The sequence below is a fragment of the Megascapheus bottae genome, chromosome 13, assembly GCF_031878675.1.
Source record: "Megascapheus bottae isolate mThoBot1 chromosome 13, mThoBot2.hap1, whole genome shotgun sequence".
Lineage (NCBI taxonomy): Eukaryota > Metazoa > Chordata > Mammalia > Rodentia > Geomyidae > Megascapheus > Megascapheus bottae.
Window position 1 is genome coordinate 41,192,663 of NC_143521.1, and position 72,089 is coordinate 41,264,751.

Sequence of the window (72,089 nt, forward strand, 5' to 3'; positions counted from 1 at the left end):
TTCCTAGAAGTAGTTAATCATAAGACCTGCATATTCTAGTAGATTATTAAAAAAAGAATTAAAACCAATACTTGAATATGTTAATGAAATAGAGAAGGAAAACACCAGACACAATACAACACAAATAGAAAAATATAGCAATCTTTTCATTAAACATAGTCTCAATTATCAAAAAAAATTGCAAGCATAATTCTAAATCACAACAAAATTATTGTACACCATGTTGGGTTCCTTTCAGGTTTGCAAATTTTGTTCCACATAAGCAAATCAGTAAGGACAATAAAACACAATGGGGACCAAGACATGAGAAAGGGTATCAATGTTTGTGAAGTAATGCAACTTCTATCTGGTCAATATAATGTAATCCTTCTATTAATTACAATAAAAATATATAAAAAAAGAAATCAAAGACAAAATCATATAACCATCTCCATGTATGCAGAAAAAGCTAACAAACTTTTATGATTAAAACCTCAAAGAAACTAGGAATAGAAGAATATTATGCCCAAACATTATAAATACCATACATTAAACAGAGGAAAACTAAAATATTTCCTCTAAAATCAAATATGGGACAAAAATATTCACAGATAACATATTATCTAAACCTGGTCATGTAGGTAACCCTATCTGATAGAACAGTGAATAGATAAAAGTACAAAAGAAATAAAATAATATCAGAAACCAGAACCTCTTCAGTATAATCTTTCTGATAGAAAAATTGTCATTCTCTGATATCCATAAAATAACGTAATGTACTAATGAATTAGCAGGAAATTAAGACCCCTTTATTCATTTAAATCTAAAATAAAATATAATAAAACATTTTATTTTTTGTTATATTAAGAAACTATCCTTTTAGTTTTATGAACAAAATAATATAACTGAAAGTCTGCCTTAGGAACACACTTGGGTATTTCAGAGTATTCTCTTTATCTTCAGTTATGTTGGACACTTTGGAAAACTATTTTTAGAGATCAAATGAGGAACACTTTGAAAAGCTCAGCTTGATTAAGAACAGACAAACACACATTTAGAGAATAAAAGGAATCACTCACTACTTTTGTGAAATTCTTCAGGGATATCACTCCAGGGAGAAAAATATGGAAACGGAGTTGAAGAGAATTTAAACTTAGATGTTTGGAAAGCTTTTGACAAAATTCTTTATAGACATGTAAGATCAGTAGAAAGGATCAATGAAACTGATAGTAAATTGGCCACTGTCATGAACAATCATTTATGGAAGGAAAACAAAGATAGTAGAAATTGGTTTTGGTCATCTATCCCCATTTTGAAAAATCAGTTTCTTTCTAAGTAAAAAACAAATGTCCAACTTAAAAGATATCATTTAAGACAATATGTTATATAGTTCTATATATAGTAAAAATTGAGCTAGCTCTAATAACTGACAACTAAATATCATCTTTACCATTACTATGCTAGATCTCATTATTATTTTAACAGAATTGAATACAGTTGTCTTTCTTAAGGACAAAAGCATTTGAGTCACCAAAAATTTCTAATAAAGAAATAAGATATAGGGATTTGGGGTCAGGAGTTTGGCTTTGTGCTAAGAGTACTTGCCTAGCATGTATAAACACCCAGATTCAATTCCTCAATATTGCATACATAGAAAAAAAAGCCAGAAGTGGTGCAGTGGTTCAAGTGGTAGAGCTCTAGCCTTTAGAAAATAAACCTAAAGACAGTGCTCAGTGCCTGAGTTCAAGCCTCAGCACTGACCAAAAAAAAAAAAAAGATATAGGGATTTTATCTTGTTTAGTAATTTATCTTAAATAAATCATTGCAACAAATAAATGAATAGCCAGACTGAATGACATAGTTGTTTTTAATGTACTATGTGAAGTTATTTTTTTCTTTTTTTCCTTTTATGGTTGTTACTGTATCTGACTTTCATACATATCTGTGTGTGTGTGTGTGTGTGTGTGTGTGTTGTGTGTGTGTGTGCGTGTGTTTATTTGAAATAGGGAGAAGGGAAAATAAGTTGATGAGATGAAGGACAAAGGGTAAACCAATGTAACAGGAATATTCACAAGACAATATGTTGAAATGAACTTTACAACTTGGGAGTGGTTGGAAGAGGGAAAATTGGGGATAAACATGGGAAGGGGTATGAGTGTTCAAGATGTAATATACTCACTACCTGATGAATGTAACCGTGATGTCACCTACAATAACCCTAAATGAAAGAAAAAAAATTAAAGTAGATCATCCCAATTTCAGACCTTTATCCTAGGGTCTAGCTTTAGCACTTTAATTTGTTTGTAATTCATACTATCATATAATTATCAGAGCATAGTTTGGTTATATTTCTTTAATTGATTCTCCTGATATTTACTGCTTTGAAAGAAAATAAATTGTTCTAGTTTTGAATTAGGATACATTTGTAATATGAACGAGTTAGATTGTGGTATTTCCGTATATTTACACTTTGTTCTATGAACAAAATCATCTCGATTCATACTCTCACTTGTTCATTTTCTACATGTTCTTTTTCAAATGTCATTTGGGGATTTCACTGAGCTCCAGATACATGCGCGCACACACAGACACAGACACAGACACAGAAATTCCTTTGAAAGACTGTTTCTTGAGATAAACATTTTACTTAACCATGTCTGTGAACCCAAATGAAGTGTTAGTTATCAGTTTAATAAATATAACTGAGTCTGTAACCTTTTTGTCCCTTGGGCTAGTGAGAATAATTCTTATTAAAGATTAAGTTTTCATATAAATTGACCATTGTGATGAAATTACATTATGGAATGTCATGAGAGTGTGAACAAGTGATGAGAAGCCCAGAATAATGATAATTTTACAATAAGATATATTTCAGACAAAACAGAAGACAATTTCTACATAATGGGAATAACATTGGTAAATATATGAAGAATTTTGACTCAAATGACATTGATAGAAATCAGATTTTCAGGTAGACAGATGTAATCCAAATTATTAATTCATTTTATGTTTTTATAAAGGATTATTAAGGGTTATAATCCCAATTATCAAAGGTTACATAAATCAAAGATCACATGGTCCCAAAAGAAATAGCAAGTAAAACAGACAATGGTCGCTCCTTTCCTACCATGCTCTTTGTGAACTTACTCTAGTTTCTCACCAGGACATACTTTTCTTGCTAATACAACATCATCAGACCCCAAGCCAAAATCATATTAAAATCCACATCTTTAAACTTCTACCATCTCAAAACCGCCACAGTAAAGACCAAGTCCTTGGCACATGAAAATTGGGGACACATTCCAACCATATCCATACTGTAATAGTCATACACATAATAACTATTTTCCAAGCTAAAGATCTGGATGTTCAACTCTATGATGGAGAACAATTGTAAGTTTCCAAATGGTGAGAAGAAATGTGTGGTTGTTTGTATCTCAGTTTTCTAGACTAGTCAAGAAGATAAAAGATAGTGACATTAAGCCATGGAGTAAAGGAAGAAGTGGAAATTAATAGAGTGAAAAATGTAACTAATTATTCAATGTAGGATTTTAAATTTTTGTAGAATGATGACTTACTGACATAGCACAAACATTGGTTTCAAGGGAAATAATAAGAAATCAGAGATGTAAGTATGGCAATAGAGAGAAAGAATGCATATATATGTATATAATATATATTTACGTATATATGTGTATATACTCACATACACACTCACATACACATATATATACATATATCTGTATATATACATGTATACATATATTGTGTTGAGTATACAAACTCTGATGAGGACCAGGATTTAAATAACTGTTAGAAAAAAAAGAAAGACAAAGCAATTAACAAAAGCATCAGAGTAATTGATAAGTTTATCAATATGAAATGGTATAGAAAGTTTCAGAAAGAGAGGAAGAATAATCCATATGTTCCATGCAACATTAGAGGGGAAAGAGTGGGAAAGAAGTGTGAAATTCTGAAGCAGGATCCCTTATTCATCTCTTTTTGAACCTGCCTAGAATAATAAAGAGTGATATGTGTTAAACCTACCAAAAATAATTTAAAATGGAAAAAAATTAAGATTTCTGTAAACTAATGCTCTATAGTTGGTAACTGTTCAAATCACAATAAGCTTTGCAAAGAAGGGCATCAAGTGTACAATTTGCCAGTATTGCATGAGAAAAGGGAGTGAATCTGAGAGGTTTGCTCAAGTGTTTGCAGAGATTAAAGAAGGAAATGAAACCCTGACAGTGGGAGCCTTTTACCTGGATCACAGCAAGACATTTGATAAATTGGTATATAAGATGCAACTAAGGAAAATTCAAGCATTTTGATCAATGCTGTAACAAGCAAGAAAAGAAGATGAGTGGATACAAAAACTTGTAAATTGTGTTAAAAGGAGGGAACAGTGGGATCCACTTTGATCTTGATATTATTATACATTCCATTTAGTACCCAAGAGACAATTTTCAGAACAGAACCACACAATTGATGATATCATTAACACGAGCTGGTAGGTTATTGACTAAAATAATTCCAGTTATATTGTATTTCTCTTTTTTTTCTTCTTCTTTTGTAGTTTTTTTTTTGCTGTTGTTGTTGTCAGTCCTCGGGCTTGAACTCAGGGCCTGGGCACTGTCCTTGGACACTTTGCTCAAGTGACAGCGCCATTTCTGGCTTTTTTTTTCTGCAAGTGGTGACAAAGAATTGAACCACGGTCTTCGTGCATGCTAGGCAGTCACCCTACCACTAGGCCAAACTCCCAGCCCCCAATTATACTGTAATTCTATAGATAAATTTATCTTAGAAGTTATCCTTTCCTTTCTCTTCTCTCTCTCTCTCTCTCTCTCTCTCTCTCTCTCTCTCTCTCTCTCTCTCTCTCTCTCTCTCTCTCTCTCTCTCTCTCTCTCTCTCTCTCTCTCTCTCTCTCTCTCTCTCGCAATTTGATCACTGTCCTTGGGATTTCTCAAGGCTAGCGCTCTACCACTTGAGGGACATCACCACTTCTGGCTTTTTCTAACCATGTGGTATGGAAGAATCCAGACACAGAGCTTTGTGCATGCTAGACAGACACTCTACTAGGCCACATTCCCATCCACTGTTCATTTTATTTTGAATATCATACATTCATTAAATAACTTAGTCATAGATGCTGCTTTAAGATGGTTATTGTACAATTTTGGTTTTAGAAGGAGGATTTTAATTTTATATTTCCATACATGAATAAATATATCTGATCATACTCACTCTTTCCATTTCTTTCTCACACATCATCCCATCTTAAAAAATTAATTTCGCAGATTTTATTCTATTTGCATGCATGCTTCCAAAGCATTTAGACCATATCGATCCCTACATTGGACGTCACTACCAGCTAAGTCAGTTTAACTTTCTAGTCATTCACTTTTTAAAAATAATTTTAGTATGGATTTGTTATTGGATTAAAATGAAAATTTTCACATATACATACACATATATGAATATACACACACATATATATATATATACGATATAACTTAGCAGACTCATCTCTTTCATAACTCTCATTCTTTCAGTCCCTCCAGCTCCCTGCTTTTCAACATCCTTCTATGTTTTCTTGCATTATCTTCATCAATGGGCCTGATGGGTTTTGGTAATAATCATCCTTTCAGTGATTGCCTAGCAAGTAGGCGGTATTGAGCTGAAACCACAATATCACAAAATCCCAAAACAACAATAAAATGTCATGTTTTAGAAAAGCTGTTGTTATTTAATAAACTGTGAACAATGGTATGCTTATGAAGATGATAGCAGAGACTTTTATAAAAATAATACCATCACTCTGAAAGTTCCTTTATGCACACATGAAAAAGAGATATTTAGAGAAGACTGTCTTTCGGAAATGAAATAAGACAATGTACAAAACAATGACTAAACAATTTTTTCTTATGAGCTGACATGTGGCTATTAAATTCAAAGAGTACAAGAGCTAGGACTCAATATCTTCATACATAATGCTATGGATATGGTAATGGAAATATAAACATAGCTATATAGATATAAAAACCTAGGACTCAATAGACATAATGTTTTATTTTCTAAAATTAATATGTTTCTATGACATACAAACCCTTAGCCTAATTTTGATTAAGTTCTAAATACTACGTCCCAGTGATTGTAAATAGAGATTCCCTTCTTGAACATTCATTTGTTAAACCTGTCATCTAAAATATGATGTAAAAATCAACATTAATAAGAAAAATGAGTAAAAGCAAAGTAAGAAAGTAAAAGTAGATGAAAATGGTTAATGGGTTCCTATAAGGACTCATAAAGTTCCAAAGTTATATCTGTTTTAAGACCAATGTAATTCTTAATTCTTAATAATTTGTATTTGTCACAAAACTTTTCATCTCTCTCTCTGTTTTTCTGAACATACTGAAAGGGATTTTTGCAATCTCTTACCTATATGATTGTAATTTGGTAAATAAAATGTGATCAAATATACATACCTTACAGAATGGTGCTCCCCACATAATAGCACCTCTGGAAATACTAGATATGTTAATGTGCTTCAATGAGCTTAGGTTTTTCCATTCTTTAAGAAAGGGAGATAAAAAACAGAATTAATATTTTAGAGATGATTATTTTCCACAGCACATTTATTGTCTGCTGCAAATGTGGAAGAAATTACTGTGTATCCATTTTTTATTTTCATCAAACTAATACAGTGTTTTATTTAGCCACCGACATTGGCTCTAACATTTCACTCTAATATTTATCTGGAGCAGTTAAAATTACATAGGAGAATGAGTAATTTATTATATTATGAGAACCCGAATATATTGTCCTATTTTGTGAATTAAGAGTTATTTTTGTTTTCTCTAATATGTAGAAATTACACTTAAAATGCACTGGGATATCATAAATTATACAAGATTATAGATTCTCAGATACATTAAGACCAAAAGGGTATAAACTTAGGAAAGAATGATAAAGGCACAATGCCTACTTACCTCTTTATATTTATAATATATATACATATATATATACACATACACATGCACATACACACACAAACACAACAACGAACTCAGGATATGGAAGTAAGAAATCTCTTTAATTTTTTGTTGATTCTGTATTTTTAAAAATTTATCAACATTGATTTTTTTACATCATATTTCAAATGTCATGTTTAACAAACAAGTATTCAAGAAGGGAATCTCTATGTACTATTACTGGCACTTAGGTTTTAGAACATAATCAAAATTAAACTGAGAGTTATTACATATGAGTTAAATCATTGAGCCTATGTTCCTTTGAGTCTGGCTTACCTCACTTGTTATGATATTTTCCAAGTCTTTACATTTCCTTACAAATGGGGCAATGTTATTCTTTCTGATGGCAGTATAGAATTCCACTGTGTATAAGTATCACATCTTCCTGATCCAATCATCTTCTGAGAGCCCTCTGGGTTGGTTCCATAGCTTCACCATGGTAAATAATGCTGCAATGAACATGGTTGTGCTAGTGGATTTAGTATGTCCTTGTTTCTGGATTGGGTAAATGCCTAGAAGTGGGAATGCTGGGTCATAGGGGAGCTCTATGTTTAGTCTTTTGATGACTTGCTATACTGCTTTCCATAGCCGTGGAACGAGTTTACATTCCTACCAACAGTATAGTAGCAATCCCCCCTGGCCACATCCCCACCAGCATCTGTTGTTATTAGATTTCTTGATCCTGGCCATTCTAACTGGAAGGAGGTGGAATTGCAGAGTTGTTTTGATTTGCATTTCTTTTATGGCCAGAGATGTCGAGCATTTCATCATGTCAGACGCTAATATTTTCTAACACTAATGAAAACAATTCTTAATGAATGTTGAACTGTGGATTTAATTTTTATAATATTCAGTGCAGCACTTTGTCCTCCAAAGATTAACAATTATTGAGTTTTTAATAACTAAAACATAAATGTATATTCTTTTGGTAAAATTAGGTAGATATGGAAAGAATAGAAAATGATCTGATGGATTTTATCAATATCCATCCTGAGCTTCCTAAATGTGCCCCATACATATACATATATTGAATATATTCACTTTTTTTTCTTTTCTTTAATACTAGAGACTAAACCCCAGATATCCTATATGCTAAGCGCACTCTCTATTCCTATAGACTATGCCTTAGTCTGGTTTCTGGTTTTATCTTTATTGTTCAGTATACAATTGCTAACACTTTGTTAATCACTAATTTACCTTGAAGTTTTGAAGAAGCATCAATCTTTATAAATAATGGACATGTCTGTCTGGATGATGTCATGCACTGTGACTCCTAAGAGGAAAGAAGGTGAGGAGAGGGAGAATGTTATGCATTTTTTAACAAGGAATTGGTATGCAATTTTCTCTCATGTAAACAACCCTGTGTCTTCTGGAATTTTTCAAGAAAGACATTTAGCCCAGTCAGCACTGCTGTAAATTTCCAAACATCAGCTAGACAGAATTGAATTCAATCTTTTTATGTGCCTTGGGATACATCCAACACATTTCTGATTTTCTTCAGCAATCCCGCTGACTTGGAGCAGGTGTGTCTTAAAATAACAAGAACTCATCAAGGCACGATTGTTATCATTCTGACAGCCTCCTCTAACCTCACTCCTGTTGTGCTCACCTGGACACATAAGCATTGTGCATCCCTTAGAGTGTGCAACAGGCAACTCCACAGAAAGATGTGCACAGGTGTGGGTCGTGTGTGTGTGTGTGTGTGTGTGTGTGTTTGTATGTTTCTGTCTTCTAGGTATGTTTTTCTTTTGCTAGCTTTTTACCCATTGTTGTTGCAGATAAAAATAGATTGCTGTTTTAACAACTGGAGCTGCAATTGAAATTGGGACTGAGCTAAAAGGATAAAGTTTCAAAGTCACAAATCCATCTGTGGTCATTTTGTCACTAATCTTGTCACCTAAGTTTCATTTAGAATATGACTGTGGATTTCCCCAATATAGATAAAGCTCTTTTCCTATTACAATTGAGTTGAAACAGATCTAGTTTCTGCCAAAGCAGCCATTAACATATGTTGGTTGTTCTCATTTCTATCTTTGTGATGGTTGCTCCTAATGTACTATGTGAAGTTATTTCTTTTCTACTTTTCTTCTTATGTTTTATCTCACATTGTTACTGTAATTTTGGCACCTGGTATATTGTATATTCATTTATTTTTATTTGAAATAGGGAAGGGAAAGGAAAAACATGATTAGGAGGGGGAGGGGAGGAAAATTGGCAGAGAAACATGGGAAGGGTGTCAATGTTCAAGAAGTAATGTGCCCACTATCTGATGAATATAACTGTAATTCCTCTATACATCACCTTGACAATAAAATACAATAGAAAAGAAATTTAATTTTCTAATTATGCCTAAGTACAACAAAAATGAAAGAAATGTGTTTCTGAAAAAAGGAGTATCATTTTATAGCCTAAATATTTTCTCTGTACCAAAATTGTAGATCATAATGAAATGTTTTATATTTACTTAAAGTATTTAATCCAGCATAGCTACATGGCACTTATCAGGAAAACCATAAAGTAATTAAAGGTTGATATCAATAAACTGTATTTAAATGTAATTCAAGTAGAAAATCATGAATAAATTTGGAGAATTTTATCAGTACGTGCTATTTGGTCTTGTTTTTGGACTGATTTCTAAACAATTTGAAATCTCAAATAATTTGAAATTTCTATTTTTCAATTTGACAGAGATACAATTGATGTATTTCAGACCTGATGTTTCTTATAGTTATATAATAGTATCTTAGTTTCAATTGGCATCCATTCATATGAATGTGTGTTTTTGCATATGAGTAGGAGGCATTCATGAATTTTATGTGTATATTGACAACAGATGCACACTTAATTATTCAAAACTCAATCCAACCCCTTTGGGTCTAATTACTGCAGTTCAATTAGCTGACTTAGCAAATCAAACTATCAATCTGATATAGAGAATTAACTTTAAATAGAATTGTTCTGCTATAGTGAGTAGTAAGGAAGGAAGGAACAGATTGAAGAAGTAGAAGAGCATAGAATGTTATATATATATATATATACATATATATATCAGGAAATTGATAAATAAAAATATGTGACAGGAGTTCTGCTTCTCACATGTATCAGCATGCCCAAACTTCCCTACATGCTCAACATCTCAATTATCTACCTGCATCCCTAGAAAGGATTGGCGATTGGTGGCAAAAATGAATTGAATGTGTTAGCATCATTATGCTGGTTGTGACTGATGAATCAAAGAACTGATTTAATCTAGGTAATATCTGATATGATGTTTCATGTTTATTTAATCAGTACCTTGACAGTAGTTACCTACTTCATTATTATATTTATAGATATTTCAATGCACATTAAGATATGCTATCAAAGTATGATACAGAAACAGCATGAGATAAACCATTAGGGGGAAAAATGGAGAGAATAAATAACTTTACATAGTACATTAAGAACAATAATCAAAAAGCTAAACTTCTTGTTTCCTTTCCAGGAATTCCTTTCACTTAGCCACCTCCTATATGGCCATATGTACATAATTTTTGAACTAATGTGATCCTCTGCTAGGAGAATCCTTGACATATACTAATGATTACAAATGAGGAAAACTATGGAGCCTATGTTTCTTTGGGTCTGGCTTACTTCACTTCATATGAGTTTTTCCAAGTCTTTCAATTTCCTTAAGAATGCTATTATCTGATTATTTGAAATAGGAAAGGGAAGGGGAAAAACAAGATGATTGGGAGGAGATGATGCGAGAGCAGTGGGTGAAAAACATGGAAAGGAGTCTCAATGTTTGAGAAGTAATGTACCCATTACCTGACAAATGTAACTATAACCCCACTATACATTACCCCAACAATAAACTGCAATATATATATATATATATAAAGATGTACTATCATTAAAATTCAAATATAACAATTCAGGTTTTATGTAAAAATTAGATAGCAAAATGCCGATTGGTCAATTCCAATGCATTCTAACAAACTAAATCACAAATAGCTTCATAGAGTAAAACTACATAAACATATGAAATCAGACATGAATATTTTTGACAAATATATTGTTCTTACTTGTTACTATTGAACTTACTAAAAACAGAATCTCAGACAGAACATGCAAGAAGTGATATGGAAACAATTGCATTGTCTGCTACCATGAGATACTTTACATCTTCCTTTTTAAACACAAAGATGTCATTTCATTCTATGTTCTGGGAAAAATGGCAAAAAACTTATAATACAAAACTAACAATTCAATGCCCAACATAGCTAGGTTTTAATCCTGACTAATACTAGTCAGGTATAAATTTATCTCTATTTTTTAAAATGTCTTTATCAGTTTGCCTAGACATTTTCCTAAGGAATATTAATCATAAAATCATGGAAAGTTTTATTTAATACTTTCTCTGCCATCAATTGATATAATGACATGATTTTTATTCTGTTTCATGATATATTGCATAGGTTTTATGTTAAATGACTTTCAGATGCATTCTTATCACTGAATGTAATTGCTCTTATTTTATCATCTCAGATTTAATAAAATAATATTCATTTTGTTATTTTCAGATTTATATCTGTGAGAAGTGGTTTTATAATTTTAATGCTGATTCTTAGGTCATCAATTATCTCGTTTATCTAGTGATGCTTAGCATCCCCATAGCAATCAGTGTCACAGATGCATGTTAGATTCTACTCATGTTTCCTAACCTAGAACAGAACAGGATTTGCTACAAAGTCACTACTTTGCTTCTCATATGTTTTATTGCCTTCCCAATGAAAAAATATAAAGCCACACCATAAATTTGAGTTGGAGATTTGAAATAATGGCCCCACATATTCACCAAGATTATTCATAGATTTTTCATTCAGGATACGGATAGACTAGCAAACTTACCACAAAATGCTTGAAAGTATAATTTTAGTGTGATTCTGTGGTGAGGTTCTTACTCCACACAAGATTTTATACAATTTGTACTCATTTTTGTCACCAATGATGACAAATATAGGCAAATGTGTCATTTTCTTGTGTGTGTGTGTGTGTGTGTGTGTGTGTGTGTGTGTTTGTGTGTGTGTGTGTATGTCTGTGTGCCTTTACTGGGTCTTGATCTTAATGTTTGTGTTCTTGCTTGTCTTTTTCCCTCAAGGCTGGTACTTTACCACTTGAGCTACATCTCCACTTTGGCATTTTTGCTGGTTAATTGAGGATAAGAATCTCAGAGAATCTCAGGGTTTTATCTACTAGAAATATCTTGTAACTGGAATCTCAGAACTCAGCTTCTTGAGGTGTGAACCACTGGCATCTAGTGAGGTGGGCTTTTTGAAAGGTTTCTACAGTTAATTGGTATTATTTGTAGTTACAATTTTAGTTACAAATTAAGCAACAAAATAATGCCAGTAACTAATTAAATATCATACGTTAGATTTTAACACATGGCAGTGTAATAAAAATTGATGAGGAAGGCAAACAAAAATGAGACAAAGCTGATGCACATGTTTAGTAACACATATTTTCCCACAATTTATAGTAGATGCTTAGAATGAATTCATTATTTTAAGTCTATTTGCAGACAACTGAATGGAAAACAGATGATTATGAAACAGTAAATAACAAATATTTTAATCAAAACATTTGTGTTATTGCTTAAATATACTATACTATCCTGTATAACCTTAACAATGATTCCTTTATTAATCAGAAGCTTTCTGTATATGTGAGCACAAAACTTGAGGGCAGCTCCAAAAAGTCAGTAGCCAAAGTTTACATTATTAAAATTTAATGATTGTTTCCAATGCCCATGTGCAAGGATTTGAAAAAAATGTGAAAGAAATTAACACATTTACTTGGTTATTTTTAGAAAATCTCTAGTGAATAATTTCAAGAATACATTACCTGATTATTCAGAAATTGAGAGATCTAAGGCAGCAGGTAATTATAAGCAGGTAAGCTTTCATTAGCCATGGGGAGAAACAGTAGAAATTATTTTCTAAGTGCTTTCAAAGAGATGATCTAATTTGTTCTGATCAAAATTTGTTCATCAAAAGACTGTTCTTTATATTTTGTTAAGCTTATTTTTATTAGGAGATAGGGAATTATTACTTCATGAAAAAATATAGAAGAGTGAATATTATTATTTCAGACTAATTAAAACGTATTGGAAAATTTCAGATATAATTCTATTTAGCTACACATGAGAAAACATGGTTAAGTGTAAGAGAATAAGCATCAGATTTTTATAATTCTTAATTACCACTCAGAATATTTTAAAACAACCAGTAAACAATGTAACAATTAACAATATTGTATCTCAACTTGAAAGATTTACTAGCTAGACAGGATTTGTATACTTTCATTGTATTGCTACTCAATTTAATGTCAGAAGAAAAATATAGAGTAATAAATGTAGGGCAAGATGCAAAATAGAAAATGCTGCTGACCAGTACAGAAAATACAAGGAGTTAGTCATGTTCATTGTTCTTTGCACCACGTCAACACTTCATTGCATACAGTAAAATTCACAAGAACAAGGACAACGTCTTTACAAAGGAGAGTATGTAGTAAAGTATGGTATTCTGAGTTAGCAATGTGGATATGCCTCACTAAATATTTATTCTTGTCCCGTGATTATTCTCTTAGAAATAAAATTTCAAGAATCACCAGGACGCAAGATACATGTTGTATCAAAACATGTTGATACATGTTGTATCAATGAAAAGAATAAGACAGTAGAAAAGAAATTATGATTCCATGTTAACCTAATGTGATGATATCATCTTTAGAAATTAATGAATATTATATTGGAGAAAACTTAACGTGCTGGTAGTTCATTTCTGTAATTCCATTTACTCAACAGGCTAAGATCAGTTTGAAGCCTACTTAGGAAAAAAAAGGCTATGAGACTCAACATTAATCACAATAGAGGGCCGGAAAATGGCGCTGAGACAATAGGGACGCTGCCTAGCTCTCTCCCACAAAGAGAGAGAACCAGGGAGTCCCATGAGCCACCTACCTTAAGAAATCCACAACAACAAACTCAAGAAGTAACAGAGAAGGACTCAAACTGGAAAAGAAATCCAGATAAAGCTTACATCCAACTTTCTCAAAGAATTCCAAATGCGAGGACCCTTCCCTCACCCCTCGCCACCGGCTCCAAGCCGGGAAAGCCACAGGGGAGGGCGCCGGGCCCCCCCCGACCCGCAGAAACCAGCATAGGACCGGGCCAGCAGGCAGCAGAAGCCAGACGCAGGAACCAGCACAGACCAGAACAGCAAGCAGCGGAACGCAGATGTGGACCACAAGCGGTGGCGGAGATCCGAGGAGAGTGAACGATTCTCCAACACCATGGAGCATCCACGCCAAATGCAGAGGAGCGAGTAGCACAGCGGGTAGTGCAGCGGGTCCCCAAACCCATCGGGAAAGCAGAGCTGGTGCCAAGCTATAGAACTTAACTCAGACCCCTCCACCCTGCCCGAGAAAGACTGGCAAGGGAAGGGGGGCAAGGAATTTAGAATCCTGTCCCTTTCCCCAACAGCCCCCTCCCCAGGCCATTGACTGGAGACTGACAAGCGGGCAGGCGCTAAGACCCAGCACCTCACCAAAGGGGATAGAGGTGTCCCAGTTCACCCACCCAACAGGCTCCATTCCCAGGCCACTGTATCTGGAGAGTGGGGGGCGCTGAGACCCTGCCGTCCAACAGCGGGTGGGGTGTGCGGGAGTCTAGGAGCCAGCATCTGTCCCCCTCAAATCTTGAGCTGGACACCCTCCAGCTGGGAATCCCCAGAAAGACAGCACCAAGGGGCCCCCCACAGTCACAGACTCGGCCAAAGTGGTGGAAACACAGCAGGGAAGTGAAGGGCAGACCAGTAGCAGAGCTCACCTTCTGAGAATCAGAAAGGCGCGGCTCTAACCTTGGAGCCCACGTCCTCAGCTGGGCCCTGACCTTGGGAACAGAGCTGGCCTACCTGAGAGTCCCTGGAAACTCCCAAATCCCAAACCCTTGGCCGCGGGCCCACCCCTGGAAGCAGAGCAGGAAAACCAACCATATGCCAAGCACGTTGAGACTGAAGAGCTCAGATCCAACCCATGGCCCACTGTGAGGCAACTGGTTGGGCTGAGAGCTAGTCGTGCAGCAGCACACAGCCTCTGGGAACAAGCCAAACACCTGCAAAAACTGCAAACTCTTACCTAGTCAACAGAGGAATCAATTTGTCAGAGAACCACAGGTATACACAGATTCCCAGAACCACCGATCCCAATCCAAGTAAAGACTGCCACCTTACCCACCACAGAGCAAACTACAACAACAGTTCTCGATGCCTAGGAGAGTGCAAAGATGAATTACGACATACATAAATAATCAAAGTCACACGCAAAGCCCAAAAGGAAACAAGAGGGAAGGGATGAGAGAGATGTCACCATCCCAAGAAATGACACCTGAAGAGACAGGAAACATGACCCTATTCAAGGAGATGATTGTGGGCATGACTAAAGAGATTAAAACAGAATTCCAAAAACAATTCCAGAAACATAAACAGGAAATCACCAAAGAGCTCCTCGAATTCAAAAGAGAAATGGAAGAAAACATTAATGCCCTCACAGCAGACATGATCAGCTCAGTGTCCACACTTCAAGCAAAAATGGAGGCATTAAGCAGCAGATTGACAGAGATGGAGAATAGAACATCAAGAATAGAAGATAAAACACAAGAGCTGGAACAGAGAATCGCCACCCTGGAAAAATCAGTCAGAATCTACCAGAGAGAGCTCCAGGAACAGACAGATGCAGCAAAGAAGTCTAATCTTCTTATAATAGGGATTGATGAGGGGGCCGAATTTCAGGACAAAGGAATGCAACCATTATTTACCAAAATTATAGCAGAGAACTTCCCCAACCTCAAAAGGGAAAATACTCACATTACTGAAGGTTTCAGGACTCCAAACAGGCAAGATTCTAGAAGGAACTCATCTAGACATATCATAGTAAAGACACTAGACCCGAATACCAAGGAATTGATCTTAAATGCTGCAAAAACAAAGAAAGAGCTATACTAAAATGGGAAAAAAATTTGAATTACAGCAGATCTCTCTACGCAAACCCTAAATGCAAGAAAAGCTTGGAAAAACATCACTGATGTCCTGAAGACCAACAACTGCCAACCCAGACTGATATATCCAGCAAAACTAGCATTTACATTTGAAGGAGAAACAAGAATATTTCACTCCAAAGAGAAGCTTTATGAATATGTACACATAAACCAGCATTACAAAAATACTAATTAATTGAGAACAAATTGTAGAACATCAAGAACCCCCATCAAGAAGCAAATATCTATAATTCACTAAACACAAAAGGAGGAAAAAGAGAGAGAAAGAAACTTAGAAGTAAAAATAAATAACAATGAACACTGACCACTTCTCCATAATTTCCCTAAATGTGAACGGGCTGAACAATCCAATCAAAAGACACAGAGCAGCAGATTAGATTAAGAAACACCACCCATCCTATGTTGCCTCCAAGAGACCTACCTCACAGCCAAAGACAGAAACAAATTCCAAGTGAAAGGATGGAAACGAATTTTCCACTCCAATGCACCATGCAAAAAGCAGGAGTAGCAATCTTAATCTCCGACAAAATTAACTTCTCAGTAACATTAATCACAACAACAAAAAGAAAAGGAAAGAAAGAAGAGGAGGAGGGAAAAGAGGAGGAGGAGGAGAAGGAGGAGGAGGAGGAAGGAGGAGGAGGAGGAGGAGGAAGGAGGAGGAGGAGGAGGAGGAGGAGGAGAAGAAGAAGAAGAAGAAGAAGAAGAAGAAGAAGAAGAAGAAGAAGAAGAAGAAGAAGAAGAAGAAGAAGAAGAAGAAGGGAAGGGGAAGGGGAAGAAGAAGAAGAAGAAGAAGAGGTAGAAGAGGTAGAAGAAGAGGTAGAAGAAGAGGAAGAAGGCTGAGTGCTAAAAATAAGACATGAATCTAGTATGGGATTTTGTGTCCTCAAAAGGGAGCAGAACAGTAATAATAGAGACATTTCTGAGTAAGTAAAACGTTGTATCAAATGCAATTTAGATATCTGATTTAGGTCATAATACGGTTTGGGGGCCCCATTTAATATTAATGCATCATTTTAAATAAAGTGAATAGTGGGCTTATTGTTCCAGTGAGTTAATTTGTTGTTTAATCCTATTATAGGAAACAAGAAGCCATGAATACAAATAAGGAGGGAAAACAATCTCAGATCTGAAATGCCAAAATTGGAGTTTTCTCTAAAGGCCACAGATTTTTTTTTTTTAATTATGGGAACCTAAGGTGCTTAGTTTGCCCATCACCGTGGGAACACTTTCAAAAAGAGTAACGAGTAGTTACGAGGAAATATCATGGCTCTGCTCTTTTTAGAATGATAGAAAAAAAATCAGCCTGATTTCATGATAGGTATGTTTTCTTAATTCATTCCTTGCCATTTCCTTCATAAATACAGAACAATCTCTACAACTTAGGTGAAATGGATAATCATAATAAATCATAGGAAATATTGACCAGGGATGTTTTCAAAAACCCAATAATATACTTTATTTTCTTCTCCATTTTTGCATTTTCTGTTAAATATGTTGCACTTAAATACTTATATGTCTTTATCTAAGGATATTTAATTGTCTTTACAATTGCTTACATTTATTGATTAATTTCTTCATATATACATTTTCAGATTTTGAAGCCTTTCTTAGTCTTCTGGAATATATTATAGGATTGGAATAGAATATAGGGGAGAATGATTATAGGACTAAGTCAGTATAGAAAGATATTAGTTTAGGTCTGGCTTGGTACTCACTATGGCAGAGTTGAGAGCTAGAACCTCCTGAGATAGACCTGTTGAGAGCTAGAATCTACTAGGTTATATATAATTAACAGTTACGGAGTACTTCCCTTGAAGGAAATAATAATCTCACCGAATGAATTAATCTTCTACATAGTAGGTTGCAATAATGTAAGATAACTCCACATATCTTGTTTATTCTATACACAGGTGATTTCTTCTATAATACTATACCTTGTTTTAACACAGTCTGAGGTTCCTTATCAGAACACTGATATCTCAATGCTCGTGTCCAGTGAAATATACCTCCTGCTTCATAAAGTACTCTTTCTTGGTATTTATCAGCTGATTATGAACATGTGTAAAGTCATCTTTATGTCTCCTATTTTGATCCACTGGTTTAAGTACTCTTTTGAGGTAGTAGAGTATTCTTTTGGTTACTCAGTGTTGGGATATTTCTTGAAATCAGGAGATGTGATATTTTCAATTTTGTTCTTTTTTCTCCCACTTAGAATTACTTCTGTTACTTTAGATCTTTTGTGATTTTGTTTGAAATCACAAATGAGTGAGAGTATACCTGAAATCTGATTATCCAGCATTGTTATTTCCAACTCATAGCTTCCAGATGCTTGAGAAGAAATGAACTGTTTAATGATGGCCTAAGTTATTGAGTTTTGGCAGCCTAAGACAATTAAAATAAGTACTTAATAATTTAGCAGTTTAAGCTAAAAAACTTCCAAAATACAGAAGCTAATATTACATGGGACCAGAAGGAAACATTTCAGTTTAAATATGTAGAATAGGATAATAAAAAGGTAGTATGTTTTTAAAATTCTGCCAATAGTCAAATAAATGGTTTTGGATTTAATTTTTTGGGAAATATTATCAAAAAGAAATGCAAATCAAAACAACTCTAAGATTCCACCTCACTCCAGTTAGAATGGCCAGGATCAGGAAAACTAATAACAACAGATGCTGGAGGGGATGTGGCCAGGAGGGATCACTACTACACTGTTGGTGGGAATACAAACTCCTTCAACTACTATGGAAAGCAGTATGGCAGTGCCTCAAAAGGCTAAACATAGAGCTCCCCTATGACCCAGCAATTCCACTACTTGGCATTTCCCCAACCATCCAGAAACTAGGGCATACTAAATCCACTAGCACAACAATGTTCATTGCAGCATTATTCACCATAGCAAAAATATGGAACCAACACAGATGTCCCTCAGTTGATGAGTGGATCAACAAGATGTGGTATTTGTACACAATGGAATTCTATGCTGCTGTCAGAAAAAACGACATCGCCCCATTTGTTAGGAAATGGAAAGACTTAGAAAAAAATCATATTAAGTGAAGTAAGCCAGACCCAAAGGAACTTAGGTTCAATGGTTTCCCTCATTTGTCATAATCAGTAGAAACCTTGGGCTCTACTAGCAGAGATCTGCAATAGAGCAAAACCTTGATACATAAGGCCATATAGTATGAAGCTAATTGAAAAGACCTCCAGGATATTGAAACAAAAGCCATATAATGAATGATTGTTTTCCTTAATGTCCTATGTTATCTCTCATCTCTTTTGCTGTCCCTTGGGTATCTCATATTGGTACAGTTATCTGATATATTTGTTATCTGATATATTGGATTTATTTGTATTTGGTTATTTGAAATTGGATAGGGAATGGTGGAAAACCAAGATGGGGGTGAGGCGTGGGGGGGGGAGGGTAATGGGGACCAAGACATGTGAAAGGGTATCAATGTATGTGAATTAATGCACCCTCTATTTGGCAAATATCATGTAACCCTTTTATTAATTACAATAAAAATATTTAAAAATAATGCAAAAACTATCAAAATATTTATGAAGATGTCCAAATTAAAATAAACATTCATTATTTAAATTATTTTCATTTTTCCAGTAAGTAAATTACAACTTCCCCACAATGAAAATTTGAAACAAAAAAGATTAATAGTATTTCCAAGCTTCTATAATTTCTATAGTACTTCCAAATGTAATCTACCAGAGTGTTTCTTTATCCTTTCTCACAAAATGTTTACATTGTAATAGGTCATATTTCTTTAATTTGGCCCTCTACTTTTAACCTTTGATGTCCAATTGTTCTTCATTATGAAATTCATGGCAGCATCAAATACAGCAGTAAAGAAAATTTGACTGAGTGGCATTCTGTAACAATGTGATGAAAAGGATAATTGAAGCTCCCAGCTTTTGTGATAATTGGAAAGCAACTATAGAACTTTTCCTATTTAACTTTATTGCCTGGGTTCAAGCCAATGTATAGGAAGGAAGTCAACACTAGTGTATTTCTTCTGATGTTGCTTTCCTGTCCACAGAGCACTCTGGAATCTAGCATTAGCGTTAAGCAAAAGAAGCTATTAGATTTGTTCAATTATAACTATGCGAAAGATGCATACTTATCAGGGTTTTATTTTTGTACTAGGAATTTGTCAAATATTTGTTTGCTACTATGGCTACTAGATTTTTTTCTATTGGATGGAAAAATTGGTAAATAATTGATGGAATGTGTCAGTAATTTATTAATGCTGAATCTCAGTGAAATCTTAGCAAGATAGTGGTGATTATCATAGCTGAGTTTATTGACTATGTGCGACAATAAACTTGAGACAAGATTTAGCAAATGTCAGGTTTTATATGAAAATGGCATTAAAAACACGAGAAATGTTGTTTCCAAGGATGAGCTCAATGCAGCTAGAGGAAATAATACCATGGTAATTTTCAGTAATTCTCATTTTAATGAATATCTATAAAACTTATCACACTCATTGAACAGGTAATATGAAAAATTTGATAATGAATTTGAAATTCATAGCCTCTTGCTAAGCCTAAAATGCTAGCTAAGAGGTTTAACCTTTTATTTGGGTGGCAAATCATTAAAATACAATTTATATGTAAAATTTAGCTAATAGCTAAATTAGTATAACAAGGGCAAAATTAACTCTAGAAAAACACTGAAATTTGTAAATCTGTATTTGTGTTCATCGGATATTAGGTGACAAGAGACTAGAAAACTTGTTTTTAAAGTTTCTCATTTCAGCATACTATTTCTGGCAAAAAGAATTTGAGTTTAATCTCTTTGATAAACATAACATTAACATTTTTCAGTGAAATGATGGTTATCATGATAACATTTTTGAGTTAGATCAAAAGGTTAACCAAAATTTTTTTAATAAAAAAAGTTGGTATTTGTCTATAGTTTTCTATAAGTTTTGTATGTATATGTTTTTAGTAAAACACATCAAATTCCTAGACCCAATACTAGATATGTCCTACGTTCTCATTATGCGAGACTGATTAATATCTTAAACATATGTGAATACCTTAGTCTATATTAAAAGTTATAACAAGAACTAAGACCTCCATTTTTACTTCTGATACATTACTTCATTTAGATATTCAGTTCTTCTGTATTCTAAGATATTTTTCTCCCTAGATTACAAATAACCTCAAAGAGTTTCAGATAAATGCTTTTAGATATCTGTATTTCAAATACTCAATGAAATGTATGTTTTATTTGTATGTGTGCATTTGTACATATATAAATAAAATGTATTTGATGGTGTGGCTGATATTTTTAAAGATAGCCAGCCACACATAATTTAATTTCATACTGAGCAGCATTAAGTATTGCAAAACAATGCATTATATGTGAATTTGTTAGTTCTTATAATTGTTATAGCAGTTATTCAATTCTGAGGTTGCTGTTGATTAATAAATATCAAAGTGATAAATGAACTAAATAGAAAAATACAAAGGTCCTTGTGATAAAAGAAAATATAATAAACATTTTATAGAATCAGTGAATGCTAATAGACTGTAGACTATCAATGGCTCAATACTCAATTAATTATTTAAATCATGTGCTTATAAGATACCATTCAGAAGACAATATGGGTTTTGAAGAGTATGAAACTAAACAAGTAGCTGCCTGATATAACAGTTACTATTCAAACAGCAAAAACAAAATTGAACTATGCTTTTCTGAAATCCATTGATAGGGCCATTTAAAGTGCTTTGGATTTTATTCTTTCTTGATGTTTCTATCTGGTAACTGCATAGAGGAACAAGTTTACCAATTATTAGTAACATTTTCCTCTTTCATGTTCCTTCTCTTTATTTATTCTTTCCTGATTTCCTCTTTTCTTTCTTTTCCTTTTTATTCTTTGAAGTAAGGAGGTCAATTGACTTTCAACAAAGGTAGAAAAATACAAATAAACTTCACCTTCAACAGATATCATACACAAAAATATAAAGACCTAAATGAATGGGTTAAATCCCTGCAACTCCATTTAAATAGATGAGATTTGTGACCTGAGAATAAGCAAATTAGTTTTAACCTAAAAGGAAACATAAGTCTGTGAACCTGTGCATAAGCCTGGTATGAAAACAGAAACCAAACAAATGCACAATGACAACAGAAGCAACACACATGCAGAAAATTTAGAAAAAACACAAGATGATTGCAAAATCAGCCACAAAATGATGAAAAGCATGCTATACTCAGCATCTCCCTGAAACATGACCTGAGCCGGATATATAGGAGTAAATAAAATACCAAGACACAAATTTTTATGTTTGTTCTTATATAACACCTGATGTATTCCTCCAGATTAAAATGTTCTGAGATCAGGAAATTCTCTCCTTTGTTTTCAGTGCTTGGGATACTGCCATCAGTAGTGCCATCAAACGTGGGTTTGCTACTCTATGGTTATGTTAGTATCTAAACCCACTTCATTGTTTTCCTGGAACAAGTACTTACATACTTACAGACCATCCTAGAGGCTTTTAATAGAGCTTTACTTTCCTAAGTTTGACCATTAATCAACAGTTGATCAATTATTACAATGCAGTGAACAGCAAACTCAACCACTGGCTCTTAGATCAAGATAGCCCTAGAGATAAAAAGGAAAGATAATATGAAATTCAGGAGTGGCTGCAACAGCTAATTACTTGTGCATATGGGCAGTCATTAATGAGATGGAACAAGAAGGTGTGTGTTCTCCATTGTGTTTTACCTCGCTAGTGTCACACCAGCTCTTATTTTGCTTTTACAGATTGGGAAATTGATGGCAGTTTCATAGCTTTTCAAGTATCCTATTTTGATGTAGTTTTCTGAAATGCCAGGCTGAGTTAATATAGGAAAAAATTGTAATATAGTCAGATTTGGAAAGTTCTCAAAATTTGCAAACAGATTCACATTATGACTGATTTTAGGTCAAAATATATAACATAGAGGAAATGAAAATATATTTTCATGTGACTTAAGAAATTCAAATAAAATAGCACAAAGGACAAAAATGTAACTTTTCACCTCTGTGTTACACATTCAGATATGCATTTACACAGACACATCCACATTTGTGTCTGTGAGAATATATATATATATATATATATGTGTGTGTGTGTGTGTGTGTGTGTGTGTGTATAGTAGGTATTCCATGAATATATATATATATTTATATAAAGAAATACTAAAGATTCTAAAATATAGATAACAATTAAAGTTATTGGCCACTTAATAAGGTTATATTAGTATCCTATTATCCTGGATTTGGGCCTAAACTAATAAACAAGTATAGGATAAGCCTGATTCCAGGACTCTCATTTGAGAAAGTAGCTTCCAGTGATGAAGATAATCTCTCTCTCTCACAGCTTTTGCAGGGGAATGAGGCCAACTTCAACCGTCACTTTTTCATCTATTGTCACATTTTACTTAAATCGCTCAAATTCTCTAAACAGGTGTTTGAAGTTTATTTTAGATATTTTCTAAAACACCTCAATTTCTTTTGAACTATGTACCTCCTGTTGAGAGAAGAAAGCAGGGAAGGAAAGGAAGATCACTGGAAACCTAGACTTCAGGTTCTATTCCTTGGTCCTATCCACGTCCTCTGCTTTCATAGGTGCTTTCCTGGTGCATTCATGATGTGTGTTTCTCCATCTTCCACAGCGCTGAGCACTGGACATTACTCAGTTTATCGCATTTCCCTAGCCGGTTAATAGTAGTGATTTCAGAGATCATCAAATAAAAAAAATAGACAATAATGAACACAACTACCCTTACAATTTATCACCAAAGAATGTCTTTTCCATGAAAAGATGGATAACAAAGGGCATCAATAATATGATAGTCCTATTTTATATAAAGTACTCTGGGTCCCAGATGTTAACTTCATTTCCATTTTATTCATATATGAGAAATGATGCCTTAAACTGGCCTAACTGCAGGAAGCCACAATCTTATCTTTAGCACATGTTTTAGCATACATCTCAAGTCAACACAAAAGTTCTGGCCAAGTAGTTCAAGTGGATGAGCACTTGGCCTAGCATACATGACTTTCTGAGTTCCAACTGCAATACTAAAATGAAAAAAAATGATGAAATAAATGTAACTTGAACATTAAAGTACATTCAAACTTACCACTTTAAATTCTTGCAGTATCAAGGACTGCTTTCCATGAATGTGCAGATAGGCTTGTGGACACGACCACACAGACAAAGCTGTGTCTAAGGAGCTGCTGAATTGTGCCTTGAGCTTTCTGAGTTCCTTGGCCAGGAAATATTCTGGTAAGAGAAAGATGCACTCCTGAAATTCCCCAACCTGATGAACTGGAATTATGAATTGTAATACTAAGGGGCTTTTCAGGGAATGCAAATGAGTCTAAACTACAGAGACACTAAATGTTAAGGGGATACTGTTCAACAAAGTTGACAACAGTATCGTATTGTTTTCTGTTAAAAGTGACCCAAACCATTAAATTCTGGGGAACATTTACACACCTGTCTGTGCTCTGCACTTGCAAAAATTACATTTGGATTTTGGCTGCAACAGAGAAAATCAAGTTAATGACATTACTAACTGCAGAATATATCCAGGAAATTGAATTAAGCTTTGATGTGAAGGTTAACTTGACCTTTAGCAGAACTTTTCTCTCATTTTTCTTCTCTTCCTTTCCTCTTTCTGCTGTGTCCCCATCTACCTTTCCATCCATCATTGTCTAAGGACATTGTGTCATCTTTTGTTCTACGGGTATCTGTCTTTTATCCCTTTCTTTCATCTTAGACACTGTATACCTATCTACTTCAAAACTTACAATTTATAATCTGTGATCTTCCCATATATATGCATATATGTACATGAATGAAAGATATTTGAAGATTTCACAGCATATCTTTGTATGCTACCTTTGAGGTTAGAATGGTTACATAATATTTTTTTCCCTTATTTAATTGACCTGGTTAGTTACATAATATTTTTAAGGGTAGGCATCTTGTCAGGGGGTTCTCTAATTTATCTACATCCCCATTGATATTAACCCAACTATCTCTTGATAGACCATAGACCACCACTTTCATTTTATGTTTGTAAATAGTGTCCCCTGAGTGAAAAATCTCAGGAAAAGTGCCTAGGACCTAAGGACTGGCACACGTAACACAGAACAAAATCAAGCAAAACCAATAATCTTGTTTGCTTTTGAATATAGCATTGTGGTTGATCTTTTAATTTATAAAAATTATTTTCAGGTCCCAAGAAAAATAAGGGAGAATAGAGAGAATTTTCTTGTAGCTTCTGTTGGCATACATGTGTAACTTACCCCTTGTGAAACAAAGAATTAAAATATCTACCATCTCCCAGTATCTCTCAGACAAAAGGCATATGATACCTTCCTTGTTTCATTACATTCAATATGTTCATCTACTATGTTTATGCAAAATACATTGGTTACATTGGAATTCACATTTGGTGATATATAGACCATAGGTCTTAAGAAATTAATAAAGATTATAAACATCATTGCATTATTACATTATAGAGTATACTGTTCATTTATTACAATACTCATATTGCAATAAATATTCTCTGTCCTCTGTTCATTCACCCTTTCCACTTTCATCATTCCAACCCTGAAGGCTTTGATGTCTCCATATATATTTTCCACTTCCCGAATGTCAGGCTTTTCACCTTTGTCCTTATATCTAATGATGCGAATTTAAGTTTTCTCCCTCTCTTTCTCACAACTTGATGTTCAATGATTACACTCCTGAATAATGTTTTAAGATTTAGGTGCAATCACCTCCAAAGGCATCTTGTTTATACCTGTTACTAATAACTATGTTATGAATAATGATGCATTAACTATATACATGTCTATGCCCATTTTATGGTGAGGATTTTTAAAATTGTTTTATTGTCAGGGTAATGTAAAGAGGGGTTACAGTTACATTCTTCAGGTGGTGGGCACATTATTTCTCACACATTGATACCCCTTCTCATGTTTTTGTTGCCCTTTCCCTTCCCCACCCCCTCCCAATCATCTTGTTTCCCCTCCCAATCATCATGTTAAGAACAACGATCGCACAGATTAACCACTTGTTTAAGGATCTACCCAAACAGGCTTCTAATATGATTTTACCACCTTGTGTATGTTCTAACAATGAATGAGAGCTGCACATTTTTGCAGGAATTCATATCATTTATGCTTTTGATTTTCATCATTCTACAGGTTATGAACTTAGTGTTTCATTTCAACCTTGAATATGCTATATAATATCTGCAAATGTTTTTTCGTGAAAAACTTTCTTTGGATTCTGGTACTTTTTTTAAACTAAGTTGTGTTTCATTTAATCAAAAAAATTTTGATTTCTCAAAATCAAAAGAAGATTCGATTCCTTGGTACCACATATATAGAAAAAAGCCGAAAGTGGTGCTGAGGCTCAAGTGGTAGAGCTCTAGCCTTGAGAACGTCCCAGTACATTGTTCAGGCCCTGAGATCAAGCACAGGACTGGCAAAAAAGTACATTTTGCACCTTTTTTCTGAATTCATGAGTTGTCATCTCAGTTTCATCGTCTTCAAAATCCAGATTTTTTAATATCGAGATGTGTCAATATCAAGAATTAATTATTACATTGATCATATTATGATTTTCCCTATGAAAAAATATGTTCTCCTTGAATAAAATTCAAATGACTATCATATGAAAGACTAGGAAGTTAGCTTATAATTTTTAAGAGAAAAGTCTTATATGCCAGTAATATAAACCACTTTAACCAAATATCCTTGAGCTAGTACAAAATATGCATATAATTATTATTAATATCTGCTAATATTTATTTACAAAATTTCTCACTTACTTGCTTCTTATACTTTTAGCACAGTCATGATTTACCTTAAGGAAGTCTTAATGTATTTTGAGATCATGTGGGTTATGCCTTAGTGTCAGTGAAAATGATCAAGCTTGTGCCTAAATCATTGTGGAGTGTGTTTCAGTAAGAAATATAACTCCAGTGAGTGGTACTCCTGGCAGATAGCCCAGGAGGTATTTAATCATCTTTTATTTTAGTAGGGACTCATTTATATTGGTCAAGATAGACTGCGATCTGTAGTATGATGGAGTAATATTAAGCTAGTCTTTCTGATACAGTAGACTATTTCAAGTCATAATGATATGTTTTGTGCATCCAACTTTTTTTACATAACACGAAAAAAATGGTATGCACAAAAAGGAAGAAATTCCCATTCACCTTTTGTCTGGATAATTCATTGTTTTTATTAATGCTACTTCTGAAATTGCTGAATTAAATAATATTCTAAATTCTAAACTGTCATTTTTCCACATGGCATGCTCTAATTTTTAATGTACTGTAGTTAATTTTTATTTACTAATAAAGCAAAGTAAAAGTTCAGAACTAAACTAACACGGTGCCCTCGTTACTTACTCATGTAATACTGGGGAGGCTGAGATATGAGTATCTAGCTATCCTGGGCAAAAATGTCCACGGAATTCAAATCTCCAATTAATCAGTACAAGTCTGGAAGTGGCAGAATGCCAGAATTCAATTTAAAAAGTGAACAGTAATGGCCAGGCCCTAAGCTCAGTCCCAGTACAGGAAAATCCATAAAATTCACCTTGTAATAAAATCCTAAATGAGAGCTATAGTATGTAAGAAAACATCTCTGCTGTTTGGTTTGTGTCTTCAGTTCAATATTGTATTGTTTAATCTTCTAGTTTAGTAACAGGAGCTTCAGCACTGCCTGGCTATACCAATGTGCAAGAAAAAGATGTGCATAATGGCATTGCTTTACAGTTGGATGCAAATTCATTTCCAAGTACATTAATCTCTATTTTATTTTGGTGTAATTTTTCCTCAAAGGCATTTTTTGTTTGTCAGATTTTCACTAAAGTAGATATATGCTGTGCAATACATGATTCCCTGACTAGACTTAAAATGAACCTTTTCTTATCAGCTCCAAAATGTAATGCTTGGCCACTATACATGCTATTAACACCTCCAGAGTTCAGTGTGTTATTCAAATTAAAGCATATCAAGGAAGTTCAAATTAAGATCAGATTAAAGATTTATACTTGGCAAAAGGTTAAACAAAATCTCCATGCTTTTTGATATTTTTAATTTGCATCTTTAATAAGCTGTAGCATAAACAGAGTTGCTGGTTTCATTTCCACATATTTCAAAATAGAAAAGCTTGTCCTTTTTATATAGTGTCAAATCACCACGGGTTGTAAAATAAAATAAAATAATATAACTACTTAAAAAAAAACTCTCAGAATACAGCTTCCCTATCATCCAGAACATCTACTCCTGGGCACTTACTCAAATGACTACAGACCAGTCCTGCTAAAGTGACCAGCATAATCATGTTTATTGCTGTATTGTTTACCGTAGTTAAGATATAATGTCAGACCAGATGCCCCTCAGTGGTTGAATGGATCAAAAATATGTGGAATTCTATTAATCCATCAGGAAGAAAGATGTTGTACTGTTGTAAAATCTTGGAAAGAATTATATTAAGAAGAATAAGTCAGACCCAAGAAATATAGGCTGCGTGGTTTCCATCTTTTATTACTAATAGAATGTTTTTATAAATCTACAAGTAAATCAAATTAATAGCAAAAGTCAAATTCCACTAGGGCATGATTAAAGAGCACTATATCCATTCATACAGTGAGAACAAAAGAAGATAATCCTAGGAGGGGATTACAAGGGCTCAATAGCTATGTGCTTATGATCATATAAAATGTTTATCAAAATGAACTCCAAGAGGAAGTGGTGCTGTGGCTCAAGTGGTAGAGTGGTAGCCTGGAGCTAAAGAGCTCAAAGACAACACCCAGGCCCAGAGTTCATGCCCCCCAACCCCCAACCCCCCCCCCAGAAAAAAGCTCACAAAATGAACTCCAAACAAGGAAGCAGGTGGTTTCTTATTGGACTGTTTTAAGTTATTGTTTTCCATCCATTTGACATATCCCCTTCGTCAGTTTTTGAATTATATAACCTTTATCTTGTATGTAAGTCTATCTGATTTGGGAAGGGAAAGGGAAACACAGAAATGGTAGGACAAGAGTGATTCAATTCAGCAGTGATACTTAGACACTATTCAATTTGGAAGGGGTTGGGGGTTGGAAGGGAAACCCCTGGGATAAAATGAGGGCTAGGGTGATACTGTTCAAAGATGTACATTCATTACTTGACTTATGCAACTACAACCCATCTGTACATCACCTTTACAGTTCAATAAAATTAAAAATCTTCAGACATAACAATATGTTTAAGCAACCAAATGGTAATCTATTTTAAAAAAAGGTGAATACAATGCTAGATGAAATTAATCTTTTGTAATAACATTTCTCTTGATAATATAAGGATACTGCTTCATTTTTTGCCTTTAAACAGGGATCAGAAGTCCCTTTATTACCACAAAAGAAGGGACTGGACTTCAGGAAAAATTAAAATGGTAAATCCCTCAGATCACTAGTGCACTGTGTTATGAATTGTAGTGGTGTATTTGTGTGGCATTCAAAATTGCTAAGCTTGCCCAATGAAGTAGTTGGCAATAGATAGTGTATGTTTTAATTTTTCTTCATTATCTACAAAGATTCCATCATTAGTGGTAAAAATAAAATTGATTTGAACATGTTTTTGGGTCACTAGGGCATCCTAGAGTGAATTTGCAAAAGTAGAGTGTTAATGAGAGCATAGGAACTACTCAGAATATGGAGGGAGCAGTGCCTCTTTAACTGAACAAGTCAGTGATCTCTGAACTACCTAATTTTCCACCAGAGGGTTTTGCAATCAAGCTAGAATGAGAAGTTAGGGTAGGGTTTTCTCTTTTTAAAGACTCTGTACCTCAGGTGACAATGATGTGACACCAAATGGAAGAACTTAATAAGAAAGTGTTTCCTTTCCTTTTCTTTGGTTTTGTTTTGTTAGTGGGGGGTAAATAGGGGGACTCATGCATATGCATGATTGCTGTGGATTGTGCAAAATGTCCGTTTTTTATAATTCACTTCTAGGCATTTAGTTTACAAGGCCATTATTGGTTATATTTGGAACAATATTTTCCTACTACAGAATTTGTAAATGGGAAGTGTAGGCAAAGAAAAAATAATGATCCAAATCATACTTGGAGGCGCTATTTTTTTCACTTAGCTTTACTGTTAGGCGGGGGAGGGAGAGAGTCTGTAGCCCTAGCAGGCAAAATCAGATAACCATGATGCCGTTAGCATAGCCATTATGGAGGCTAAATATAAAATGTGCTAGAAGCAAGTAACCAATGTATGTCTCATACTTTTTGCATTCATTTTAAAATATGAGCTAAAGTTTCCATTCTAATGTCACTTTTTAATATTTGGAGCTGTCAAAGTATTAGCAGAATGCCAAGGGGTTAAAGATTTCAAATTGAATGACAGACACCAAAATGAAAAAGGAAGCTACATATCCATTTTTAAACTATAGAGAACAACAAACAGATAAACACACACACACACAAACACACATATATATGTATTTTATACACACACACTAGCTAAATACTCCTGTATTTGCTTTGTCTTTATAATTATACTTTCTATGCTATAAAAGTAAAACTATTAATTTAGCTTGAGTTGCTTTTCAATCCACAAAGCCTTTCATGAAAGATTCCTAGAAAACAGAAAGAAGAGTTACTGAGGTTCAAGAAATAATACACCTGACACACATATCTATAACCCCTCTATACATTATCCCAACAGTAAAATGCAATAAAAAAAATAAGAAAAGAAAATCGAAAGTCCTTGCTGACTGTCTTTATGTATTCAAAGCTATCAATTTGTGGGATTACCAATGTGTCTTTGAATGAAAATTCAACTGAAGGACATTCTACCCTGTGGAATGTCTAGTTTGTAGGTAGCTGTGGCCTATAGATTGGGAGAATGAGAACATATCATGGAATGTCTTGATTTCTGACTCCAAACAGCCATGATTTAAGACCTACCACAGTGTTGTTTTCTTGTGTAAAACCAAGGGCCACCATGATTGATATGGAAAGTATGAATGAATGGTGAGGGAAGCCTGGAGAATTCCAAATGCCAGTAGACAAGGGATGCTTATGTGATTGCTTATCTGAAGTCTGAGTAAAGTTATGGCTTTCTGAATTTTTGATTTTCCACAAGAATCCTGTCTAAAAACAGGGCTAGTAGCTGTGTGTACTTATTTTACTACTTCCTAATATGTTAATAGCCCTTTGCAATGTCTTTCATAACAAGTATGCTCACTGCTAAACTATACCAGCTTCATCTTCCAGAGTGAGCCTTATCTGAATTATCTGGGGATAATATGTACATATAGGGTAGTCATATTACAACTCCTCTCATCAATTTTATTTCTTTTTCCCAAGAGTGTTCTATTTAAAATTTAATTTTAATCCTATACATAATGAGTCATTTATTATATTATCCCAAATCTTCCAATAAAAGACCATGTCATGAGAAAGGGTATCAATGTTTGTGAAGTAATATAACTTCTATTTGGTGAATATAATGTAACCCTTCTATTAATTACAATAAAAAATAAATTAAAAAACATTCTATGATATATTTAATGATCTTTCCCATGTAACATTCAGTTGTGATCACAGCTAATTTAATGTTTTATCAAATAACAACCCCAATGTTGCATATTTCATCTTCTTCTACCTTCTATTTGAATCCACAGAATTCTTTATGCGTACATTCAGTAATCTGAAAACAATATGAATGGAGACTCTACTATTGATATTCTTCCTCCTTATAAATTAGATTATGCTGATTATCTTAAGAAGTAGATTTTCTGCCTTTCTCTCCTCCAAAACTAATAGATAATATAGCTTAGCATTCATTATTCACATCTGTAATCTTAGCTACCCAGGAAGCTGACATCTGAGATTATGGTTCGAAGAAAGCTTGGTCAGGAAAGTCTAAGACCCTTACTTTCAATTAACCTTGAGAAGCTGAAGTAGACCGTGGTTCAGTGAAGTAAAATGCTTGTCTTGAAAAAGACAAAAGCTCAGAGACAGTGCCCAGGCCCCAACATAAGCACAAAATTAAAACAACAACAAAAATAAATATAGGAAAACAAAGGGAATGATTACAGACCTAAAATGGTAAATATCACACATTTAATAACAAGTGATATGATTTAATTGACTGATTATTTCCTATCAAGCTCTTGATTGAGTTCTAATTTTATGGATCTATGAGAATGTTTGTTTTTGAACTTAAAAAGAATGATGTTTTGCTTCTTCACATAGTAGTTGGCACAATGCTTTAGTTTGAGTTATATGAAATAATGTGAAATAGATGGCCAACATATTTTATTTTCAGGTTTACTACTGTAAGTATTTGAGGAACAATATTTCCTAAGATGTCACACTATTTTCTCTGATTATGTATTCTCTATTTTCTTATAAAATACATTGCTATAATTCATGTAGTTTAACCTGATGTGTTTCGATTTTTATGGTTTTTATTTTTCTACCGTTTGCTTAAAATAATTATCAATAAAAATGTATTTAGTGAATAAGTGGAAAACAGCTGCTTTACTAGACCAACCTTAAGTAATGTCAGTTACTTCATAACATAATTTCTTACAATTTATTTATATGTGGGATTTTATATTTGGAATGGCCCTATGTTGGAATTTTGCCTTTTTAGTTTAATGGTCTTTGATATCTATGTCAGCTTTCACTAGTGTAAGATACTGTCCAAGTACTCACAAATTGCTTTTTCTGCTAATATGAAAATGACATTTCTATAAAACTATTCTTTTGTATTATGTGCACACAGTTACATGTTGGAATTGGTTTTTTTAATATTTTTTATTGTATTTAATAAAAAGGTTACATGATATTTGCCAGATAGAAGGTGAATTAATTCACATACATTGATACCCTTCCACATGTCTTGGTCCCCATTACCTTCCCCCCACACCCCTCTTGGTTTTCCCCCCTTCCCTATCCAATTTCAAGTAACCAAATACAAATGTATCCAACATATCAGATAACAAAGTGAGATATTGTGACAATATGAGATAACAAAGGAACAGCAAAAGAGATGAGAGATAACATAGCACCTTAATGACAGCAATCATTAATTATATGGCTTTTGTTTCAATATCCTAGAAGTCCATTCAATTAGCTTCATACTATATGGCCTTATGTATCAAGTTTTTGCTCTATTGCAAATCTTTGCTATTAGAGCCCAAGGTTTCTACTGGTTATGGTGGATGAGGGAAACCATTGAGCCTAGTTCCTTTGAGTCTGGCTTACTTCACTTAATATGATTTTTTCTAAGTCTTTCCATTTCCTAACAAATGGGGCGATGTCATTTTTTCTGACAGCAGTATAGAATTCCATTGTGTACAAATACCACATCTTGTTGATCCACTTATCAACTGAGGGACATCTAGGTTGGTTCCATATTTTTGCTATGGTGAATAGTGCTGCAATGAACATTGATGTGCTAGTGGATTTAGTATGCCCTAGTTTCTGGATGGTTGGGTAAATGCCAAGTAGTGGAATTGCTGGGTCATAGGGAAGCGCTATGTTTAGCCTTTTGAGGCACTACCATACTGCTTTCCATAGTGGTTGAACGAGTTTTCACTCCCACCAACAGTGTAGTAGTGATCCCTCCTGGCCACATCCCCTCCAGCATCTGTTGTTATGGACTTTGAAACTACAGATACCTTAAATGTAAACACTGTGCTTTATGTCTCTGAAAATTGCACTGATCATTTTCACAGGAACTTAACCTTATCTTTGGGGAAGGTATTGTAGTATTAAGTAGAAGGATAAATTATTAAGTAACGACTTACTTAATGAGCAATCACTAGAGTAATGTTTCTAAGAAGTCACAGTATACATACTATACATTAAGAATCATCATGAGGGGCCGGGAGTTTGGTCTAGTGGTAGAGTGCTTGCCTAGCATGCACGAAGACCTAGGTTTGATTCCTCGGTACCACATGCATAGAAAAAAGCCAGAATGGTGCTGAGGCTCAAGTGGTAGAGTTCTAACCTTGAGAAAGTCCAAGGACATTGCTCAGGCCTTGAGTTCAAGCCCACGACTGGCAAAAAAAAAAATCATCATGATGGGCTGGGAGTTTGGCCTCGTGGTTAAAGTGCTTGCCTAGCATGAAGGAAAACCCGGGTTCTATTCCTTGGTACCACATATATAGAAAAAGCTGGAAGTGGTGCTGAGGCTAAGTGGTAGAGCTCTAGCCTTGAGAAAGTCCAAGGACAGTGCTCAGGCCCTGAACTCAAGCCCAGGACTGGCAAAAAAAAAAAAAAAAAAAAAAAGAATCCTCATGATAATTTAATGCAATTAAAATAAAATACATTTTTTATGTGTGTGTGGGTGTGTATACACAAATGTTTGCCTTTTGGTGATCCCTGTAAGACTGAGCAGTGCTCTGACAATGAATGATCTTACGTAGTCATTACCTTGACAGTTTTAAATATGTCATGTCCTATCTTTGCTAAGACAGTTAGGTCTTGTTAATTGCCTTCTTAAATTCTTACCCTCTGAATATTGAGGGGGATGGGATCCAAAAGGTTGCAGGAAAGAACACCTCTCTTTCTAATTCTTACAGCATGTAATTACTCCTTTGCTAGTATCTTTTTATTAATTCAGTGACAGAACTTAAAAAGTCAGCTCATTGTATGATCTGAACTCATGTCCATTCAGATAGATAAGGGCAAAAAAGTCAAAAGGTAGAATAGAAAAGTTCCATCAAAGAATGAAGAAAACAAATGTTAGCTATAAAAACAAGGAATGAAACAGTGAAAATGGACAGATTATGAGGAACCTAGAGTTATGAACAGAGTTCTGAATAAGAAGTGAAAAAGGAAACTTTGAAAGGTAAAAGTATAATATAGAACTATTAAGCAAACTTGAATAATAAAAATCTGTAAAAGAAGTTGTAAAATAATGTGACAAAGACAAAAAAGAGATATTCATACTGAAGTGGAGATAAAATATTTCATAGACAGTTCATACGGCAAATTATTATTTCAATACTAAAAACATCTATGGCACAGCCATAGATAATTTTTACTACAATTTGAGAATCGAAAGAGTAGTTACCCTTGACTTGGCATTAAAGCCATGGAATACTTTCACGCACTTTTGATTTCACATTTACTTCTAATATCATCTATAGTAAATCACATGCAATGTATTGTGGTTAATGATATGCAATTCTTGGTATAAAATACATAATTTTAAATTTTTTACTATTTAACTCTGCTTCGATTAACATTTAAAAATTAGCAATAATTTTCATCTACACCATTTTCCATAGTTATATTTAAATGAATGTAGGATAACAACAAATACATTTTTAAATATATCATCGGGTATTAAAATAATCAGTATGGTAACTCATTTTAGTTCATTCGATTATTGCATATACAATATCATTTTCTTTTATTACTCATTTTTTTCAACTTTTGCAGATATTTAGGAAGAAAATTTATCGTTTTTCCTCTTTTCAATGAGGTAATACCTAAATAGTTATCTGAACAATGGTTAATTTGTTTTCACACTGTGAGAACGTGTAATTGTGGATTTACATTTGTGAAATGATTGCTAGCTTAGTGATTGTTTTTTCTCAAGAAAGAAATAGGCCTCTTTCATAAATTATTAGGATTTGGAAATTGAATGGAGATTTGAGGCTTATTTTTGAGATGTTAGTGTTTTCTCTGTTATCTTATGAAATGGTGAAAGGACTCTCATGCCATGAAAAGCAGAAAAAAAGGGCTAAATGTAATCACCTCCAATTTGGAACTATAATTAACTAATAATACAGTACATATAAACCACATCAATTGAAAGAAAAAAATCTTATGAAAAAGTATATATGACTTTTCCATATGTTTAAAACAAACCACTTCAATAATTAATTACATTACTATAAAAACAAAAAAGTCAGATAATATGTTGAAAATAATTTAGACATTTGAGAATAGGCAGCATTTTATTTGCCTTTCTGATAATAGCACAATTTTTGTTGAACATATTCATTGTTCTCAGCTACCTGTCAGTGGCTTTCAGTAATAAAAGATGCCACACAATATGGTTTGTGTCATTTTGTGCAAACTAATTTGTGGTCAAAGGAGATTCAAAAGTCATCTAACTGGAATAGAATTACTTGATAATGACTATATAAAGAGTCAGTTAAAGCTGTGTCTATGCAACCAAAGAGAAATAAAGATTTTACATTTTTCAAAGCTATTAGATTGAACTAACAGGAAAAATAAAATTGCATTTGATAAAATTACCTTATAAGCAATTATGTAGACCAGCTAATGTATGCTATATTATACACTGTGCTTTTCAAACCAGTGATATTTGTATGCATATAATTTTTGGAGGTGCAATTCTTAATTTTAATATATTGTGATAAAACAGTGCTTTTGATACATTCTTGAGGTTTTACTTGATAATTGTATCCTGACTTTGAATGTGATAACAGAAGATCTCTCCTTCACTTGTAATGAATTGAGAATTTTGCTTTGCCACATAATGTTTGTTACCTAATTTTAAGACCAAAACCAAAGAGATTCACTGCTTTTGGTATATATATATATGTATATATATATATACACATACATACATATATATGTATATACACACATACAGCTAGATAGAGATATAGGTATATTTTATATAATATATAGGTATATTATATATAATATATGGATATATTGTGTGTATACATCTACATATATAATAAAGAGTTTATATTATATATGATACATATATATGTATCATACATGTATATGTATGAGAATATAACTATTACATTTCAGATGGAAGGTGACTTATGAGTGTTCAGTATCATGTGTGATTTTCCAACTTCATTCTTAAACAATGGTCCATTTTCTCCACTGTTTATATTTATCACCTTTTTATTGTATTTTATTGTCAGAATGATGTATAGTGATGTATAGAGGGGTTACAGTTACATTCACCAGGTAATGTTTTTGTCCCCCTTTCCCTTTTTCCACCCATCCAAATCATCTTGTTTTCCTTCTTCCCTTCCTTATTTCAAATAAACAAATAAGTGTATATACAATACCATGTAACAAAGTCAGATAGAGTAACCATATGAGATTAACTGTAAGTGGGGAAAAAAACAAAAGAAATGAATTCACATAGTACATTAAGAACAACAATCACCAAGATAAACCTCTTCTTTCCATAACCTGGAGTTCATCACAAAGCCTCATATTGTCATACAGGATCAGACATTTATCAAGTCTTTTAAGATTTATTGTATTTTAATTTCAGATTTGGGAAGTGCAGTAGCTATCTCCATGAAAGAAATGTGCTAGCATGCACATTACTCATTTCTTTAGCCACTTGGCTACTCTTGTGGGACAGAGCTAAATTTAAATAATACCATCATGATTTCATACCACTTCTTTTTTTAATTTTTTTTTTTGGTCGGGGTAATGTATAGAGGAGTTACAATTACATTTGTCAGGTAGTAGGTGCATTACTTCTCACACATTGATAATCCTTTTCATGTTTTTGTCCCCATTTCCCTCCCCCCACCCACTCCCAGTCCTGGGGCTTGGACTCTGGGCCTGGGCTCTGTTCCTGAGCTCTTCAGCTCAATGCTACTGCCCTACCCTGGAGCCACAGCGCCAACTCCGGTTTTCTAGAGGTTAATTGCAGATAAGAGTCTCTTGGACTTTAGTGCCCATGCTGGCTTTGAACGCTGATCCTCAGGTCTCAGGCTTTTAGCAGCTAGGATTACAGGCCTGTGAGCCACTGTGCCCACTTTGTAACAGTTCTTTGTAAACCACTTTATCATGACTTTTAAAATTAGATCTCAGGTTTGTTTGAATGCCTGCTTCAGAATTTTAGTAAGTTCATTATTTTTCTCGGTGATCTGAAAGATTACAAGGACAAATTATTATTCTTGGAGAAAATATTACTTTCCCTTAAGATGCCAAAATACTGATGTTCATCTGAGATGAGGAAAAGGATTTGTTATTAAATGCAATAATATGGATGTAGATGCAGTTAGTCAATTTTAATACATAGGAAATGAAGAATATAAAATTTAAGTGATTTTAGTTGCAGTGTCTTAAACATAGCATCCTCACAGTTTTTCATGTAAGATTAATTTTAATCTTTCTTTATAAGCATCCTAGAATCAAACTTATTTAAATTCTGGTACTGTATGAAAGTTGATCTTAAACTTTCAGTTTATTCTTTGTTACAGGTTATGAGCAGAATATATAAATTTCTATGTGCTTCATTTTCTACTTTAAGGACATTCACTTTGCTATGGTAAGTATATAATTATAATGTTCTGATTTGGAATTAAAAGCAATTTTCTTACATGCTTTGAAAGTATGATATATTTCATAATAGTTTTGGATGTGATATAAAATTTCTAATCCACTGATCCTTCATGCATTTTAATAAGTGTATTTCAACATTTGTACCTGAAAATAGCATACAAACAAAATAAAGTTGCTTTTGGTGAAAATACTGAACTACATTACTTTTTATTAACGTGCAATTTACTCTTATGTAAATAAAATACTTTTAATCCCTTGACTATATGCATTATTTTAAAATTGAAGTTGGTCTTTTTGTTTGAATATTTCTCTCAATTTCTGAATATACTTTAAGTTAAAACTTGCAATAATATTGATTTCCTTACAATGCAACGCAAACAATTGGATCTAAGTATTCACTATCTTAAAATATTTTATTTTGCAAAATAATCAATTCAGAAGTGTTATTACAGGAACACAGTAGCATATTTATTTTATCTGTGGTGCTAAGGATTGAATTCAGAGCCTCTCATGGACTAAGCATGTCCTCTACCACTGAGCTACATCTCTAGACCTTTCAGTATAGACCTCGAAAATAAATGAACAAAATAGTAATGTATGTTTATCTAATCCTCTGTTCTACTGACTCTTATTTTAAAATCCATTTTATTTTATGAAATGAGACTTGGCAAACTACTTTTGCTTTCTTCCACCTGTAACTTTCACAAATCAGAAGCTGTGAATAAGCAGAGGCCCAGAATAAGAACTAGTAGGGAGAGAAGGAGGACAAGGAGCAAGCAAAAAATGAGGGCATTCATCTTTTTTATTTGCCCCATTTTTCCATAACATCAACCAAGCTGTTTTGCTTCTACTTGTCAGGGTACTATGTTATTTTAACAGCTGTGACGCTCAGATTTTCCTCATTGTTTTTCCCAGAGCAAATCTTATTTGATCCCTTCTTGGTAACTACCAGCCATCAGTTTCTCCTCCTTAGATGTCTTCTTCACATGCACTTCTCTTGAACAGCTGAATTACAGCACCAACTGAGCACTTCTCAGAGATTCTTTATGCATCTCAACTACCTATGGACTACCATACTTACAGGCTATGGCTTATGAAACATGTGTTCATAATGTGGTTCTTTTCTTTAGGACCCCATCTCTAAATTTTACTAATTCCAATCTCTTCCCAAATGAAATTCATTTTTATTATTTCTGCTAACTTCTATGAAATGGAAAACAAGATGAGGGGAGGGGTTGCAGGGAGGGAAATGGAGACAAAAACCTGAGATTTGTATCGATAAAAAAAAGAAATCCATAAGTGTTTTTCCTTTACCTAGTCAACTCTCATATACTAAGTTCACTTAATTTTTATCCTTCCTGTCAGTTTAACCAGAGCATCTTCTCTTCCTGGCTAAATTCAGCCAAAAGTTACACCATGGATTAAGAAAATTACCTCTGTCACTTAATATAATTTTTTCAAAGTCTTTCCATTTCCTTATGAAGAATGCCATGATGATTCAAATATTTATTGTGATCCCTGGCATCAAGGACAATGGCTGAGATACTAGAAAACTCTGTTTGAATGAAATGAATATGAATATGATGAAGAAAGTAAGAACTACATGAGATGACTTGGAATACCTTTTAGAACTTGTAAGGATCAGCATGACCTCTTTAATAAAAAGTGATAAAAATGAAATACATTTCTATAATTTCATAGATTTACCTTACTTAATTTTAACCAAGTTTCTAACGAGTTTAATATCTCCTGCCAATAATTTCAATTGATATATAAGAGCTTTTCTTTGATTAATTCATATTTTCAGCCTAATTTGATCAATTATCATTTTACAGACTTATAGGAATCACTTTCTCCTTTTTAGGAATAAAAGGAAAAGGATATCAAGTCACTGAACTCTTTGATTTTAAAAGAAAGAAAGAAAAAAAGGTGATATATCTTCAGCTCATAGATGGTAAGAAAGCTACTGTATCAGAAATAATGTGAGTCAAAGATCAGTTAATCCTTGTCAACTAGTATCTCCCTCTCTAACCTTCCTTCAAGTTCTAATGATCAGTGATCAATTAGAGTACCTAAACTATGACAGGTTCAAACCATTGGCTCTTAGCTACAAAACAGACAACAAGAATAAAGATGAGACATATAAGGAACATGGAATCAGGCCTCTATTCTTTTTCTCTGCTTTCATTTCCTAAACACCTAAAATTATTTTAGTTTAGCATTGTTAACATATACTAGAAGATAGGCAATACATGATAAAGGAAACAAGTTTTTGTGATAAAGTACTAGGTCAATATTTCAGACAGATGGAATCTCAGAATCCTATACAGGTTTTTTTTTTCAGGAGAGCAGAATTAAGACTGCATCCTTTTCAAAGTTTTGTTAGGGAGACAAATATTCAGAATAGTTTGTGTGAAGTGAGTGCAAACTACATCTTCTCTATTTAAATTTGTGGTCAAGAAGGTTGTAAAAGTCTTACTTGATTTTTTCCTCTCTCTACCATGCTGGTGGTCAAGAGATCCTAGTACCCACTGTGATTGTAGTACCCAACTTACTTTCCACAATATCATCACTAAGATCTTATGAATTTCAAACATTTTCCTCTTTTGTCCTTAAAATTTGGTGATAGCACCTAACAGACTCAAGTATTCTACTCACATTCAAGGATTCTGATAATTTCTCATTGTTAATAAGTCTGTACTGCTTTTCCAATATGCAATAACCCTACGTAATATCTTTTCTACTTTCCTAAGTAAAAATGAATATTTGTGGCCTTAATCTACTTTTCTAGTCCACAAATAACTTTTCTATCAACTTAGAATGTTGTTTTTGATCTGCAGCTACATTTTATCTTTTTCAAACAGTGTTAATTCTGAATAAACAGCATATTCAACTATTCTTCAAGAGCAATTTATTCAAATTTCACTCTTTCCATGAGAACTGAAGTTATTCACTATAAGTTATGTATACCTGCTTTAACCCCCAGCCCTTGAAGTTATTCTTATAGATCCACAGTTTCATGTCTGTTGATGGCCTTTTTCCTCTCCATTATTTGTCCTGAGCATCCCATTCTCTGGTAGCCACTGCTCTACTCTCGGTTTCTACAAGATCAACCTTTTCAGGAGCCACTCCTTAGTGATACCAACAAAGATTGTGAACAGACTTAATGTAGTCTGTAAAACAAACAGACAACAACAACTCTTCATTGTTCTTAGTAGCTATGCGTTCTCTCCTGTTTTCTTTCGAATCCTTTTTCTCTTGAAACCTCTTCATCTTTTCAAGATCAACTTCTGCCTCTTCCCAATTTGCTTTCCCTATTATTGTGCAGCCTTCATTCTGCCATTGACATGATAAAAGGAGAAGCTTTATTCAGCCCACTTTTATTATGTGGTTCATCCTACAAGTGTTTATCCTTGTGCTTCCATGAGGCTATAATCCTGCGTGGTCCATTGAATGAATAAAAATAAGTTTTTTTTAAAAAAAAACTTTTACAATACTTTAACTTTCACAGTCTTTAAGACCTCAGAAAAGGAGAGAGAAATCTTCCTTCTATGCATGCACATAAATAAATAGGCATATCTTTTCCTTGCCTTTTTCCTCCTGAGGTGCCTCCTTTTGCATGAGAGTTAGCAACCACAACCACATCAGCAGGCTTAGGTATCAAATTCAGCAGACACAATCTTTAGCAACAAGTAAATTCAGGTAGAGTCTGTAGTGGAGTTACTATGTTGCTGAAACAGATTACTCATCAAAGTATCTTCCTCTTTCCTTTCTACTTGGCTTTTGTCAGGGATTGGCAAAGTTCCCCACAGTAAGAACATGCTAAAAGTAGAGGGAATATAATGAGAAATAATTAGAGGTGGCTGGTTGCCACCATATGTCTGCATTGGAGATGAGGAGAAGCTGTCAGACAAAATTAGGAAAACAACTCCATGTCCAAAATTTAAATGAATGTTGCTAGGGAGGGTCAATATGATAACAGCAAAAATCCTAAATGTTCTCCAAATTTCCATTTACTAATGACTGGAACATATTTTCCCGAAGCCATAATGAAGTAGGTTGGTAGCTAAAGAACTGACATATGGAACTGAGAACCATGAACTCATTCTTCCTTTCCCTCTGACAATTCTCTCATTAATGCACAGCCAGAAAATCTGGAAAATGTGTGCTTTCACTGAGTTGGAGAGAGATGACAGTGCTGTCAGAAGCTGTGCTTTTGCTCCTCTGTTCATCCATATTAAAATGATTGAAGGGGAGGAAAGATGAAGTTTCTTTCTTCCCAAGCCCACTGGTCTAAAGGACTCATTGGACAGCTGCTTACCTATTGCTTCTTTTGAAAGGTTCCTTCCTATATTTGAATACAGAAATACATTAGACTACCATGTCAGGTATCAAGGGCATTAGTTGTTTTTGTAGGCAAAAAATAACTTGCAATGAATGAGACAACACAGCATACACATAAACACACACATACACACACATACACACATCAAATACTTCTTTCTCACATGTAAGTTCTTCTTTTTTTAGTTGTTTAAGAAATAAGGTATCCCACAACTCAAGCTTTCATTTTAGTTTGGACAATGAATAGAGTGGAAAATTGGCTTCTGATTTACTGATTTGGGCAATAAATTGAGTATAAGATAATAAACTAAGACTGAGTAAAATAAAGTGTAAATTATGAAATTAACCTAAAAGGTAAAAAACATAGCTTGACATATTGTATCTTGTATTTTTATTTCAATCTGAAAATAGGAGGCAATGTAAATGGTACTTTTAGTAATTCACCTCGAGAAGAAATTTGAATTCAATAAAAAGATTCCATAGAGATTTATGACAGTGGTTTTGTTTCTATTTCTCATTTAAGTATTTAAGGTATAAGTTATATGCATACATATTTGTAAATATGTGAATATACACCTCTATGTATGCACATCAGTTTTAGCTTTGTGAATGTCATCATTGTAAATAGTAATTAAACACAGAGGTGATGTGTAGATCTAATTATTCATTGCTTTAGGTACCTGAGTGAGTAACTTTCATTAGAGAAAAGATACAATCAACCGGTGATTTCTTTCTACAATATCACTAAACAGGGCTAACAGCACAATCAAAACCAATGTAGAATTAGCATCTCAAATGGTCTGAAACATGAAAGTGCCTGGGAAATAAGAGTGACTCCTAAGGGAGATATTCCTCCCAACTCCAGCGAATTATCATTCCAACCAGTCTCAATATTTTTTATAAAGCATAAATTATAGTGTATCTATTGTATTGCAAGAGAGGCCAGATATAAATAATTGAAGCCCCCAAAGTGCATATGCACAGGCCCATGTGAACACACACAAGGACACATAATGCTATCTTTAGTACCAATCAACCTAGTAATCTTTGAAAAGCAAAAGAAAACAATACAAGGTGGAAGAGCTTTATATTTTCTAACTTAAGTTTTAATAGAATGAAGCAGTGAAGCATGTAATCCGCCCTGATGAGGACAAAATTAAGAAGACTGAAAGAAATCAAAAGATAAATCAAGCAGGTGAAAAATGGACAAATAATCCAAGAAATTTTTTTTGGCTTTTTAACTTCTGTTTCTTTATCTCCTCCATAGTTAAATGCTTTCTTCATCTCTAAAAACACAGCCTTTTAATTTCAACATTATTCTTCTTTGAATAAGGTCATTCCACAGTGTTGATCTACTAAATACAGGGCTAACCTAGAAAAATATTGTATATTTGTTTCTTTTATGTTAGCAAATACTGGCCAGTCTTGCATTTGGCTATTGCTAATGATGATGCTGTAAGTATAGCTGTATGCTGAATTATATTCCCTAGCATATATAATAAGGACTGATATAGCTGGACCATATAAATTTAGAAAATATTAGCAAATTAGTATGTGTGTGTGTGTGTCTTAAAGAAATAGACCATTTTGAATAACACATTTTGAATAACATGTTTGGAATCTGGCTCTTATCTGACCATCCCTTAGTTAAAGTGTTCCTTGCTATAATATTAAAAATTGATTATTTTTGTCTATTTGCACATCTTTTTTATCTCTTTCTGTCTCTTTCTTACTGTCTAGAGGCGTAGATATACATGTATAATATAATTCTTTATATAGATGTAACCCACACATGCATGTAGTCCTTTGCTAAGAATTTGACTATTTTTCTTTGGAGCCAAATTATACAAGTGTATTTATTCTTATAGGTATGGTATAAAACTGCAAAAATTCCATTAATACAAGATTAAGTTCAAGAAGAAATGTAAGTATATAATTTTGAATAGCAATAATGTATTCAAAATTATATACTTACATATGAGTCAATTATGATATTACTTTAATAGTTTTAAAAGTATTTAGACTGCATTGGAGCTTTATAGTATATTTATAGCATTAGTGTATATTAGTTCATTTCATTTTGCATTGTATATTAGTGTCCATTTATCTTAGTATTTAGTTTTAAAATAAACTTCCATGTCTCATTTTCCTTACCCATAAAATAACATAAGTATAAGCTCATGAAGAGGCTTGAAAGAATAAATAAATTAATAGTTATGAAGGACTTAGATACATTATTAGTGTACATTATACATAGTAGATTTATTATTACTTATTTTTGTTTTTTGTATTAATCTCAGGCTGGACTTGAACTCATGATCATGCCTCTGCTTTCAAGATATGTGTTCCTATGTCTTCCTTGATTTATTATATTTTATATTTGCATTATTATTTTATACCATTTTTATTATTTAAATTCAAATTTTTACAGTACTGTCTCCAAAGAGGAAAATCACAGTCAATATATGTCCTCTAAATATACTGAATTTCAGATCTTAGTTCTCTCTCTATATATAAATATATACATACATAAAAACAATATAGGTGCATAAAAGTATTTTTTCTTTTTCTTTTATACATGTAAATATTTTATCCTGGTCAGTTTCTTCATCTTTCATTCTCCTCTAATTCCCAAAGCAATTTATTAAGCTTTATTATTTTATTTTGATACATGCAAATCTATATTGATAATATTTTAATGCTGTTAATATTTTTTTCTTGCCAGTCCTGGGCATGAGCTCAGGACCTGAGCACTGCCCTTGGACTTTCTCAAGGCTAGCACTCTACCACTTGAGCCTCAGCACCACTTCTGGCTTTTTCTATATATGTGGTACCAAGGAATCAAACCCGGGTCTTCGTGCATGCTAGGCAAGCACTATAACCACTAGGCCAAACTCCCGGCCCCATTGCTGTTAATATTTTTAACCCATGACAATATATTATTCAAATTATATTGGCAAAGTATCCATTTCTCTGATTTCTGTAATGTGATCTATGACATCCTCTTAAAAACATTATGAGTATACCCTAATTTCTGAGACATTTGAAAATTAACTTGTACGACAAAATAATATGATTAACTTAATGATCTCCGGAAAGAAGCATACTCTTATACATTTTGATGAATAATAATATTATAAAATAATTCCTTTTACAGAAATAACCTACAAGAGAAATCTATATGTGATAAGCTAATATAAACAAAATAGAGTAGAAAAATTCATCCTCACGCTCAGGAATTCTGCATTCACAAGAAGCTGAAATTTGTAAACAAAACAAAACACACACATTCTTTCAATCACTAGGGAAAGAATGAATCTGACAAAATTTTGGTATATTATTATCCTGGTGACAACAATTTTGGCTTCAAGTATTGAGGAAGATTAAATTTCTTTTTTTTTGTTTTGTTTTGTTTTGTTTTGTTGATCTGCAAGTCCTGGGTTGGGATTAGGGCCTGAGCACTGTCCTTGGGCTTTCTCAAGCTTAAAGCAATATCCACTTGAGCCACAGCACCACTTACAGCATTTTTTCCCCACGTGTGTGGTACCAAGAATTCGAAGCTGCATGCTAGGCAAGCACTCTAGCACTGGGTCAAAGTCCTGGCCGTGTTTTGTTTTGTTTTTAAGTAACCATAATGACAATTATTTGTCTTTACAGGAAACAAGTACAGTTAATAATAATTCAGGAAATACACCACCCAATAGAGTCACAGGAAGCAATAGAAGTGTGCAAAGAGACAAAATTGTGGTCATCCAGTGGGAGATGGGCTTTGCCTTTTCTCCATGTCTTCAATGAAATCTGTGTTAGCATGGCTGCCTGGACACCATTCATTAATGTCAAAAATCCTTCCTACCTTTCTTTCACTGGCTCTCTGGTGACCTATGTGTTTGTTTGTTCTCCAAATTATCAGTAGAGATGAACATTCACAGACAATTCATAATGGATTTCATGAGAGCAGAGTCAAGAATTGTACTGGCTCAGCATTTCTCTGATATTTTATATCGTCATGTCTGCACTTGGATGAAATCTATGTATTGAACCTCACCGGGGTTCAAATTCAAGTCCCACTAATTACTCAGAACGTGGTCTCCAACAATTCAATTAACCTCCAGACATGTGATTTTCTAATTCATAAATCCACAATACTATCTAATTCACTGAACACTTATGAAAATTAGAGATTACAGAAGTAAGATGTCAGGAAAACAGTACTTAGGTATAAAAAGATTTATTATCATCCACAATCTGTCTAGCCACTCTCTTCTTTCATTCAGAATAAAGCAGTTTCCTGGTATAGCAATTCACTTTACTTAGATTTCAGGGTACTCAGGAAAATTTTTGCAGAGAAGGAACCGACCATTCTGTAACGTCAATTCCTCAGTATGCTTCTTGTGTAAAGAATAAATGAAAACAAGCAAGCTCTGATAAGAATGGATATGAGGATAAATTTAAATGTATATTTTTCTCTCTCAGTAATCAGAAACACTTTTTGTATTTGTGATTTCTGTTCATTACATTTTCTTCCTTGAATTACTTCAAAATTCTAAGTGAACATGGAAAAATGACACTTACTACAACTCTGCCTTAATTTGAGGAAGTAATGATATTTTTTTTAAAAAAGGAAAACAGAAACCCTCGGTGTTGTCTAATGAGAAAATGTCTTCCATGCTTTAATTTTATTACTTGAATAACAAGAGGGTTGAATTTCTAAATGCTTTAACAGAGGTATCACAAAGTAATGCTCAGAAATATGAATATAATAAACAAAAATATCATAGACTTCTGTTGAAACTTAAATTATCTCTTGAAAATGAACACTAAAGTTTAAACATTCATAGGCAGAGATATTTTAATATGCTAATAACCAAACTCTGGTGGTTGAGAAAGATTTTTCTAAGATTAAGGAAGCTTAATCTAAATTTCTTGCAGTCTTAGGCCAACTCTAACCATGTCAAGAACTATTTGGAAAGGACAATTATGAGCTTTTGCTGCTTTTCTCTGAGTGTTAGTACCCTGGAATATGACTCACCTACACGTTTTCAATCAGGACTACGAATATGAGCAACAGAAGTGCAGGTCTGACTTTAGATAATATCCTCTAGAGTTTCATGCTTTATAGCTGATATCCACTTCACCTGGACTCATGCAAACACTTGAATCAAACATGTGCAAAAACTGAACTCATACACAGAAAGATGATCAACTGTTCAATAGGGAATAGGGAAACATTTCAGACAAAGGACATAGAGCAGCAATTATAACTTTCAAAGAGATGGATGTCTGCTGAATTGGAGTGGCTAGATTCAGCTGACTAAATGGAAAGCACATATTTTAAGCTAACAGACACAAGAGTTTGATTATTTTACTAAGAACCAATAATAGAGGCCAAATTCAGAGGTAGGGATATTTAAAGGACATTGGGGAGACTATGAAGCCAAGCTTAGAAAGCAAAATACAAAACTGTGTAAGTTTATACAAATGAGAAACCCTGGATTCCATTCTTCCATACCACATACACAGAGAAACCTGGCAATGGTTCTGTGGCTCAGTTTGTAGAGCACCAGCCTTGAGAAAGTTCAAGGGTAGAGCCCAGGCCCTGAGTTCAAGCCCCAGGACTGGCAAAATTTTTTTTTAAAGTTTAAATGCCCAAAATTTTTCACAAAATTTGTTAAATCCTCAGAGAATTGTTGTTCATATTTTGCCTGATTTGATTCCCTACTCATCAACTGAGAACTCATTAGCTTATATCATCTCTAACAATATTTTGTTAAAATGTATCCTCCACATTTCACATTCTAATGTTAATTTTTAGTTCTTCTTGACTTCCACTAGCCATGTTGCTTTTTTCATATAATTTGTATTGTAATTCGCCAGATAGAAGGTGCATTACTTCACATACATTGATACACTTTCTCATGTCTTGGTCCCCATTTCCCTCCCCCCACACCCACCCCTCATCTTGTTTTTTCCCCTTCTCTATCCAATTTCAAGTAACCAAATACAAATACATCCAATATATCAGATAACAAAATGAGATACTATAACAATATGAGATAACCAAGGGACAGCAAAAAAGATGAGAGAAAACATAGTACATTAAGGACAACCATCACTCATTATATGCCATTTGTTTCTATATCCTAGAGGTCCTTTCATTTAGCATCATACTGTATGGCCTTATGTATCTAGGTTTTTCTCTATAGAAAATCTCTGCTTGGAGAACCAAAGGTTTCTACTAATTATGACAAATGAGGGAAACCATTGAGCCTATGTTCCTTTGGGTCTGGCTTACTTCACTTAATATGATTTTTTCTAAGTTTTTCCATTTCCTTACAAATGGGGCAATGTCATTCTTTCTGATAGCAGCATAGAATTCCATTGTGCGCAAATACACATCTTGTTGATCCACTCATCCACTGAGGGACATCTGTGTGGTTTCCATATCTTTGCTATGGTAAACAGTGCTGAAAGGAACATTGCTGTGCTAGTGGATTTAGTATGTCCTTGTTTCTGGACAATTGCCAAGTAGTGGAATTGCTGGGTCATAGGGGAGCTCTGTGTTTAGCCTTTTGAGGCACTGCCATACTGCTTTCCATAGTGGTTGAATGAGTTTGCACTCCCACCAACAGTGTAGTAAGGTCATATAGGATGAGACTAAATGAAAGGGTCTGACTTTCTTACCTGGTGTGGATTTGGAGGGAATAGGCAAAGGGAAATAGGAACAGTAACATGAAAAAGAGTATCATTGTATGAAGAAGTAATGCAAGTACTACCTGAATGTAACTCTATTCCCTCTATACATTATCTAGACAATAAAACAAAATTAAAATGTAAAATAAATTTTATTTCTTGAAATTTAAATAATAGGAAATTTCATACCAAGTAAGCCATCTGAAAAGTTATTAATATAAATATATGTGGTTCATAGCTTACCATATTTCTTTTTTCCTTCAATATTTGTATTGTAATTAATAGAAGAGTTACATTATATTTGCCATATAGAAGGTATATTACTTTACAAACATTGCTACTCCTTCTCATGCTTTTGCCCCCATTTCCCTCCCCCACACTCTCCCCTCTTCTTTCCCTCCCCCTTCCCTATCCTCTTTCAAATAAACAAATAAACATATATACAACATATCCGATAAAAGGTTAGATATTGTAACAATATGCAATAACCAAGGGACACCAAAGAGATGAGAATAACATAGTACATTAAGAACAAAAATCACTCATTATATGGCTGTTTCCATATTTTTAAAATTATTTTTTGTTTTGTAATAGAAATATATATACATTCTGGAATATTTTAAAGAACAAATAGTTTGTCATATGAACAATGACACTTAAAAAGTTTTAACATCTTTCTTTGAAATAATTGATAGGGCTTTAAAATTTCTTTTCTTTTTTTTTAATTATGAGCCCAATAACATTTTTGTTTTTGCCAGTCCTGGGCTTGAGCTCAGGGCCTGAGCACAGTCCTTGGACTTTCTCAAGGCTAGAGCTCTACCACTTGAGACTCAGCACCACTTCTGGCTTTTTTCTATATGTGGTACCGAGGAATCGAACCTTGGTCTTCATGCATGCTAGGCAAGCACTTTAACCACTAGGCCAAACTCCCGGCCCAAGGGCTTTAAAATTTCTGAGTAAAAATATAAAGTACATGCTCGGCCCTGGTGGTTCATACATGTAATCCTAGGTACTCAAGAGGCTGAGATGTAAAGATTGCAGGTCAAAGCCAGCCCCTGCATGAAAATCTGAGGGACTCTAATCTCCAGTTAACCACCAGAAAACCAGAAGTTATGTTATGCTGTGGCTCAAAATGGTAGTGCTAGTCTTAAGGTGAAGAGTTCAGGGACAGCATCCAGGCTTAGAGTTCAAGTCCCATGATTGACAAAACTAAATATATATATATATATATATATGCAATTCAGTTTAATCAGTAAGAACAGAACATCAATACATCACAAATCACTGAAACTTTTCTTGCCTCTATTCTCTAATCCTCTGCCTAGGTGCTTAATCATTTTGTTCTAATAATGGAAGAATAATAGAAAAAGTAACATTCTGGAAATATATTATCTATTTTATGAAATACCATACAATAGGAATGCTACCTAAATTTCACATGTGGACTAATTGAAAATTTAAATTTTTGAAACAATGCTCGTAGATATATTGAGTATACTATTATGCAAAATATCATATATACTGTTTAAGTTCAGAATTCAGCATAATTTTATAAACCAAACCTCTATGTAGATAAATGAATAGATGATAGATGAGAGTTGAACATAACGTAGCTAGTCCAGAACATTATTGTCAGTTAGACATAAGTCAAATGATTAAATCTAAAGTAAAAGATCACATATATTAATAATAATACTTTTTGGAGGTACTGGGTTGGAACGTAGTACCTTGTACTATATGATTTGTGTCGTGTGCTGAACACTTCTGTTCCCTCTCTGTGTACCTCTCTTGTCCTTCTCCTCTCTCTCTCTCTCTCTCTCTCTCTCTCTCTCTCTCTCTCTCTCTCTCTCTCTCTCTCTCTCTCTCTCTCCCCCTCTCTCTCTGTCTCCCCCTCTCTCTCTGTCTCTCCCCCTCTCTCTCTGTCTCTCCCCCCTCTCTGATTTTTTTACATTTTATTTTGAATGAGTCTTTCATTTATTCCAGGACTTGCTTGCGATCCACCATCCCCTGTTTCTTATTGACAAATGTGTGGGTTGACAGGTGTTCACCATGTTCCGTTTATCAACTGAGCTAGTGTCACGAAAGTTATTTTGCCTGATCTTGTATTATGATCTTCCCATCTCTGTCTCATAAATTAGCTTGGATTATAGATAAGATCCATCTCACTAGTCAAGAAAAATATTTTTGAATCTGATAGTTTGATCCATTGAAAACAAATCATGTATAAAGCATTGCATTTTGAGAATTTAGTCAAAAATTATTGTATTCAGTATATCATGTAGGTAAGACATATTGACATCCATTATTTTGTATGTGAAAATAAACTAAAAGTCAGAATTTATGGTTGTTTTGGGAGATATTTTTAAAAAGCTTTAATTATCTGCCCAGTAAATTAATGATATTTCTTATCTGAATCATTTGAAAAAATATACATAATAAGATGCTAATTCAAATACAGCAGAAAAAAAATTTAGTACAATAGGGTTGAATGTGGTAAATGTTTTCTTTTTTATTATATCAGTATCCAGTCAGATCCAAGAACTTGATAGGATATTTTATCTTCTTTGTGTAATGTTTATCTTGCATTACTTGTGTGCTTTTATTTTATATTTTCAAAATGCATATTAGATTTTGATCTATTTTTCATAATCTTTCTATAATAATAAGAAGGGAAATCTACTAGCAGTATCTCTGGAATTACTTTTGCAAATGTCCTTTGTTTATGATGTGTGATTCCTGGGTTTGTGGGCTTTGAAGGTGGATGAATATAGATAACACTTATTACAGCTCTACGCTTCATGTTGCTTACCTAACTTGCAAATGCATTGTGAGGATTAATGCCTATTTAAAGTGCCTTACTCTCACACTTTCCATTAGAGAGAATAGCTCATATACATTACAAAAATCACCCACTGGAAATAAAATTATACATACACTTAGAATTTTCTGAACTTGCAGTAGGCTCAATTTTAATGAGACAAACATTTTCAATAGCTATGTTACAGCTTTCTGGTGATCAAAAAGCAGTGCTGAAATGCTATGAAGAGAAGAGCTCAGGGAAAAATGTGGGAAGCTTTTGAAATGATGAGTATTAGTCAATAACATTTAAAGAACACTAAGATATCTGCATTGAATTGTATAATCAGTCAACCTTATAAAAACAGATATATATATATATATTTATATATATATTTAACTCCCATATTGCTAATTTCCCCAGATGATGTTACTTTCCATTATGAACAGCTAATTTAATAGATCATGAAAAACAACAATAATAATCAGGCACTGAGACTTTTGCCCCCTAAATTGCTACCCAGTGAGTATTAAAGATAAACGAATCTCATATATAGTATGTGAATGGTTTAAACAAACACAATGCCAGTCTCATGTTACTTGCTGTTACATTTATATTAAAATTCATTTTTTTAATACTTCATTTTATTTTTGCAGAAATGAGATTACTATTTTATTAATGCCAATTTTAAAAACAATACAGTCATTTTCAGAGTGAAATAATGAAGTTCAAAACTCCTGAAATTTTCTGGTTAAATTTTTTGGTTACACTCTACTTCTCATAGATTTTCTCACTTTATCATGATTTAACAACTAAAATAAGATAAAACCAAGTTTGTTTAGACACATTTTCACTATCTCATTATCCATGTTGCATGGTCAAGAGTCAGCCCTAGAAAAAGTTACTAACTGATGATGAGATTTCATTAGTTAGATATTCTTTAATTATGTTATAGCAATTCATTTCTTTTCCAAGATTTCTAACTTAGTCCAAAGATAAACAAAATGAATTCAATGTTCCAATCATTTTCTGGAGGTTCCCTTGATTATATGTAGAATTTACCAAGCAGGGATTGTTGTAATTCCTCTTTCAGTGGATTAAACTAAGTGCAGTAAAGAAAAAGAAATAAAAATTGGAGTATAAAGAACAGGATACAACAAAATAAACTTACTGAGCCCCAGACTACAATTGTACTGCTAATTATTTTTTAACAATGAAAGATTGTTACAGTGCATTTGGCAGCAATCTGAAAAATGTATACCTGAATGTCATCAAGGTAGAGCTATTCTTTCTCTTAATACTTGTAATATCATTAGTAGTTAGGTCAGATCTTTCTTCATTTGATTTTTTTTCCATTTTCAAAAAATGATTGGAGCTCGGTGCTGTGTCTCCTGGCTGTACTTCTAACTAGTCAGAAGGCTGAGATTTGGCTATTGTGGTTTGAAAACAGCCCAGGAAAGAAAGGTCCCCATGAGACGCATTTCCAATTAATCAAAAAAAATCAGAAGAAGCTGTGCTTGGCTGAAGTGGTAGAATGTTAACCTTAACATTATTATTATTAGTAATATATTCTTATTTATTATTAAAATAAAAACAATAAAATATTATTAACATATTTTTATAAACTTTAAGAAGTTTATAAAGGTTTTGTCATTCAACAAAGCAGTTCAAAGCAATACTTCTTAATTAGTGTGAGTCCTTTCAACACAGTCTCTCATCTCTCTTAAACCATCTTTTTACTCACTTTTCTTCATTTTCTAGAATATACATTGAATTTTTAAACTGCTTTCTAGATACTTCATCTCTTCATTCATAAAACCTCTCCCCTTCATAAAGCCCCTCATCCCTTCCAAGTACCCATTTCATTATGTTTATTTTGTTGACTTTTGATTTAGCATTTCGGGGAAATTAAAGTTTGAATCCTACCCCTGAATCTACCAGATTTCAGTTAATACAATTGTGTACACTTTCATACCACTCAAAATATGTACGCATGTATTCATAAACTAATTCTAGATTTTATATATGAGAGAAGTGAGGCAGCCTTTGCCTCTCTGAGCCTGGCTTCCTTCACTTAGCATCATTTCTCCCTAAGTTTTCTCTTTGCATTGCAAATGATACAATAACATAAATTCTTGTGGATGAGTAAATTTCTATTGTATGTATATACAAAAGTGTCTCGAATCATTTGTCTTTTGATAGGCATCTGGGCTGATTCCAAACCTTGGCTATGATAAATAAGGGCACAATACAAATTTGGTTTTGCTGGTGGCTTTGCCTTTATCCTAGTTTGCAATCTTTTGATAAATATTCAAGACTTTGCTTGTTGTTGGTTCTGTTGTTGTCATTTTGTATATTTTTCAAGTTGGCTTGAAAATGTTTCGGAAGTCTCTAATCTTTGGACTCTGGCATCTTGGTAGAGTCAGCTAGAATAAAAATCCCATCGCTTGGCATTATACAGAACTTCTATTTTCACACACAGTTCAGTTTCTTCAACTTTCAATGGTTTCCCTCGTTTGTCATAATCAGAAATTTGTCATAATCAGATATAATATGAAATTGTGTCTGTAATTAAAAATATTCTGAATGACTGTTTGATGTTAATAATATTATCAATGTTGGTGGCCAAAATATTATAATAACATTTACTATGTATGAATATGATTACTTGAAATATATCAAATTTTCTATTTAGATATATATTTATTTAATTCATATAAGAATCTAGATTGAGGAAATATAAACTAAAGAACATTAAGTTATATTAGTTAACTTAATAAAATTCTCTTTTATTTGGAAAATATGTACTTTTGTCATAACTACTTAACTCACTAACTATACAATCAGAGAAACATTATAGTTTTTAGTTGAATTCCAAAGTTTTTATTGACAGAGAACACTCTGATTACCATTTCCAGCTAAAGCTTCTTATATAATTTCAGCTTTGTCATCTTCATTGTCATCAGTGGAATCAGTTATAGTGCTGACATGTTCCCTAAGCAGTCAAAGAAAATGACAAAGAGTAGCCACCGTAGGTCTTTCACACAGCAACATGATTATTTTGCCTTCAGTATTCTCAATGATCCCCATAGAAATAGGATGAAGGAGCTTTACCATTGTTCTAGCAATATCAAAGTGAAGACTCAAAGGTATACATTAAATATCCCAGGGTCAAGCCAACTTGCAAGTGCTACAGATGTGATTCAAAGCAAAATTTCCTGTTAAGATTAATGGTATTATAAAAATAATACCATTGTAAAAAGTTTGAACTTTGTGAGACAATCTAGATCTGGAAAACCTTCCCAACATCACGTAGTTACTTAACAAATTGTGATTCCACAAAAAAAGGAAGGTCTTCCTACATAGGAATAGAGGGAGCAGTTCAGACAGCTGAGATGCACAGTTCCCATCAATAGATATCACACGCCTCTCTGCAGAATGTTTAAACATTGTTTTGGATCGAATGGTTCAGAATCAGAGGACTCTGGCCATGCATTTGATACATGAGTTGCCTATAAACTGATGGATTGATTTTAATTTGACCTTGGCAGCTTCTGCTATCCTCTGAGGTATTAGTCTTGCTCTGTTTCAGACCTTTTCCTTGAACTCTGGCTTTGGACACTATTCTTCTGCTGAAGATTTATCCCTAGGGTCCTAAGTGAGCTGTCAGTCATAAATTGGTTGGCCATGAAATACACTATGGCAAACACTTTAGTCATTTTTCCAATTCTATGCTTTCAGGTATGTTACTTTCATTATCAGAAATCATAATGCATATTTTATGCAGCTAATTAAAAATGAATAAGATAGATAATGGCATAAATTATAGAAATAATAATCACATTAGTAACATGTTTTTGTAGAGAAAAACTGCCTGTGATATGATTCTATATACTACTTCACTTGTATAAGCTATATTTTCAGATATAGGTACTTGAAAAATATTTACCCCATAATTAAACTAATTGCTATTCAATGCATTTAGGGAAGATAATTTCTCTATTTCATATCAGATTCAGTTTATCTAATGTTTGCTTACATCATTTCAATAAGCAATATTACATATTTTGTATATTTGTGTGCTTCTGATTCGGTGTTAAAAATATTGCTTTTTCCCAATTCTTGTACTTCTCCTCTTTCTCACTTACCTATTTTTTGGGGGGGATTGGAGAGGGAGTTGGTCATGGAGCTTGAACTCTGGGCCTGGTCACTGACCCTGAGCTCTTCAGCTCAAGGCTAGTACTCTAGGACTTGAACCACAGCACCATTTATGGTTTTCTGGTGATTAATTGAAGGTAAAAGTCTTATTGACTTTTGTACCCAGAATAGCTGTGAATTGTGATCCTCAGATCTCAGCATCTGGAGTAGCTAGAATTTACAGGTATGAGCCACTGGTGCCCAGATATTCACCCAATAATTTTACCTCTGCCGATCAAAAAATTATCATCAATATAAATACTCATAATCAATAAAGTATGGAGATTACAATTAAAACATTATTTATATTTGGAATTTTGAAATTAAAATAATACAAGAACTTTATTTCTTGTTGTAATTTCCAAAGACGTTTCAGTTCTGTTACTAGTTGACATTTTAGCATATTATCAGTTCCATTAACCTATTGATAAAAATAACCATATAAAGGGAATACTGATTAATCTTTAAAAAAGGTTGATACAATTATTTCTTTTTTGTTTCTTTTGATTATATATACTCACACTTATGTATACAGGGATTACAGTTACATTTGTAAGGTAGTGGGTGTATTATTTCTTGAACATTGTTACCTCTTCCCATGTTTGTCTCCCACTTTCCATTCCCCTCATTTTTCAAGTTGTAGAGTTCATTTCCACATATTTCTTGTAAATATTGCTATTATACTGGTTCATCCTTTGACTCATTATCTTGTTTTTCCTCTTCCCTTCTCTGATTAAAATAAGCACATAAATAATGTACAATAAACCAGGTACCAAAGTCAGATGCAGCAACAAGAGGTTAAACCATAAGGGAAAGAAAAAAGTAAAGGAGGAAAAAAAGGGAAGAAATATCTTCTCATAGAACATTAAAAACAACAACCACAAGGATAAATCTCTTTTCCCTATCCTGGAGTTTACCTAGCCTCTTCCTCTATGGAATTTTATGTCATGAATTTAAATGTGTTATTTTTATATTAGTTTTTCTATTAACTTCCAGCAAAACAGATAAGGAAATAATATTGTTTGATTTACTCTATATTTTAATATGAAATCAGTAAAATTATATAGGGGAGGGGAAAACATGAAACAATTTATTCACTTAACAAATGAAAAAAGTTAATGTTAGAAAGTATATATATGTGATAATTTTACACAATCCAGTATTAATATACTGACATTAAACATTCATAATATATGCTAGATAGAAAAACAATACTAGAAAACATATCTTTAATATTAACTAACCATGCAACGGACAAAGGCCTCATACCTAAAATATATCAACAGCTCAAAAAATTGAATCACCCAAAACTAATCTCCAAAGAAACAACCATCCCATTAAAAGATGGGCCAAAGACTTAAAGAGAGTCTTCTCTGAAGAAGAAATAAAAATGGCCTAGACACATGAAGAAATGCTCGACATCTCTGGCCATAAAAGAAATGCAAATCAAAACAACTCTAAGATTCTACCTCACTCCAGTTAGAATGGCCAGGATCAAAAAATCTAATAACAACAGATGCTGGAGGGGATGTGGCCAGGAGGGATCACTGCTACACTGTTGGTGGGAGTGCAAACTCATTCAACTACTATTGGAAGCAGTATGTCAGTTCCACAAAAGACTAAACATAGAATTCCCCTATGACCCAGCAATTCCATTATTTGGCAATTGTCCAGAAACAAGGACATACAAAATCCACCAGCACAATGATGTTCATTGCAGCACTACTTACCATACCAAAGATATGGAACCAACCCAGATGTTCCTCAGTTGATGAGTGGATCAACAAGATGTGGTATTTGTACACAATGGAAATCTATGCAGCTGTCAGAAAGAATGACAATACAATAAACATGAAGAAAAATTCAGGAAATAAGCTCCCATTACTTTTCTGGATTAAATATGTATTTATATGTATATATACATACACACAGTTGTATATATACATAATACACAAATATGTTTATATACACATAAGTTGTGTGTATACATTATATATATTGTGTATATATGCTTATATATTGTATATATGTTTATATGTGTTTATATATATATACATACAGTACTAAAATTGTCAGAGAGCAATTAACTTAGTTTTAAAGTTGATGACATTGCCAAGAACTGAACGTAGAAAGTCAGAGAAATGGAAGTCATAGAAATCCAGACAGAGAGGGTAATATGACATGACATGTTCTAGAAGAGTGTTGATTATTGTAGAAGAATTATGCACAGCCAAAACTCACACAATTTAAGTGTGAGAAACATTAATATAAGATATGATAAAATGCAAATATGATTTTTAGATTTTTAAAAATAAAGGCTGTTTTAGAGTTACATAAAAATAATACAATGAACAACTTAATATTTTTATCCCATTGTTTGGTTCTAATTGTACAAGGGATTTTGTGCCTTCACAATGAAGTGTTGGTGTATTGCTTTGCAGTGTTCACCCTTTAAGATATACTTACTTTCAGAAGGAATTTGCATCATTTCCTGTTTATTAAAAACCAGATTACCCTATTATTAAAGAGAAATGTGAGTTTCTCCAGATTTTCCAATGATTAATAATGTGAATAGATTATGAAAGTTAAGGACTTAAGCCTTTGTCAAAGTTTCCCATATATTGCTTCCTAACAGAAAAGGTCTAATACCTAAAGTACCCTAATGTTACTTTGAGTTACTTTTGAATGAATTTTGCAGTGAAATGATTTTGATTTCAATTTTCATTGATAAAGCCTACTTTGGTTTAACTCAAAGGAGACATTGTCTTCTAAATTCCACAAAGCTCTCTATGTTTTCTTGAAAGAAACTAACCATATGGTAATATGGTTACAAGGAGAACTATTTTTGGTTCTGATTCAGTATTTTAGCAAAAAAGACACTTGCATATCATAGTTTTATTTTTTAATAAATAGTTAAATAAGGACTGATTGAATGAAGATACATATGTTTTCAAATGTTTTATCAAATTGAAGTTTATACATATGTACACACATGCATATATATGTGTGTGTATATATATACACACACACACACATATATATATATACATACATATTTGGGGTTTTTTTGTTGTTGTTAGTGTTCATCCTGGGACTTGAACTCTGGCCCTGGGCCTTGTCCCTGATCTCTTTAGCTGGTTCTCTATCACTTGAATCAAATACCATTTCTGATTTTCTGTTGGTTAATTGGAGATAAAAGTCTCACAGTCTTTTGTCTGTAGGATGTCTTTGAACTGTGATCCCCAGATCTCAGCCTCCTGAGTAGCTAGGATTACAGGCGTAACTCACTGGTGCTCAATTATTCCTTATATCTTAAAGTTCACAGTGTCTAATAACCGTGAGTCTGTCATCAAGTTTATGTCATCAAGTTTATTACTTCAAATGTGTTTTTGAAAGAAGTGTTCATTCTAGTCTTAAAAAAGCCCTTGTTATTAAAGAAAAGTAATATTTTTTGTGCTTAGTTTGTAAGTGAGATAATTAGCTCTTTGTAAAGTTCCTTGACAGTGTCAGAGGCAAAGTTTTGGACAGGTCTAACCCTACAGGGCATTTTTTTCACTTCTAATTTTACTAATACTCACCAAACTATGATTTTTTTTTCCTTGCATTGGTAATACTGAGCCAGACAATCCTCCAAAACTTGACTTATTCTGAGAGGCATTTTCTTTGTCATATCTTCTCAAATACAAAGGGAAACTTGAATAGCATGCCAGAAGACTAAACTTCCTGACAGTTTCAGAATTGCCAGTGATGTGGTTCCTTTCTACAGACGATTTTTCTGTAAGTATCACTTTACTGAACAAGATACTGTATGATAATGCGATTTCACTGACCTTAGCCTGCTTCCTGCCAAGGGCTTAAATTAATCAGGATTTTTTTTTGTCAAAACAGTGAAAATCTCTTTATTATGAGATGAACGGGGATATCCTGTACAAAAATTGAACACTTGAGGGAAGTTGGTTAAGAAAAGTACAGCATTTTCAATTTCATGGCTTAACTAAAAATGAAAAAGTTTTAGGATAACTTTTGGTATTCTCATGTAAATGTCAACCAACAAATTGAACTCAAGAGGTCATTTTTATGCCAGACTAGGTAAACTATGTCCAGAACTAATGACTTAACATTTAACATTTACCTTTTCATCATTAGCTTTTACTAGTTTTTTTTTTTTTTTTTGGTGGGATTTGATTTCTGGGCCTGGGAGCTGTCCCTCAGCTCTTCAGCTCAAGGTCATCTATCTATCCCTTGAGCCACAGCCCCACTTCCGGTTTTCTGGTGGTTAATTGGAAATAAGAGTCTAGTGGACTTTAGTGCCCAGGCTAGATTTGGACCAAGATCCTTAGATCTCAGCTTCCTGAGTGGCTAGCATTAAATTGTGAGCCATGGCACCCCACTGTTATACTTCATACTTATATACAAAACTTATATACTTATATACAAAACTGTTTCATTTATTCTGGTTTTGTAAGTCTTGTTCCTACAATACATCGTTCAATGAATTCACACTAACAGACATACAAGATGATTTATAACTAATAATAGTTTGAATATTGCTTTGAAGTGCAACCTTAAGTTTGCTATTCTCCCACTTATGGTATCTTTGAAATTTAAATATTAAATTTATTGATTATTACTATGAATATATCCATTTATGTTCTTTCATTAAAGTAAAAAACACAGTATTATTTTCAAATTCAATTATCAGAATGTTCTTATCCAAGTTACTCAGGGCTATCATATTGAGAATTGCTTTGTTACAGAACTGCCCTTACAGCTATGTCAATTCTTGCTCACAGTTTGAGAAAATAATTTTGCTAACTATGGTGATATATAGTTTATTCAGATAGAAAGGGCAACTTCAGTATTCTATGTAGATTAGAAGAAAGAAGTCAGACAGTTCCACTATGTCCACTCTATTATAGCCTTTTTGTAAAGTTGAGGAGTTTGGAGTCTCTTTATCCTCTCAAGTATCAGTATGTAGGAGGTGACAGACATGACAATTGAGAAAGAATTTCTCATCTAAAGAATTATTCTGCGCTTGTAATTACCTATGACCACCTAAGAAAATACCTTGTGGTTAGGCATGGAAAGAACATTTGTAATTACAATGAGCTGTAATGACATGGTAGTTTTCGAAAAAGGAACTATACACAGGTGAAAGTAGCTCATCATTACTAATTCAGACCAGGGAATAGAAAACATAATGATGAGTAACATTCCAGAGCATAACCAGTCTTGAAAAGGATTTTATAAGGTCTTCTTCGTAGTTCATAACTGGTTTCTCTACTGCGTGTCAGTTTTACAAGAATGGGGACCAGAATTGTAGTTTAGACTACTGCTTGTGATAAAGCAGGTCATGAGACTGACAACAGGGCCTGCAATGTGCACACAGGGAACAAATGGTTCTCAGTATTTGCTTTACTTTGCATATTCTCATTGCTCATCTCACTGCTAAACTAATGTGCTGTTAAAAGTGAGGCATTCCTTTAGTTCAGGGTTTCATGCCTGTAATCCTGACAACTTAGGAGATCCACTTCTGAGAATTGTGTTTTAAATCTAGCCCAGCCAGGAAAGTCTGTTAGATTCTTATCTACAATTAACTACCAGAAAGCCAAAAGTGATGCTCAATGGTAGGGTACTTAAGACTTAAAGCTCAGGACACATGCCCTTAGATCAAGCCCCAGTACCAATAGAAAACAAATTATGAAACAATAACCCCTCTGTATATCACCTTAATTGAAACAATTAAAACATTGGGGGGGGATAAGTAAAAACAGGGGCACGTATTTGATTTACTCATGTAATCATAGCTACTCACAAGGAAGTGGTACTCTGGCTCAAGAGGTAGATGGCTAGCCTTGAGCATAGCCTGGCTCAAGAACAGAGCACAGGCCCAGGGGTTCAATCACAAGGATAGGCAAAAAAAAAAAGGAAAACATTGTCAATAGTGGTGGAAATTTTTGTGTGAGAGGAAGAGGATACAGAAGCATGGATGATTCATGCTCCCATAAACACACTTTACTGATAGCCATTATTTATAAAAAGCAATCTCCTTAATTTTAAATCAGGAGTCTTTGACAAACAGACTTACAGCCTTTGAGCCAACACAAGTAATTCAATCTTAAAATCATTACTAAAATATCCCTGCTATTTATGCTTCCAGAGAACTTCCTCTTAGTCCATTACAAGATTTCCTCTCTGGCTAGTAAATTCTCATTCATTTCAACATTCATTTCAGGTATCATCTCTGACAATTTTTTGTAATTCTCCAATAGAATTAATTATTCCTCCCTGTCACCTCTCTTCAAACATTTTATTATTATAATAAAACATTTAATTGCGCTAAAAGATATCTAGTATATTGCTACCTCTCAACAGAACAAGCAAACAAAATGTGAGAGATTAAATTTAATAATAACTACAACATACAAACTCTATTATATTATCTTCCTTTCTTCATATATTTGTGAAGAATTGTTACATAGAATCAATTTCTTCTAATGTAGTTTTTGTGCATATCTACACACATATGATTTAGTTCACGAAATCAGAATACAGAGGTAGATAAATACATAGATACATAGATTGATTGATAGCACAAATATACCTTGGTTGTAACAGCATTTTTGCTAAGAATGATTACTTATAAATTGGCTTTCTTTAATTAGATTCTATTTAATGCACTAGCAAAATCATGTCTGGCTAGCTGAAGTGTTTATGAGTATGGGAAAACTTTCCAAAGAAATTTTACTTTAAAAACAATTACATTGGAAGACTATATGAAATGCATGATGATTTTATAGAGTTAAAAGGATGGCAACTGAGAGGGCCTGGTGACCATATGTTGATGCTTTTTTGATACATTAAGAAATATGCCAGTTTTGTTTGCCATACTTTCTTAAATATTTTCACAAGTTGCCCTGTTTGCTGGTTGACAAAAGCCTGCAATGTTGATGTTTCAAGGCTGTTGATTGCTGGCAGCAGAGCATTCCAACTGTGCTGGCAACTAGTATGGCATCTCCATATTTTCTTCCAGGACCATCACCTTTGTTGTAAATAGCTCCCTCCTAGTGCGAACAGAAGTCATATGTTTCAGATTTTCTGCCTTGGCACCCAGGAAATCAGTATGATTGAGTAAACATATTAAACCTCCCCTGCATTTCCAGCCTGAACAGATGTTAAATACAAGCTGATCCACCTACATTCAACCCGAGAGAGTCCACATCCACAGATTGTTTCATTTTCCTTTTTTCAATTTATATACAAGCATAGATTCTTCCTGGCATGAATAAATGTGCCATTTAAGGCAATCAAAAATGGCTCTTCATTGCACTTGATTTCTACAATTGTTGCTGTAACGATGGGACTACTGAGGAGAGAAACTTTAATTTTCCTGGCAGATCTTCCCACATTGAAGCAACATGTTCGTGGAGAGCCAATATTCTGTAATTATAGCCCAATTCCTCACAATTTCACAATTCACTAACAGTATGCATTTTCACAATGTAAAGCTGATTTTTCTTTAACCAAATAAAACATGAAAAGATAGCTAGAAGCAATGGGCAATCTGCATCATTAGATGATTGATGTAAAATTAGAGGACATTGAGACTGGCATAAATTGCAAACATCAGGGAACTCTGAAAACTTGTAAGCTTTATATTTTGAAGCAGAGCATTGTTGATGCTCTGGCAACTCTTTGTAACAACCTACCAATTAAAAAATAGGCCTCAAATGACTTACCTGGTTACATCAAGCTAGTTTTGTAATCATTTTACTTCATGCATTTTTCCAGAAATATTCCTACTTACTCTTTCACAATAACAAAGTTTTTAATTCTATTTCTATGCCTACAGAAGCTACATTTTATCTTAGACACTAGATATAGGCATGAAAATACATCATAGAATTTTATAGATGTTCTTGGTATTTTACTGCCATAAAAATTGGCAAATAAAGTTAGTTACTGTATTTGAAAATTAATTCTTGTGAATAATTGAAAATATACAGAAGGAATGAAACAAATCTATGACATTATAAGTGATAACATTTATTTCTAAACATTAGTATACTATTTTAAGGGCTGTAATGAAAGGTACCACTTACTGAGGACATAAATAACCCATAAAATGCTATGCTACATAGTTTAACCAATGCAGCAATAAATGATGTAGGCATTTCTGTCTACATATTTTTCTGAAACTGAGGCAGCAACAACATGGATAATTTACATTATAGATCCTTCCTTTGGGTAGTGTTAGAATTTGAACTCAAGGTTTTGTACTTGCCAAGATGCCTTACTACTACCTAAGCCATACCTCCAACGAGGCCTTTTGCAGATCATATTGGATTCAGAGTCTCATAGACTATTCTATCTAGAGTAGCCTCAAGTACTGATCCTTTGAATCTATATTCTGGATTCTTTATACTAGGGTGAAGTTAAGAAAAAAGAAAAGAAGATATAGAAATATCAGAATGAAAATGAGAATAACAGTATGGTAGAGAAGGTACAAGCTGAAGCTTGGACTATTATGTTAGTATAGTTGATGAAAGAAGATATGCTATAGAAGTTCTGTTAGAAATGTTATAGATTAGGATGTTTTGTCTCAAGGAAAAATTGAAAGGAAAAAGCAATAGATACTTCAGTAAAACAGCAGACTGAAAGAAGAGTTTAGGTTGATTATTATTATCTCATGGAATGAAAACACAAGGGTTTTACATGGATAATAGATTTGGTAAGGTTATGAACAGTTGGGTAATACATGTTCCTGTTTATTCTAAACTTCCTCTAATGGAAAAGGACTTGAAACAAGCTCTAGCCCAGAGGCAATGCCTTTAAATCAACTCAGTAGCTCATTACTCTATAATAATACTCTTTACTAAGTCAACTATATGATTTTCTTTTTGAAAGTGTGGGGTTACAATACAAAAGCAATTTCAGACAAGAAATTAGCTGATGGCCACCACATACTCCAAAGAGCCAAGTGTTTTAATGATGGTAATGAATAAATGTTCATTGTTTAAAAATTCTGAAATGGTAGACAGTTGCTTTATTTCCAGGATTATACTATGTTGATTAGCAAATCTTAGCAAAATTATTTTTAAAAAGTAGGAACTTAGGGACACTTGATACTATAATGAATGGATATGAGAAATAATATAAAATCTGTTTCTATATTTATGATAATTGGTTATATTTTTGATGTATCACAGCAGTGTAACTGAATGGATTCAAATCTATCCATGAATATATATTCACTTACTAAAGCCATATTTAAGAGATGAATTTACCAATACCAATGTCATTGAAAATGAACAAAATGAACAACAGAGAAGTTATGTTTCTTATTGAAGAAGGAACAAATAATGTCACACTAATGAAAGCTACTAATGTAATGCAATGTTAAGAGATTCTTTTCTGCCATTTAATGGATGGACAACTTGTAGAAAAGACAAGAGCTGTAAACAAAACAGCATTTCCATAGCAACACATACTCCAACTTTTAACCTTTCATTACAAAGAAGAGATTTAAAAATATTTTCTATTTTCATAGATTGTACTAACAGTACTGACCTCTGAGTTTGGAATTTTCTGGAATTCAGTAATAGGCAAAGCCTCAAGGCTTTCAACTTCCTGACCAACCTATACAATATTTCATTATTTATAAAAACTCTCCTTATTTTATGAGCTTACAATCAATCAAGGCATACATAATTTGGATAATGTATAATTTAAACTACACATGTTTTAAATGGATAGATACAAATACCTAAGTCAAATTTTTATTTATTTTTTTGCCAGTCCTGGGCTTGAGTTCAGGGACTGAGCTCTGTCCTTGGGATTTCTCAAGGCTAGAGCTCTACTACTTGAGTCTCAGCACCACTTCCGGGTTTTTCCTGTGAATGTGGTACCAAGGAATCGAACCCGGGTCTTCGTGCATGCTAGGCAGGCACTCTACCACTAGGCCAAACTCCCGACCCCTAAGTCAAACTTTTATGGTGCTGTTATGGTCCATATTTGTGCATGCTACATACAATATATTTATATGTTGGTCAGGTGTCTTGACATTTTTTTTGAAGTAAAAGATAAAACAGCACGATCTTTATTTCATAAATGAGAAAATTACAAGTCACAAATCCCAACAACTAGAAGCAATGTGTGACAGCTAAATCGGTATTCATTCCATTTGCATATTTGATTTCTTTTTTTTAGCTGAAGACTAAATTTATTAATTTAAATTTGCACTAATGTCTTGACATTTTTAAACTGATTCAAATTCTTATAAGGATGTAATCTGTGTGTGCTTAGACAATGGTCTTGCATGATTTTCAAATGAGCAAAGGGTCTCTTTTAAGGTGCTACACTGTTCAACAATATTCTTAAAGTTCCAGGAAGGCTGTTGGTTCAGGAACCTCAAAGGTTCACAGGTTACCACTGGATCCATGTTGTATCATCTTATCTATAGATGACTGTGGTATTTTGGGCTCATCAAAGTCATGAGAGAAAGAATATCCTAAGCTAGGAACATGGCCTAGTGGTAGAGTATTTTCCTAACATGCACAACACATTCCTTAGTATCACATACACAGGAAAAGCCAGAAGTGGGTACTGTGGCACATAAATGGTAGAGTGGTAGCCCTGAGAAAGTCCAAGGACAATGCACATGAAGTTCTATATTTGTCCTTTGCTCTAGTAGATTTTGTTTCTGAATCAAAACTCTGAGTAAAAATGTATTTGGTTTACAGTTCTGGAAGCTAGAAAGTCTATTTCCATGATTCTGGCATCAAATGAAAGCTGTCATAAAAAACTTCATTATAATATAGTGGAAAGAATAAGCTGGCACAGGCAAAATAGACAAGGAAATTAACCAAACTCATTCTGTTCCTGATGAATCCACCTATTCTAGTTGTAATTAACTAGTTCAAAGACAAAAAGAAGAACATTCATAATTTAATCACCTTTTGAGATTCCATTTAGTACTGTCCTAATGACAGTTAAATTTTGGCATCAGTTTTGGCGGAGACTTGCAAGGCATATTTCTGTATATTATTTGTTGGAATAGTTACGGTTTCTTCATGTGATTGCAAGGAAGAACAAAATTTTATAAATGGGGAGGGAGAAGAGTATGGGATCTGACCTTGTCTTACACTATCAAATTTCCACCCTGTTTACAATACTAGTGGGTTTGTTAAGACATGTTAGTGGATCAGTCTTCGAATATTTAGCAATGTAAAGTATAATTACCTGCACAGGTCTACAAGAGGTTTTGTAAAATTGGATTTTTAATGTTGAGTATTTGATCAATTTTCCATGAACAGTATTTACCAATATTGAATGTCTTTCTAAATTAATTATTTTTCATTGTTTGAATTTATACTTTGGAGTATATGAGATAATTTGCCATTGGAAAGGTAGACATAACTGATCAAAAGTATCCTAATTCATACCTTGAGACAATCGCTTATCAACTTTTAACTTATTGATAAACATTTCCTAATCTTAAGTCTCACTTCTAGTGTTCTTACAAAATAGATGACACTATAGATGGTGTAAAAGTCTATTATGAATATTAAGTATGAACATGTTTATATTACTGGGGATTGGACACAGGGCCTTGCAAATAATTGTCAAGTTCTCTATCAACTGAGCTATTCCCTGCTTTTTTTGTTCATATTTTATTTTTAATATAATGTCTCATTAACTTTTCCCTGACTGGTGTCAAACTTTCAGTGTTCATGTAATGACATCCTTCATAGCTGAGAACACAGACATAAACCACCCTGCCCAGCTTAAATGTCGGAAGTTTTGAAACAAGCCTATTATAGTCTAATGTGTAACTAGTGACTAACACAGATATTTATAACTGTATTTGTCAGAATAATTCATAAGGTATTACATATTTTCATATACTCATTTAAAAACTGTTAATAATTTATTAATAATTATTCAAACATACCATATTACCTAAAAACTTGGTTTGGCCATTCAGTAACAAATTTATGGTGAGAAAAAATTCAATATTTGCTACATCAAACTCAGAAGAACAACAATCACAAAGAGAGGCAGTATTTCCAGCAACTGTAAAGTTATATATCACGTTTGCAAGAAATTTCAGGAAAATTATATACATATGTAATTGTATATGTAATTCATGCATATATTAATATATTAAAATAATATATAACCCTGATACATATTATATAGTTGTAATTGTATAGATAATGTATATATTATATCTATAGTTTTGCTTTTAAAAAACAGAATGTCTCATTCTTACACAATTCCAGCTGGGGATATCATCTTGATTTCTTTGGAGCAGATGTGGGATTCATACTTGAGCCCCTTTTAAAGGCATTACTAATGAAATTGTAAGTTTGTCTTACAGGTAGAATTCAAGTTAATATTGTGGCTCTATAAACTACATGGTAGTTCAACAAATCAAGGGAGTAAGATTTTTTTAAAGAAATAGTCTTTTTTTCATATATTTTTATTGTAATTAATAAAATGGTTACATGATATTTGCCAGATAGAAGGTGCATTAGTTCACATACATTGATACCCTTTCACATGTCTTGGTCCCCATTACCCTCCCCCCACCCTGCATCTTGGTTTTCCCCCTTCCCTATCCAATTTGAAATAACCAAATACAAATATATCCAATATATAGCATAACAAAATGAGATACTGTAAAAATATGACAGAACCAAGGGACAGCAGAAGAGATGAGAGATAACATAGTACATTAAGGACACAATCATTCATTATATAGTTTTTGTTTCAATATCCTAGAGGTCCTTTCAATTAGCTTCATACTATATGGCCTTATGTATCAAGGTTTTGCTCTACTGCAAATCTCTGCTAGGAGAGCCCGAGGTTTCCATAGATTATGACAAATGAGGGAAACCATTGAACCTGGCTTACTTCACTTAGTATGCTTTTTTCTAAGTCTTTCCATTTCCTAAAAAATGGGACGATATCATTTTTTCTGACACATAGAATTCCATTGTGTACAAATACCACATCTTGTTGATCCACTCATCAACTGAGGGACATCTAGGTTGGTTCCATATCTTTGCTATGGTAAATAGTGCTGCAATGAACATTGTTGTGGTAGTGGATTTAGTATGCCCTAGATTCTGGATGGTTGGGTAAATGCCAAGTAGTGGAATTGCTGGGTCATAGGGGAGCTCTATGTTTAGCCTTTTGAGGCACTGCCATACTGCTTTCCATACTGGTTGAAAGACTTTGCACTCCCACCAACAGTGTAGAAGTGATCCCTCCTGGCCACATCCCCTCCAGTATCTGTTGTTATTAGTTTACCTGATCCTGGCCATTCTAACTGGAGTGAGGTGGAATCTTAGCGTTGTTTTGATTTGCATTTCTTTTATGACCAGAGATGTTGAGCAATTCTCCATGTGTCTATAGGCCATTTTTGTTTCTTCTTCAGAGAAGACTCTCTTTAAGTTTTTGGCCCATTTTTTAATGGGATGGTTGTTACTTTGGAAATTAGTTTTGGAGTGATTCAATTTGTTGAGCTGTTGATATATTTTAGATATGAGGCCTTTGTCCGTTGTATGGTTGGTGCAGACCTTCTCCCACTCTGTAGGCTTCCTAATTAGTTTACTAGCTATGTCCTTTGCCATACAAAAGCTCTGCAGTTTAATGCAGTCCCACTTATCCAGCCTTTCTCTGATTTGTTGTGTTTCTTGGTCTTTATCAAGAAAGTTTTGACCTGTGCCAAGGAGGCCTAGTGTATCTCTTATTCCTTGTTGCAAAGTTTTCAGTGTGTCAGCTTTTACCTTGATGTCTTTGATCCATTTGGAGTTAATTCTAGTGCAGGGTGACAAAGAAGGATCCAACTTTAGTTTTCTGCAGGTGCTTAACCAGTTCTGCCAGCACAACTTGTTGAAGAGGATGTCTTCTTCCATTCTATTTTTTTGGCTCCCTTGTCAAAGATTAGGTGGCCATAGGTCTGTGGTTTAATATCTGGGTCCTCAGTTCTATTCCATTGGTCTTCAGGCCTGTTCCTGTGCCAGTACCAAGCTGTTTTGATAATTACAGCTCTGTAATAGAGTCTAAAGTTTGGTATTGAAATTCCTCCTGTGCTTTTCTTTCTGCTAAGAAGTGTTTTTGCTATAAGGGGTCTTTTATTATTCCATATGAAATTTTGAGTTTTGCCTAGTGGTAGAGTGCTTGTCTAGCATGCACAAAGACCCGGGTTCAATTCCTCAGTACCACATACATAGGAAAAAAATCCAGAAGTGGTGCTGAGGTTCAAGTGGTAGAGCTCTAGCCTTGAGAAAACCCAAGGAAGTACTCAGATCCTGAGTTCAAGCCCAGGACTGGCAAAAAAAAAAAGAAATAGTCTTTTGATTTGCATTTCTTTTATGACCAGAGATGTTGAGCATTCCTTTTTTCATATATTTTTCTTGTAATTAATAGAAGGGTTACAGTATATTTGCCAGTTAGGAGGTGCACCAATTCACATACATTGATACCTTTTCTCTTGTCTTGGTCCCCATTTCACCCCCCCCCATCTCCACACCTCATCTTGTTTTCCCTCCTTCCCTATCCAATTTCAAATAACCAAATACAAATATATCCACTCTATCAGATAACAAAATGAGGTACTGTAACAATATGAGATAACCAAGGGACAGCAAAAGAGATGAGAGATAACATAGTACATTAAGGACAACAATCACTCATTATATGGCTTTTGTTTCTACATCCTAGAGGTCCTTTCATTTAGGGTCATACTATATGGCCTTATGTATGCTCTATTGCAAATCTCTGCTAGTAGAGCCCAAGGTTTCTACTGATTATGATAAATGAGGGAAACCATTGAGTCTAAGTTCCTTTGAGTCTGGCTTACTTCACTTATGATTTTTTCTAAGTCTTTCCATTTCCTAACAAATTGGGCAATGTCATTTTTCTGACAGCCACATAAAATTTGAAATTGAATAGGGAAGGGGGGAAAACAAGATGAGGGGTTGGGGTAGGGAGAAGGAAATGGGGACCAAGACATGAGAAAGGATATCAATGTATGTGAATTAATGCACCTTCCATCTGGCAAATATAATGTAACCCTTCTATTAATTACAATAAAAATATATAAAAAGGAAGTAGTCTTTTATTTAATTTGGGGAGGGAATTCTGTGATTACTTCCTAGAAAACTGCCACTGATGTACTTCCTCTGTGCTGTATTATATCCACTAGGGATGTCAATCAGATGATTCTCCAAATCCATCTCCATAGAGATAGGTGTGATTTCCGTGGACAACTTACACAAATAGGAGCTCAGAAGGAGAACATATTTGCATCCTCTCTCTCCACATGAGACTCACTGTTGTCATTATGTTTGGATCTCACAAATGGCCTATAAGTACGGAGGCAGACATTTGTGTAAACTGGGGAATAATAAACTATAATTTCCTCATCTTTTGTATTAGTCTAGCATTTGCTATGTGCTATAGCTTGAGTTGTAATTACCTTCACTCAAATGTATGGCTTGCAGCTCTAATGTCCAAGGTGACTGAATTCACTAAAACAGACTGATTCCAAGAAGTAGAAGGCTGTCTAGAGCATGTTT